General features: G+C 41.2%; 1 protein-coding gene, 1 long non-coding RNA gene and 1 pseudogene across 2 annotated transcripts; all 3 read left to right on the plus strand.

Annotated features, from left to right (window-relative positions):
- The first annotated feature begins 689 nt into the window (after nt 1-689).
- On the plus strand, nt 690-1,927 carry LOC124105249 (lysine-specific demethylase 4D-like; annotated as a pseudogene).
- Nucleotides 1,928-30,350: 28,423 nt separating this feature from the next.
- Endod1 (endonuclease domain containing 1) lies at nt 30,351-57,807 on the plus strand. The gene is made up of 2 exons (XM_046462374.2): nt 30,351-30,744; nt 56,570-57,807. The coding sequence occupies exons 1-2, from the start codon at nt 30,445-30,447 to the stop codon at nt 57,770-57,772; spliced, it is 1,503 nt and encodes a 500-aa protein (XP_046318330.1). The 5' UTR covers nt 30,351-30,444; the 3' UTR covers nt 57,773-57,807.
- On the plus strand, nt 30,756-34,415 carry LOC124105231 (uncharacterized). The gene is made up of 2 exons (XR_006855670.2): nt 30,756-31,248; nt 34,134-34,415. It is a non-coding gene; the product is annotated as an uncharacterized LOC124105231 (long non-coding RNA).
- Nucleotides 57,808-72,089: the final 14,282 nt, after the last annotated feature.

Consider the following 72,089-nt stretch of genomic DNA (forward strand, 5'->3'; position numbering starts at 1 on the left):
TCCAAGAAGCAGTCCCCGCGGGCTCAGTTCCGGGAGCCGGAATTCGGCTTCTTAGTGCTTGGTGTTTGCTCTGATAGTAGCAGGGTCCAAGAAGCAGCCTCCGCAGGCTCCGCAGCCCTGAGCCAGGGCGGTTCCGGGACGGTTCCGGGAGCCGGAACTTGGCCGCCCCGCGCTCGGTGTTCACTCCAATAAGATCAGATTTTAAGAAGCACCCAGGTGCTGAACCCTAGCAATCTGTCTGCAAGCCGCAGGCGAATTGCAGCCTGAAATTACCTGTTCTATGGTTGAATGAGCTGCGGTCAGTCAAAAACAGGTATGGTGACGTCAGTTTACCAACATGGTGGCTCTATTGTTCACTTTAAATTTTACTTTATTGTGGTCAAGATTATGTCCAATATATTAATTCTGTGGAATTTAATTAATATTTATTTTGTAGTTTGGGTAAGTTTTTGTAAATGGTTTCTATGCATTGAAAAGCATTTTCCATTCGCTTTGTGGTTGTTGCAGTTTAGATGATCAAAGTTAAGTCTGTTGCTCAAACTTTTATAGCATTGTTAATGTTCTTCTATGTTATATTGGTCTTTTAAAAAAGCCCTTTGCATGATGTGTTGGTTTTACCTTATAATGCTCAGTCTTGGGTTTCTGTATCTCAGCTCTGGGTGGTTAGGAGCTTGAAGTTATTTGCTGCAATGTGTTCCTAGTGAGGTTTTTTTTTTTTTTTTTTCCCCAATAGCAATAACATGTCTCTCTTTGATCTTATAAATCTATTTTGTATTGATATTTTTATCCCAACTGTTTTTTTTTTTTTTTTTGGTAATCTTTGTTTGCCTTTTCTGATCCTTGATTTTCAACCTCTTGATTTGATTAGACTGGATTAAAAAGGGGGAGAGTGGATGGGTATGGATTAAATGAGATGTCAAATTAGGAACCTAGCTCTGTGATTACATTAAGTGGGTGCTGATTATATTAGAGCAGAATTCAGGTGTATAGCCAGGGTGCTCCTAACCTGGGCTTTCTGTGGATGGCAGCTGCCAACAGGAAACTTTCTCTGTGTGCTGGAATATACCCACCTGGGTCCAGGTGGTCTGTGGGAAGGCAGGTATGTTCACTCAATACCACACACACACACAAATAAGCCATGATGGTGGGAGAGTATCACCTCCTGGCAGACAGTGAAAAGTATAGAACTCCCCCACACCTGAATTTTGAAGATCTGGAGAGAAACTACAGGAATAGCCGCCTCTATGACTCACCAATTTATGGTGCTGACATCAGTGGCTCCTAATTTGATGAGAACACTAAAGAGTGGAACCTGGGGCACTTGGGAACCATTCAGGACCTGTTGGAACAGGAATGTGGAGTTGTCATTGAAGGTGTCAACACGCCCTACCTGTACTTTGGCATGTGGAAGACCACTTTTGCATGGCACACGGAGGACATGGAGCTTTACAGCATCAACTACTTGCACTTTGGGGAGCCCAAAATGTGGTATGTGGTGCCCCCTGAACACGGGCAGCGCCTGGAGCGCCTGGCCAGGGACCTTTTCCCGGGCAGTTCCCAGGGCTGTGAGGCCTTCCTGAGGCACAAGGTGGCCCTCATCTCGCCCACAGTCCTCCATGAGAATGGCATTTCCTTCAACCGCGTGACTCAAGAGGCTGGTGAGTTCATGGTGACATTTCCCTATGGCTACCATGCTGGCTTCAACCCTGGCTTCAACTGTGCAGAGGCCATCAATTTCGCCACTCTGTGGTGGATTGATTATGGCAAAGTGGTGTCTCAGTGCAGCTGTGGGGAGGCCAGGGTCAGCTTCTCCATGGACCCCTTTGTGAGCATCCTACAACCTGAGTGCTATGAGCTGTGGAAATGTGGACAAGACAGGGCTGTAGTGGACAACATGGAACTCATTTTGTGGGTCAAAGAGAACTGATCACCTGGGTTCATCAGAGACTTGATCCACTTGACCCTCTCCTGGGTCTGTATGGAGACGGAGTGGGGGGATGGCTGTGGCCTAGCTTGGGACTTGTCCTTGCCCCCACTCCCTCCTCTGCCCATGTGTCCAGAAGTACCAGGTACAGAAGCCTGTCTTTGTGGCCTACAGAAGTGCTTGCTGCCCAGCCCAGAGATGCTGCTCCCAGAGTTCCCAAGAACCCCCCATCTCTGTCCCCCATGGTCATTCTTGAGTCTGTGTGGCCCAGTCCTTCTCCCATTACCTGGCAATGTGTGAGTGGTGGATGACTTTGGGAAACTTTAAACTAAGAAACTGACTCCAGACTTCACCCAAGAGGTTCCTATTGGTGGGCAAAAAGAGCATAGTTCTGGGCTCCTCAGCTCAACCCCTATCTGAGGAGGGTGGTTTGGTGCACATGCTTGCACTTCTGAGCCCTGATGGCAGCATCATAGAAGGGCTTCTGGCTGCTCCTGTGCCTCCATTTTAAAATCTTGGGGACTTCTGGATGCTTATAATCTGATGTACCCTTGCAAGTACTTGCTGTCCCTGGACAACAGCATGGGAAATCTCCCTGGCAGTGTTTGACTAACTGTTCCCAATATTCTGACCTTAGAGATTTTTCAAGGAGTGCTTATGGGAACCACACCCCAACTCTGAACCTAATTAAGGTTGTAGCAATTGATCATTTATGCCTATAGAATACTGTCCCCAAATGAGGTTTCCAGTGTCTGTGGCACCCCTTTCTGATATACTGGGGTTAAAGCTAGATGGACTTAAATCTATGAATTCTGAATTATTTGCCATCAGTCAATGGCCTGAAACTTCTGACTGTGGCTATTGGATATGCTGCCAAATGTGGCTGTGCCTCTTCCCTCAATCCTCAGAACCATAGAACTTCCCAATCAAGTGACAATTTTGGCCTAGGCCTGTCCCTAATAATAGTGACATAACAAAGTGAGGTGCACTAGCAATGAGAAAATAACAATTTGGAGCCATGAATAATCTGGCAACATTGGAATTGTATCGAGGCTGATTGAATAAAATTGTTCTTTCATTCATATCTCTCTCCACTATTATTTCTTGACTGAATTATCAATAAAGAAATATTTCATTTCCTTGGTGCAGAAACACCTGAATCCAGTATTTAGTTCTTGAATGATATTTTATAATCTTACTGGAATATCTCAAGTTAGAATTGGTGGTGGTGCATGACTGTTGTTACTGTAATTAATGTTTTTTAGGATAGTGTTTTCATATATGTATCTCCCAACTTTATCTATATCCAGAGCAGACCCTGGGACTTAGGCGTTTTGTGCTTATCAACAGTACCACATCATCTGTGGAAAGGGGTGTTCAGAATCTAAGTTTTACAATAATGGCATTTTTTTCTAGTCATGAAAAAACTTAAAAATATTTTTACAAAAAATAAATCTTCATCAAATCTAAAGGCTCACACATGGTAGGCCTAAGAAAGGGAAAATCAGTTATGGCCATGACATTGTGGTAGCTTTTCCTGTGCAGCAGGTGAGAAAGGAAGGGGCAGTTCATTTCTAGATAACTGGGTGGAGAAATGCTGGAGGTGGGGCCAATTTGAGGGGGGAGATCAGATACAGTCATAGCTAAAGTTTGATGTGGAAGGAAAATGTTAGGCAAACTTCTTGCACATATGACAAAAATATAGCATGAAAATCAGTAGCTCCTTATATAATAGAAACTTTGAAATCTGGGAACAATTTTGGACCTGTTGGAGCAGGAATATCTCTGATAGTGCACAGTACCTAGTCAAGAACTTCCAATGGAGAGTTGTCATTTGCTAAAATGGAGAATTATTATTTGCTGAATACAGCATAGATTTACCTCAGATCCCCAGACCAGTGGTTCTCAAACTTAAATGTGCATTTCAATCACATGGGGATGTATCACACTGCAGATTTCAATTATGAAATTTGAGCTGGGATCTAGGTTCTATGTGTTCAAAAAACCCACAGGTATTATCAATACTGCTGATCATAGATCATTATTTGAGTAGCAAATAATATAGAAGACTCCAGTGCAGTGGTGCATGCCTATAATGCCAGAGGCGCTGGAGGATCATGAGTTCAAATCCAACCTCAGCAAAAGCAAGGCACTAAGCAACTCAGTGAGAACCTGTCTCTAAATGAAATACAAAATAGGGCTGGGGATGTGGCTTAGTGGTCAAGTGCCCGCGAGTTCAATTCCTGGTACCCCCAACACACACCCAATAAAAAGAATGTAAAAGATTTCATTGTGATTCTCCTATGGAAATTTGACAGCCTTCATCAGTAATTCTTGAAGTGTGTTTCCCTTTCCCAGAGTCTCAGTATCATCTGGAACTTGTTAGAAAAGCCAGGCTGGGGTCGCACCTTCCAGACCTACTGAATGAGGAGCTAGGGTAGGACTCAGCACCCCAATTTAACTAGTTCTCTGGATGGTTTTGTTCTCACACGAATTTGGCAACCACTGGAATCCATAAGTTGATGGTTCTAAACCAAGTAATATAATCTCTAGAAAGGGAACCTAGGCATCAACAATGTATATATTTTAAGTTCCAATGCAAGAGAGAGAGGGAAGATGGCAGCGAATGGAGTGCATCACCCCCGTGTACCGCGTCACTGCGCGGGTGAATGACAAGTTAGAATGGCCAAAAGCTATCTTGTTAGGAACTTCCAGCAAAATTGGGGTGCACCAAAACCTAGAAGAAGGATTTCCATCGCCCGAGGATCGGTTACTGGGGCTCAACCGCGAGCGATCTGTCCGCCTGGAGATATAAACTGTTTATTCAGTGGCCCGCCCCACTGCTAGAGAATGCGGCGCGCTGGGAAAAGGCGTCCCTAGAAATAGTGAGCTAGCAACGCAGAGAAACGGTGCTGCAGATTCTGTGGGCTCCTGCCGGCTGTGCCCTCACTCTGCTCCGGGCTGAGTTCTGGGTTTGACACGGGGGAAGGAAGCGGTCCAGTTCTGTCTTCCACACCGGTCAGCCCACCAAGGAAGCCAGTGGCCACCATCTTGGAGAGCTGACATCACCATCACCAGTTTTCGACAGATCGCAGCTCATTCAGCGATAGAACAGGTCTGTGAAATTTAGACCATCTCCCATACAGCGGGGAAATCACATAAAATCTCTCCCCGGCTTTCCGGGGGCGTGATTAACAGAGTGAGCGTGAATAGAATCGTGGGGGAAAGGTAAAGGCACCTGACCCCCAACTCTTCCCTCCCACCAGCGGCGAAAACGAAACCTGTCTCGCCAGCTCTCGGAGGAGGGGCTAGTGGAGGGAATCAAAACAATAAGGTGCCAGTTCCCAAAAGCCACGCTCCACGTCCAGGAAACTTCAGGCCCAGAGTGTAGCTTGAACTGCTGAGAGGTATCACACTGGGAAAGGCCTGGCTGACAGGAGAAGCCAGGGGACTAGAAACCAGGAATAAACCTAAGCCAACAGGTTTTGAGAGACAACAGGGGGGGGGGAGGAGGGAGTGGCCTCACACGGATTGTTTCCTACAGCCAGAAGGCAAAATCTTGGCCCGGAAGGCACAGCACCACCTACTGGAAGCAAATAAAATAGAAGCCTAACAGTGTCCTTTTTTTCTTTTAATTTTTTAAAATTTTTTAATTTTAATTTTTTTTCTTTTCTATAATTATACTATAATTTTTTTAATTGTAATTTTTATTTTACTGCATTTTATTATTATTTTTTTATTATCATTTCCTTTTCTTTTCTATTCTTTTCTCTTTCTTTCCTCTCTCCCTCTCTCTTTCTTGGTTTGCTTCCTTACCTTTCCCCCATCTTTCCTCTTAAGCATGACCACCCAGATTACGTACAACTTACTAAATGTAAATAGATGAATACTATGAATTGGTCCATAGTCCGCCTAAGCCCTTAACTACCCCCAAATACTCCTGTCTATTCTTTTGTTAATATCCGCCTGCATTTGAGCAACCCCCCAAAGAAGATAACATATACTAACCTCTATATCATCAAAGTGCCCGACCTCAACATAAAATCCTAAATTCAAACTTCAATTCTATACATGCCATCAAATTCTGTAGGCCTTTAATGAAACTAATGAATTTACCTTAAATCACAATTAAATCCAACATCTCTAAACATTGTCTCCCAACACAAAGGAGAGATATTGGAACTATAAAAACCAAAACAAATTTAAAGAAGAAAACAGAAACACAGCAGATAAACAGAGTTGGAAAGTAACGTGAGCACCATGAAAAAACAAGGGAAAAAAGGATTACAAACAATGCAGGACAACTTAAATTCACAGGAGAACCTAGAGGCATCAGAAAAATTGACAGAGAAAGAACTCAAGGCATACCTAACTCAGATGGAACGGAATCTTAGAGAAGACATTAGACAGCAAGTCCAAACAATGAAAGTATACTTTGAAAACGAATTAAATAGGCAAATTCAAATGGCAAAGAATAAGCTCTACCAGGAGATAGAGATTTAAAAAAAAAAAATCAAACAGTAATCCTAGAAATGCAGGAAACCATAAACCAAATTAAAAACTCAAACGAGAATATTACAAATAGACTAGATCAAATAGAAGTCAGAACATCAGATAATGAAGACAAAGTGTATCAACTTGAAAAGAATATAGTCAACACAGAAAGGATGCTAAGAAATCACCAGCAATCTATCCAAGAGATATGGTATGTCATAAAAAAACCAAACTTGAGAGTCATCGGGTTAGAAGAAGGTATAGAGGTTCAAACCAAAGGAATGAATAATCTATTGAATGAAATAATCCTAGAAAACTTCCCAGATATGAAAGATGGAATGGATTGCCAAATCCTGGAAGCCTACAGGACCCCAAACATACAAAACCGTAATAGACAAACTCCAAGACACATAGTTATGAAGATATCCAACATACAGAACAAGGAGAGAATATTAAAAGCTACGAGAAAAAGAAGGCAGATTACATTCAGGGGTAAACCAATTAGGTTAACAGCTGATTTTTCATCACAGACGTTGAAAGCAAGAAGATCCTGGAACAACGTATTTCAAATGCTGAAAAATAATGGATTCCAACCAAGAATACTGTATCCAGCAAAATTAAGCTTCAGATTTGACAATGAAATTAAAATATTTCATGATAAACAAAAGTTAAAAGAATTCGCAGCCAGAAAACCAGCACTGCAAGGCATTTTGAGCAAAACACTACAAGAAGAGGAATTGAAAAACAGCACCCAAAACTAACATTGGGAGGTAACTCAGTAAAGGGAAGGAAAAAAAATAACCAAAAAGGAAAAACGAGCCATATTAAAATAAATAAATAAATAAGCATGACTGGAAGTACAAACAATATATCAATAGTAACTTTAAACGTTAATGGCTTAAATTCACCAATCAAGAGACAAAGGCTAGTAACCTGGATTAAAAAAAAACAAATCCAACAATACGCTGCCTTCAGGAGACCTATATGATACGAAAAGACATACACGGGTTGAAAGTGAAAGGTTGGGAAAATCATACCACTCACATGGTCCTCGGAAGCAAGCAGGAGTGGCCATACTCATATTGAATAAAATCAACTTCAAACCTAAGTTAATCAAAAGGGATAAAGAAGGACACTATATACTGTTAAAAGGAACCATTCACCAACAAGACATAACAATTATCAATATGTATGCACCAAATAACGGTGCTGAAACGTTCATAAAACAAACTCTCCTCAAGTTCAAGAGTCAAATAGACCACAACACAATAATTATCAGTGACTTCAACACACCGCTCTCTCCATTGGACAGATCCACCAGACAAAAGCTGAATAAAGAAACTATAGAACTCAATAACACAATCAATAACCTAGACTTAACCGACATATATAGAATATATCAACCATCATCAAGTGGATACATGTTCTTCTCAGCAGCACATGCATCCTTCTCAAAGATAGACCATATATTATGCCATAGGGCAACTCCTAGTAAATATAAAGGTGTGGAGATAATACCATGCATCTTATCTGATCATAATGGAATGAAACTGGAAATCAATGATAAAAGAAGGAAGGAAAAATCCTGCATTACCTGGAAAATGAACAATATGTTACTGAATGATCAATGGGTTACAGAAGACATAAAGGAGGAAATCAAAAAATTCTTAGAGATAAATGAAAATACAGACACAACATATCAGAATCTATGGGAAACAAAGAAAGCAGTTTTAAGAGGGAAATTCAGTTCCTGGAGTTCATTCCTCAATAAAGGAAAAAACCAACAAATAAATGAACTCACACTTCATCTCAAAACCCTAGAAAAGGAAGAGCAAAACAACAGCAAATGTAGTAGAAGGCAAGAAATAATTAAAATCAGAGCAGAAATCAACAAAATTGAAACAAAAAAAAAACATTGAAAAAATTGATAAAACTAAAAGTTGGTTCTTTGAAAAAATAAATAAGATCGAGAGACCCTTAGCCATGCTAACGAAGAGAAGAAGAGAGAGAACTCAAATTACCAACATACGGGATGAAAAAGGCAATATCACAATGGACACTACAGAAATACAGAAGATAATTAGAAATTATTTTGAAACCCTATATTCCAATAAAATAGAAGATAATGAAGATATCGATAAATTTGTTAAGTCATATGATTTGCCCAGATTGAGTCAGGAAGATACACACAATTTAAACAGGCCAATAACAAAGGAAGAAATAGAAGAAGCCAGAAAAAGACTACCAACCAAGAAAAGCCGTGGACCGAATGGATATACAGCAGAGTTTTACAAAACCTTCAAAGAAGAATTAATACCAATACTTTTCAAGTTATTTCAAGAAATAGAAAAAGAAGGAGATCTTCCAAATTTATTCTATGAGGCCAACATCACCCTGATCCCGAAACCAGACAAAGACACTTCAAAGAAAGAAAACTACAGACCAATATCTCTAATGAACATAGATGCAAAAATCCTCAATAAAATCCTGGCGAATCGAATACAAAAGCATATAAAAAAAATTGTGCACCATGATCAAGTAGGATTCATCCCTGGGATGCAAGGCTGGTTCAATATACGGAAATCAATAAACGTTATTCACCACATCAATAGACTTAATGATAAGAACCACATGATCATCTCGATAGATGCGGAAAAAGCATTTGACAAAGTACAACATCCCTTTATGTTCAAAACACTAGAAAAATTAGGGATAACAGGAACTTACCTCAACATCGTAAAAGCTATATATGCTAAGCCTCAGGCTAGCATTATTCTGAATGGAGAAAAACTGAAGGCATTCTCTCTAAAATCTGGAACAAGACAGGGATGCCCTCTCTCACCACTTCTATTCAATTTAGTTCTTGAAATACTAGCCATAGCAATTAGACAGACAAAAGAAATTAAAGGCATAAAAATAGGAAAAGAAGAACTTAAATTATCATTATTTGCGGATGATATGATACTATATCTAACAGACCCAAAAGAGTCTACAAAGAAACTACTAGAGTTAATAAATGAATTCAGCAAAGTGGCAGGATATAAAATCAACACGCATAAATCAAAGGCATTCCTGTATATCAGCGACAAATCTTCTGAAATGGAAATGAGGACAACCACCCCATTCACAATATCCTCAAAAAAAATAAAATAAAATACTTGGGAATCAACCTAACAAAAGAGGTGAAAGATTTATACAATGAAAACTACAGAACCCTAAAGAGAGAAATAGAAGAAGATCTTAGAAGATGGAAAAATATACCCTGTTCATGGATAGGCAGAACTAACATCATCAAAATGGCGATATTACCAAAAGTTCTCTATAGGTTTAATGCAATGCCAATCAAAATCCCAAAGGCATTTCTTGTAGAAATAGATAAAGCAATCATGAAATTCATCTGGAAAAATAAAAGACCCAGAATAGCAAAAGCAATTCTAAGCAGGAAGAGTGAAACAGGCAGTATAGCAATACCAGACTTCAAACTATACTACAGAGCAATAGTAACAAAAACAGCATGGTACTGGTACCAAAACAGGCGAGTGGACCAATGGTACAGAATAGAGGACACAGAGACCAATCCACAAAATTACAACTTTCTTATATTTGATAAAGGGGCTAAAAGCATGCAATGGAGGAAGGATACTATCTTCAACAAATGGTGCTGGGAAAACTGGAAATCCATATGCAACAAAATGAAACTGAATCCCTTTCTCTCACCATGCAGAAAAGTTAACTCAAAATGGATCAAAGAGCTTGATATCAAATCAGAGACTCTGCTCCTGATAGAAGAAAAAGTTGGCTCCAATCTACATGTTGTTGGGTCGGGCTCCAAATTCCTTAATAGGACTCCCATAGCACAAGAGTTAATAACTAGAATCAACAAATGGGACTTACTCAAACTAAAAAGTTTTTTCTCAGCAAGAGAAACAATAAGAGAGGTAAATAGGGAGCCTACACCCTGGGAACAAATCTTTACTCCTCACACTTCAGATAGAGCCCTAATATCCAGAGTATACAAAGAACTCAAAAAATTAAACAATAAGATAACAAATAACCCAATCAACAAATGGGCCAAGGACCTGAACAGACACTTCTCAGAGGAGGACATACAATCAATCAACAAGTACATGAAAAAATGCTCACCATCTTTAGCAGTCAGAGAAATGCAAATCAAAACCACCCTAAGATACCATCTCACTCCAGTAAGATTGGCAGCCATTATGAAGTCAAACAGCAATAAGTGCTGGCGAGGATGTGGGGAAAAGGGTACACTTGTACATTGCTGGTGGGACTGCAAATTGGTGCGGCCAATTTGGAAAGCAGTATGGAGATTCCTGGGAAAGCTGGGAATGGAACCACCATTTGACCCAGCTATTGCCCTTCTCGGACTATTCCCTGAAGACCTTAAAAGAGCGTACTACAGGGATACTGCCACATCGATGTTCATAGCAGCACAATTCACAATAGCTAGACTGTGGAACCAACCCAGATGCCCTTCAATAGATGAATGGATAAAAAAATGTGGCATTTATACACCATGGAGTATTACACAGCACTAAAAAATGACAAAATCATGGAATTTGCAGGGAAATGGATGGAATTAGAGCAGATTATGCTAAGTGAAGCTAGCCAATCCCTAAAAAACAAATGCCAAATGTCTTCTTTGATATAATGAAAGCAACTAAGAACAGAGCAGGGAGGAAGAGCAGGAAGAAAAGATTAACATTAAACAGAGACATGAGGTGGGAGGGAAAGGGAGATAAAGGGGAAATTGCATGGAAATGGAAGTAGACCCTCATTGTTATACAAAATTACATATAAGAGGTTGCAAGGGGAATGGAAAAAAAACAAGGAGAGAAATGAATTACAGTAGATGGGGTAGAGAGAGAAGATGGGAGGGGAGGGGAGGGGGGATAATAGTGGATAGGAAAGGTAGCAGAATACAACAGTCACTAATATGGCATCATGTTAAAATGTGGATGTGTAACCGATGTGATTCTGCAATCTGTATTTGGGGTAAAAATGGGAGTTCATAACCCACTTGAATCTAATGTATGAAATATGATATGTCAAGAGCTTTATAATGTTTTGACCAACCAATAAAAAAAAAGTTCCAATGCACAAGGGACTCAGATGATTCCAGTGTTCAGTAAAGGATCATTGCCACAGAGCACCCACAAGTGCTGTGAATACAACTGAATCAGCAGAATTTTAAAGGACATGTGGCAAAGCTGCTTTTGCTACAATCCTGATCTGGTGGGAAGTTTTTATTGTTCTGGGCCCAATGTGAAACAGCCTTTTGTTCACCAGGTATATTGTATATGTTGCCTCCAAATTTCTAAAAGACACCTAAAGTTCTGTATCTCTTTCTTAGTATTTTGAAGTCTCAGGGCTCATCCATACATCCTTCACTTTGAAGGAGACACCCAAATGCAGGCCATTCCACTAGATTTAAAAGAACTCCACTGAGTTACACATGTGTACTATCAAATCACCAAGAATATTTACTACGTTGTTTTTCCTGGTCCTATGAGAAGGATGTAACCAATAAAATAAATCAGTGTCCTGTGTTTTGGTCAGTTGGTGAAGATTCCATGTGACTAGGTAGTAGCTCAAATCCATAAAGAATAACACTGATGTTAGATAAGTAATGTGTTTTATCATCTTTCTAGATTAGTGTTCCTTGTGTATTAGAATAAAGAAAAATATTATGCAGATTCATGTGTAGATTGTGCAGTGATCTCTAAGAATTGGGCATTTTGGGTCTGAAAGGAGACCCATCAGACCAAGTTAAAAATCCTAGCTTTATCAACGCTTATATGGTTATTGGAAATTGAGCAAATCAATTCAATATCTCTGAGTCTCAGTGTTCTTATCTCTAAAATAGGAATAATACACTCACATCAGGGGTTACATAAGGACAATATTAGCTAATCCATGTAAATCATTTTTAACAGTGCCTACCACATACTAACGGCTCAATTATCACTTTATCTTAATTGTCATTTTAGAGACCACCAGGGAATATGGGTTTTGCATGGCCTTTGGAAAAGTCTGGGTCAGAATAAGGAAGAGTTTAGGTAAGTACCCTAAACTTACCTAAGGAGAATAAAAATAGAAGAGCAGGTCCAAAGAGAATTTGTCATTCCCCCTAAGGAGGGAGTCAGAAGTTAGGTCAAGGAGAATAAGGGTTTTATAAAGTGTGTGTGTGTGTGTGTGTGTGTGTGTGAGAGAGAGAGAGAGAGAGAGAGAGAGAGAATTGGCTATGGCTTCTCTTGCAACAATGAGGAATTAAAATTGTTCTGTTTGAATTGACAACAAAGTTGGGGGTGGGGGTTATGTCCTTCTCCAACCAGGATGAAGATAGCAGAATGGGATGAGTGCAGGTACCGAGAGGAAAAACATTGACTGAGTTCCTTGGGTAGACTACAGAGAAGAAATGAGGAGAGTTGGGGAAACCTGCCTGGGTCTGAGGGGCCTGGTAACTCAGCTATAACAAAGCCCCTGTGCTGTTCCTCACTGAGTGCTGGAGAGTATGTTCAGAGAGTGCCACCTTTGCTTTACAGAGAGCCAGAGTGGTGAGGTGAGGCTTTAGATGTCTGCAGAGGTGCCCATCGTAGGGGTTGCATGGAGGAAGCTCTGCCTGCCTCCTGCTCGGCTTCTGCTGTAAGATGGACTTCAGGACAACTGATAGACACCGTTTGGGGACCTGAGACTTGCTGTTGATCCAGGAGGACAATTAGTTCTGTCAGTGGTAATCAAGGAGTGGAGAAAACTCTGTGGTAACCAGAGTTACATGAACCTTTTATAGCATTTGAGATTAACACGTTAAAAAGATTTAAATAACCATAGTGAAGGGCACTCTGAAAAGATTTTGTATACTGCTGCCATAAATGGAAGCATGATTAAGCCCTAGTCCTGAAAGCGTGTAGCTTTCTACCCTGCGTTCTCCGCTGCTTTGTCTCTGTCACTCTGTATTTTGGCATATTCTCACCACCGCAACCTCCCATCAGTAAATGGTGTTGAGAGGCCTGCCCTGGATAGACGTGGTGGCTGTGATGTACAGAGCCAGATTCCCTAGGGCCTCTGCCACTCCCTGCATTGTCACCTGGCTGTCAGGCAACCTTCCCTGGCATGGCTTCAGAGCTGCAGAGGGTTTCATTCCTCCTCGTCAAAGAGACGGTGACTCCCAGGAAAGTCTGACTGCTTGTCCATTACCAGTGACCTTGTATCCTTGGTATGAGAAATTCCAGGAGGGCAATATCTCCGTGTAGCAATAATAGTTCTCAGTCCATTCCTTCCCCACCACCTTGTCTCCACAGCCTCTTATTTTTCTTTGAATGGTGAAGTAAATAAATGATGAACCGTTGATGTGGTGTGATACCTTCCTTTCCACAAATAGCCCATTCTCAGGTCAGGTATGAATCATGAGCGCACAGTTGAGCCTGCAGCGTGATGTGTTTAGTGGAGCAGAACTTTCCCTCAGTCACTGTTGTCACCTTTCCAGCAGTTAGAGAGGAAAGGTGGGTGGCATCAGCTTGAATGTGAGCTGTGCCACTTTCTAGTAATGTGACTTTCACAAAAAATCATTGATTTCCTGGGATCCCAAATTATAATGTAAATTTTATGTGTGTGAAAAGATGCAGTGTGGTGTAAATGTGACAGGCGTGTAACAGGCACTCAATGAATTTGAAAAAAACAAAATGGCTTCTGTGTTCCTATACAGGAGGCCAATGGCAAACTTTCAAATGTTTTCATTCTGGGACTTGGTTCTACTATTGCCCTCTTCCCCTCCCACACAGGCTTACTCATGAATTTTTTTGACAGATTATGTTTTGGAAAGTAGAGTTATCACATACCCCATCCCCCAACACGTGCACAGAATCTCCAATTATCAACAGCCCCACCACCGTGGCATGTTTGTCACACCCAATGACTCTACATTTACACGTAGTTATTGCTGCAAGGCCATGGTTTATTTTAGGAATCAATTGTGGTGTATATTTTATGGGTTTATAAAACTGTATATTGATATATATACCTGCTCTTATTATATTAGAAAAAATAGCTCTACTGCCTAAATATCCTCTGTGTTCCACCTATTCATCCCTCCTTAGCCTCTGGCAATCCTGGATCTTTATGACAACTTTTTCTTTTTCCAGGATATCATATAGTTGGAATCCCACAGTATGTATGTAGCCTTCTCAGATCAGCTGCTTCTACTTGTTCTTGTTGTTGTTCTTTTTCTTCCTTGTCCTCCTCCTTCTCCTTCTTTTTTTTTTTTTTTTTTTTTCTGGGGACTGAACCCAGGGGCCCTTTATTACTGAGCTACATCCCCAGCCCTTTTTATTTGAGACAGGGTCTTGCCAAGTTGTTTAGAGCCTTGCTAAGTTCCTGAGGCTGGCTTTGAACTTACAATCCTGCCTCAGTCTCCCAAGCATATGCCACCACACCTGGCTTCAGATTGGCTTCTTTCACTTAATAATATGCAAAGAAGTCTCCTCCATGTCTTGTGGCTTGATAGCTTATTTCTTTTTATTACTGAATAATATTCCATTGTATGGACATACCACAGATTAAACATTCACATATTGAAGGATGTTTTTATTATTTTCAAGTTTGGGCAATTATGAATACAAATGCTATAGACATCTATATGCAGATTTTTGGGTGGATAAATGGTTTCAATTTATTTGGTTAAATACCAAGAAACTGAATTGCTGGATTATATGGTAAGAGTATGTTTAGTTTTGTAGGAAAGAGCCAAATTATTTTCCATTCATCACTTAATATTCTTTTTTCTCATGATCCACCACATATTTGTACAAAAGGTCACACATGCTTATTTGTAAATTCCAATCCTTGTCATGTTTGGCCTTGTTGCAGTGCTACCAGGGCAAGGTCAGGATTTCATAAATAGTCAGGAGCCCAGAGACTCAACCTTTCTTCAGAACTCCTATACTGGCTTTTTGAGTAATCTTTCAAAAAAAAAAAAAAAAAATCAGCTCTGTCCTCTGGGTCTCCATTTCCTTATTTAGGCAAAAGAAGCTCTTTGCCACATGACACCTGTGCTGGAGTTGGCACACAGGTTCATACAAGTGTGAGTAGTATTTGTGCTAAATAATCATTGGCTATTAACAGTGTTACTTATAAGCTCAAATTTATAAGAGGTACATTAGAACTGTACTTGAATGCATACTTGTAGAGGTTGGTGTTTAGGTCTTTAAGAGTTTTCTGATATTTCTTAAAATTTTTCAGTTATAGATTTTGTGTGACTACCTGGCCACATTGAATTTTTCATAAAAATTAGCCTATGCTAAGTTATTTTTTAAATATTTAAACAGTCATTTCCAGATGTTTAGAAACAACTTCACCATGATATTTATTTTATTGGGTCGTAGCCATGTATTTAAAGATTTTTTTTCTTTCAATGTTTGTGTTACCTATCATTGCTTTAAATAGAAACACACAAAGAGTGGCTAGGAATTGACTACAGAGAGAAGCAGGAAGGAAACAGATCTGAGTTGAACAGAACCCCGGTGAGGAAAAACCCCTCACTCTGGTGGCCTTGGGGTCCTCACTCTGCTCACTGGCTTCTCAGAATGAAATACCCAATGCTGTCTTATCTCTTCATTGCCACAGAGACCTGTTTCGGTGGCCTACAGTGACCAACAAGATGATACCTTGAGAATGTTTTCACCAATCCTCAGTGTTGTGGTTTAAATGTGAAATGTACCCCAAAAGCTCATGTGTGAGAAAGTGCAAGAAAGTTTTAGAGGTGAAATGATTGGGCTGTGAGTGCTTTTAACCTAATCAGTGCATTAATCCCCTCATGGGGATTAACTTGGTGGTAACTTCAGGCAGGTAGGATATGGCTAGAGGAGGTAGATCCATGTTGGGGTTTATAGTTTGTCCTTGTTGAGCAGATCTCTCTCTCTCTCTCTCTCTCTCTCTCTCTCTCTCTCTCTCTCTCTCTCTCTCTCCTTCCTGGTGCCATGTTCCCAGCTGCTTCCCTCTGCCATCCTCTTCTGCCATGATGTTCTGCCTCGCCTCAAGCTCTGAGGAATGGAGCCACTGTCTATGGACTGAGACCTCTGAAACTACAAGACCTAAAATAAACTTCTGCTTCTCTAATTGTTTTCAGTTCTTTTGGTCACAGCAACAAAAAGGCTGACTAAAACACTCAGCAAGGGTTGGATATTATAGAGATAAGCCATTTCTGGCAGGACAAAGGACAGGCATGTAGGGGAAGAGGGCCATTACCAAAGGTACCATCCTCCCAAAAGATTTGTGTGCTGGGTTTCTCCATTTCCTTACCTCATCTCTAGTACCCTGGCATCCAGTATCCCAATATCCTAAATACTTAGTATCTTCCACCTCAAAAAGACCTGTGGATCTCAGAGTGTCTTTTCCTGCACTCATAAATGTTTTTTTCTCCTGTCCCACTCCTCACAGCCTGTTCTTAAAATACTCACATTGTGTCTAAGTACTTTAGATTCATTCATTCATTCATTCATTCACTCAATGAATGTTTACTGAGAACCTGTTGTATACCAAGCACTGTTCTTGGAATCGAGGACAACAGTTTAAACTCTCTTGAGCCTACATTCTCATCATGAAGATTGACATAAAATAATATTCCATGTAATCAAAAAGGTCAGGAGAAAAAAATAAAGCACAGTAAAGGGTTAGAGAGTTACAGGGGCTGCCATATTTGGTTGGGTGGTCAGGGATGACATCTTTGGGATGTGGTCTTCAAGTGAACCATGTGGATGTGGAAGTGGAGCATCTTTATGAGCAGAAGGACAGGTACAAATGCCTTGAAGTAGGAACAATGTGTGAGGGATTGGAAGTCAAGGCAGAGGTCTGGATAGGGCCAGACAGGAAGAAACATCTTGCTCAGGGCAAACTTCTCCAGAACACCACTGAGTGGTTGGAGTAGTTGGTGTTTTAGGTAAGCTGGGATGGAAGACCTTGGGGGCCACAGAGTCTTTGAAAGTACATGTAATATACAAGTAACCCTGGAAATGGCTGTCTTTCCTGCCAGTTATAAATCCTACTATAGCAGGACTGTTTGGAGGGGAGATTACTAAGGATTGACCCAGAGATTATCTACTACTAAGCTATACTCCTAGCCCTTTTTATTTTATTTTTTAATTTTGAGAGTCTTGCTAAGTTGCTGAAGCTCACCTCAGAATTGCGATCTTCCTACCTCAACCTCCTGAGTTGCTGGGATTACAGGCCTGTGCCATTGTCTCTGGCTAAGAACTGTTTTGTTTTGTTTTGTGTTTTTCTGCTCTATCAGGATTCACAGTAGGTAGTTCATACTGGCATTGCATTAGACTGCACTCTGCTAGACACAGAGGATTTCACTATGTTTGCAGTCACATAGGCTGCCTATGAGCAACCCAAAATCAAGGACATGTAGTTGACATGTCAAAAATTCACTGAGTTTCATATCTGAAGATCATAGACGGCTATGAAGCTAGTGTGAAGGAAGGAAGGAGACACTTATCCCCCAGGGAGCCGGTGGCAAGAATTGCCTGGAAAAAGGGCCTTGGTCATGCTGAACAAGGGATCTACCACTGAACTACATCCCTAGCCGCAGGGGTTTACTTTTAGAATGATAAAAATGTTCTAAAATTATATCATATACTTTGTGAACATATTAAAATAATTGAATTCTATACTTTAAAACAGTAACATTTATGTATATGAAGTATATCTCAATAAAGCTGATTCATTATGTAAAAAGTGGATCACAGAGTAAATGTAAAAGCTAAATCATAAAACATAAAAGGGAATGTTAAAAAAAATAATTGCCTGGAAAAACAGCTACAGAGAGTTCAGGTGCGAAAGTAGAACTGGCTATGGATTTGGAGGGTAAAACTATACACAGGGAAACCGAGGCTCCAGATAAGGATAAAATTTGGGAAAGTATTAGAATCAGGAATTGGCAATCATCTCAGTGAGCATTCTTGGTGATTGTCAAGGATCAGCTGAGTAAGTTTCCCATCTGAAACTTACTCCTTAGGAACAAAGCAACCTTATCTTGCTTCTCTTGGGAGGACAGCATCTTGACTGGACTTGCATATGGCCCTCTGGCATCATAGTAATTTATTTTATTTACAGTTGATCTCATTTATTAAATCTAATTAATACAACTGGTTATTGGTTTTCTTACTTTTTTCTGTACAGTGAGGGCTTAATGAGTATTATTGATTGAAATGACTTGAAATCATCAACACAAAGGAAAGAAGGGCTAGCTTTGTAAGAAACACTTATGACAAATAAATATTGCTTTCACATTAACTATCTTTTGAAATAAGATATACAGTTCTAAGCAAGAGGTTAAAATAAATTGAAGAGCCAGAGAATAAACCACATTTCTCACATTGCAACACCAGCCTTTCATTCATTCACCCAACAGTTACTGTTAAGCCAGGCAGTACCCTAGACCTAAGTATGGAGCTCAGAGTTTCCTTGGATGGAGTCACAGACAAGCAATTAGGCAGTTTCACCAGAAATGTGTCTTCTGTCAGGAGCAGTCAGCCTCAACCTAAGGCCAAAGACACACAGGCCCTTGGAACTTTGTCAGTCTGTTTCTGAGCTCTTGGTAGCCCTCTCAGTCCCCCTTTTTTCCCAATTGTGACTGAAAATAGACCCACTTTTCTTAGGAGCAATTTCAGGCATAGGATAAGCCTCCAGGGACCTGGGGGCTGGCCTTGATTGTACACATTGACTGATTTACTCTAGGAAATGGATAGGGTACTACTTACTCTCAAATCTTCCATCTGTGCTATAGACATTCCTGGGCTCCTTTTAGTGAGTGGCATCATTTAAATTCCATTTCCTGTGTTCCATTCTCTCTTGTCTCTACTCATTTCTCTTCCATGGACTGAACCTGTCCTACCAAAATTCTTGTGTTGAAGCCCTCCTCCCCAGTGTCATGACATTTGCAGGTGGGGCTTTTGGGAGGTCATGAAGGCATTAATGCCCTTAAAAGAAGAGACAGGAGAGTAATTTCTCTCTCTCTGCTATCTGAGGCCACAGGAAGAGAATGACTTGTCTGTAAGCTACCTTTATTAAGACCTTGACCATGATGGCACCTTGATCCCAACTTTCCAGCTTCCAGAACTGTGGAAAATGAATGCTGTTTAAGCTATTCAGTGTATGGTAAGTTGTTATTGAGGCCTGAGCTGTACAAGACATTCTCCAAACTATTTGTCCAAAGTTCATACTGGATACCTTTGGAGACAGGTAAAAACAAGGAGGGTAAAGGGATCAAGAAACACAGTCACTACATTGTGAGTGTCCACAATGGGCCTGGCTAACACTTTCTGTACCTCACTCATTTTCTCTCCCAAGAGCTCCATCGATATAGTAAGGCCAGTGGAGATTCTGAACCCCAGGTCTACCACTTATTAGGCAACTGACTCACAACTCTGAGGCTCCAGCTTCCTGGAGAGACTGTAGCAGAGTGGTTACTAGCACATATTCTCTATTTAAACCCCAGTTCTGTGCTTATAAATGTGTGGTCTTGGCAAGCTGCTTCATCTCTGTGTGTTTCAGCTTCCTTTTTCCAAAAGTGGAAATGAACTAAAATAGCAGTGCCCACAACAAGGGTGGTTATGAAGACTAAATAAGCTAATATAAGTAAAGCACTTTGAGCAATAACCAGCTCAAGGTAAGAATGTTACCAAAGATTCTCAATACTCTGAACATGAGTTTAGAAGTTCATCCCATGGAAAAACCAATGTGCAAGATACAAGAGTTGGGGAGAAAGGAAGGTTTTATTTACGACCAAAGAATGCAGAAGTGGGAAGAGGTGTTCACATTTCAGCTTTTCAATTCCAGAAGGTTGACAGATTATATAGATCTAGGAAAGGAATAGATTATAGATGTAAGAGAGGTTAGTCAGTTTCCATCATTTTGGCTAAATACCTGAGAAAACCAACTCGACTGATTTTGCCCCATTGTCCCAGATGTAAAACACCTATAAAAATTTAAGTATATTATATAATTGTATAATATAATTATATAATAACAATATAATTAAAATAATATTAATATTTTAATCATTAATGTAATACTAATGCAATAATATAAGCTTTAGATCATGATTTCCAATTTTAGATTCCAGCTGTAAAGTATGATTTTAATGCACCTGTATCAATTTCATAGAATTAAAAATTGGAACTTGATTGGAAAGAGGAGATTTATCTTGGATCATGGTGGCAGTCCATGGCCCCACCACTATGGGGGGGAGGGTGCCATGGACTGCCACCGTGATCCAAGATCTTCATGACAGGGAGGTGTGGTGAAGCAGAGATGGTCACCTCATGGCAGCTGGGAAGCAAACAAAGAGGCAGCTGGGTACAAGTGGTACCCTTCCATGGAACACCCCCAGTGACATACTTTTTCCAACTAGGCCTTACCTCCTACAGTTCCCATCATCTCCCAATAATCAATCATTTACAAACCCACCAATGGGTTAATCCACTGATGAGGTCAGAGCCCTCCTGATGCAATCACTTCCCAAAAGCCCCACTTCTGAACACAGCAGCATTGGGGAATAAGCCTTCAACACATGAGGTTTTGAGGGTCATTCCAGAGTCACACTAAAACAAATAATGAGGAATAGAGACAGGCTAATAAAGATAAGAAATATTTATGTCTATTTTGGGATAGACAGAGATGCTATAGTTTTGGACACAACATTTCTCAAATGATCAACATCTCTACATACAGAGCCGAGTGGCATCTGACCCAAAGGTTAAGGCAACAAAGTGGACAGGCACAAAATGAAAACAGAGATGACAAGTGTTTTCATCCCATTCTAGTCATCCATCAGACATCTGTAGGTCTAAATGAAGAGTCAGTTTTTTCAATAAAAGTGGCCTTCAGGTCCCTGAAGAGTAACCTAGGCAACCACTATCATCATAACCCATATGGCAGAGGTGTTATCTATAGCAAAGCTAGTGGGAGACTAGTAATGTATGATCTCCATAATTAGTGATTTTTAAGTCAACAAAGAGCAAGTGAAACTACAGGGTTTATTTTTTTTTCCTCAGTAACAAGGACAAACTCTTATTTTGCATCTTCTTGTTGAACATTTTTTTTTAAAAAGTGTTCTTTAATACAGTGTGGGGCAGGAAAGAAACAACAAAGTCTAGCTATTATTGATGGTTTATTATTATTATTAGTTTTTATTTTTATTGTTTGAGTATTAATGTTATTATTACTATTATTCTTACTTTCAGACTTGTTGGTAACAGACCTACCTTCTTCCCTACTGGAGAATTTGAAAAACATTGACAAAGCAGAGGGCTCTGGCTCCTTTTCACTCAAATCATGGGCTGGAATCCCTCTGTCTGGCATCAACTTCAAAAACTTGTTGGAATGAAAAAGCTCAGAATCTGCCTTTTAGACTAGATCCCCAGGTGAGTCATGAGTAAGTTTAAATTTGAGAAGCACTTCTAACATTGGTTCTCAGCCTTGGCTTGGAGACAATGCCTGGGCTCCTCAATCTTGCCCTGCCCCAGAAATTCCATTTTAATTGGCTGGAGCACAAAAGCTTAAAAGGTCCCTGGGTGACACTAATGTGCAGTCAAGGCTGAGAGCCACCCATAGAGCATTTGGCTGGGAGGAGTTAGGCTGCAGGGGTGCATGGGAGTTTATTTATTTCAGCAACTGCCAGTGAGAGTTCTGGTTTGTTTTGCTTCTTTTAAGGCCCAAAGAAAGTAGAAATATGAAGGAACACAAGGAGGACACATTCTTCCCGACCCACCCCCAACATTCCCCAGTCTTCTTTCCAGCCAACAGGATGCATGACAAGGCTTTTTGTCCAGCATTTCTGCTTCTCTTTGTTGCAGTTCTCAGCATCCAGGCTGTGTTGGTTGGCTTTGTGTCTCTCACTCAATTTACTGTGCTGAAGGGACTTGTCTTTTCTGTGAAGGAAATTTGTGTTTCCCTGGAAATGATGTCCTTCTCCTTGCTTCTTCCTCTCCTACCCATGGTTCATGGTTCATGGTACCCAGAAGCTGTTGGAGAAAACCTGATGGGAGATCTCTCCCTAACCTCTTATGTCAAGCCCTTGACCCCTGGTAGAAAATTCATGTTCCCAGTAGGCTCAGGGAAGTTATCTGAGTGAATGCTGCTGTCTAGACGATCGTTCATGCCAGATCATAAAGCTAAGGACTCTTGGGGGCATGGGTGGGAGGCAGGGTCATTCTACATTTTAAAGAGAAGCTGGAAATCTGGAATTTTATGAAGACCCTTCATGTTTTTCAATGTTGGCAGTTAATTAAAAAACATAACAGCTTTGCTGGCCAAATAAAACATTTCCTGAGGTCAGAGCAGACTATGGACCTCTGAGGCATGCCTGGTATTCCAAACTGCCCATTTGGGTTGGAAAAGTTCCTTGAGTTATGGCAACTAAGCTTAGTGATCTTGCTTTACCTTTGGTATTGGTAGAAAAGGTAAGATACCTGAGTATCATGTCTTCTGAGTCATGTAACCAAAGGTTTTTAATTCCAGTGACTTTCTCTGGATTTGTTATTTTGGTATACTCTTGGCCAAAGGCAAATCTTCCACATACACAGGCCCAAATATGGCTGTTTCCTCTATACCATCTAAGTCCTCTGTGTGCCCTAGGGTCACAGTGGACTTCTCTGTCTCACCTGATGCCAGACATTATAGGAGTTAGGCAGATATGTTACAATTTCCTGGGATAGCAAAATAGAAGGAAAGAAAGGAAGGTTTATATTATTCAATCTTCTCCCTCTCCTATAGCTTCCCCGCCCCTGCATAACAGCCCCAGCATTTGACAGAGCTCCTTGTTTAATGCTGCCATGACTCTGCAAGTGACTAAATGTTTCTCCTTCAATATTCTCTTTATACAAGATGACGTGACTTGTGTTTGTTGCTAATATTAGATTTGGAACAGATGCCCTCATTGTTGGGTCCAGGGTACATGCAGAGCAGAGTAATAATCCAAAGACAAAGGCCTCAAATGCCCAGTGACTTACTTTTTTTTTTTTTTTTGTGGTGCTAGGGATTGAACCCAGGGCCTAATGCATGCAAAGCAAGCACTGTACCTCGAGGCTACATCCTCAGTTCCAGTGATTTTAATAGCAGAAATTGAGAACTCGCTGCAAGGGACTCTGTCTGGTTCATGCTACATGTTTGGGTCGTGAGACCCAAGAATTAAATACATAGTATAGCTCTCATGGAAATGTAGGCAGAGCTCTTGTAGGGAGGGATGAGGGGTACACAGAACCAAGTGATGACATCTTCATGTAGACATAAGCAACAGTACCCAGGCCATCTAGTCACCACTGGTTGCCAAAGTTAGGACCAGGGAAACCACATAGCAAGCCTAGGGGATCAGTGGATACTTCAGCAGACAAGGCCAATGTCAGGGTTCTTTCTGTTCTTTTCCATTTTTCTCACTGTAGCCTTCTTGGAAAAATCAGAGGAGGGCACTTACAAACTATGAACCTTCCGGGTCTATTATCAACACCTGGGACTTTCTTTCCTCTTCCCTCATTCTAGAATGCTCTCATGTTTGTGAGGTAATTTGTTTCTTAAGTTCTGCCAATGTGTTTTATTTCTCCTCAAATTTTAGTTGCTTGAACCCTTGTAGAAGTTAAGGTTGCTTGCCTTAGTAGAGAATGTCTGTCTCTGATGCTTCCTGCTCATAGCCACATGCTGCAGATATGGTTCTTAATGAGTACCTTCTGCCCATGGCAATCCTAGCACTAGCACATTGGAAAACTGCCTGAAACTTGGCTAAAGTCAATGGATCAAAAATCTTTTGGTCTCAAGGGGTTGTATTAGAAAGATCCTATGCCATAAAAATTCTCTCTTGATTTGCAATTGAATCACCAGATTAAATCCCTCAGCCAGCCATTTTGCAAACTGAGTGTAACCTTTATGGAAATAAAAACCAGAGCCCTAAAATACTTAGCTTATAAAGTTCCAGTTTTTCATTGTTGCCTCCCCCCCAACCTTAAATAAAAGTCTAGTGATCTACTTATAGAGGGGAAGAAAGAACTAGCATTTATTGAGTTTTGCTGTAAGTCAGGTGCTTCACACTGGTTATCTCTCTGGAGAGCTTAAAAAGCTTGTAAGTGGCCGAGGTCATACTTAAACCAATACCTTCTAATACCCAGAAATATGCTTTTTTTCCCATTTGTCTATGCTTTTACAGTTCTCTGCTCATAGCCACATGCTGCAGATATGGTTCTTAATGAATACCTTCTGCCCTTGTTATCATGTGCAGAATAAGATAGACACATACAGATTTAGAGATAGGACTGAATGTTTTCCTTTTTATTTTAGAGATAAAAATAAAACAGCAATTGTTTTAAACTCATAATTAGAACAAAACAGATACTTAGGCTTATAGGTTTCTGAAATAAATGTTTATAGTTCTGTGTTGAAAATAGAAATGACCTGGTAGAAAGCTTATCTTGTGGATTCCAAGGGGCCTAAAACCATGTTTTATTCACTCTGAATCCATAATAATTAGCACCAAGCCTGGTCCAAAAGAGTTCACTCAATATTTGTTGAATGAACAGTTTTCTCCTCTATCCCCATCAGCACTGAGAGGGGAAATCTTCTGCTTTAAAGATGGGGCAGAGGCTGGGCCTCTTTCACCTACTGAGCAGACTGCTTTCTTCAAAAATACTGCATAATATTAACAGGTATTAGGCAGGACAGTACAGCCAGGCAGTTCAGCCACATCTGGAGAAGGTGGCAATTTGGGTCATCTTTCTGCATCAGAACCTCCACCTCATTTTATACTTTGGGGGAAAATGAACAAGCACATTGGTGATGCCAGTGAAAGGAAGTCCTCCTGAGAGTTTCTCTTAGCAAATTTATAGCCGTTTCCAAACTGCAACAAATTTAATATTATTTACCTTTTAAAATGTTAATTGTACATCAGAGATGGGCTCAGTTGTCTGTAGGCCAGTCTTTCACTGAAGGCTTATGGGGTGGGGGTTGATGTGTGTGTATGTGTACATGTGTGCATCTTCCATGAGATCTGAAATTGTCTAATATTTTTCTTTTTTTTTCATCCATTCTAAGTGTGGTAAAAAGTATTTAACATAAATTCACCATCTTTATTATTTTTAAGTGTTAAATACATTTACATTATTGTGAAACATATCTCAAGAACTTTTTCATCTTACAAATCTGAATCTCTGTACTCATAAAACAACAACTAGTATATTACTTTTAAACATCATCTAAGGTCCAATTTTGCTAGAATGAAGACAGCTCTGCTGTCAATTTCAGGAAAGCATGATTCAACCTCCTGTTGCTCATACATTGAGAACCTTCTTGGCTTAGTAAACCACATTCTGCCTTTCACCTGTGGGGTGAACCACAGAGGGTCTTAGATTTGGTCATTATTAGGAAAATATATCAGGAATTTTAATCCAAATAAGCACTACTACTCAGCTTCCTCACCTCTCCTCCTCAGCCAAATTGGGCTAACTTCCTCATTGTTTGTGAATTCCTTATGAATGCCAGAGTCTCCACTGAGAGAAGAGTCAAAGACATGGCCCCAGGGGCCTAAGAAATTATTATTCTAGTTTACAAGCTATGTTCCAACATGTCTCACAATTATCATTTCCCACGATTCCCATTGTCTTTCCTGATCTGATCCTCCCCAGATTAGCCTAGGGTGATCCTTCTCTGCAGCATAACAGGATCACTTTATTTCCTGGTGTTCCCTTATCAAAGCATTTCTCACACTGTATTGCAATTGCTTGTCTATCTTTTCTGCCACACCTCGAGTTCTGTGAGACCAAGATGTGTATCAATCTTGCTGTGGAATGGAGCTAAATACATTATTAAGTCAATGTTATATAATCTTTGCCAGCTGTGAGAAGGTCCCCCTGCATTGCTATTGCACTTCTCTGGTCCAAGGCAGAGCAGCTTGCAGAGGATCATGGAACTTCTGTGAACTGAGATGTGCTGGCATGAGTGCCATGAGAACAGGAGCCAGGTTAAGCTTTGCTGCCCTTGAAGACCCAACATTGAGCACAGTTGCTGGCTCTTAGTAGACATTTAAAAAACATTTTGAAAATGAATGAATCAACTAGAGCAATGAAGAAATGAATTTTCACAGAGGAAGGATTCTTTTCTCTCTTTCTCTACTGCAGCATGCCTTGATAGAGGCATAGTATTTACGCCAAAGGAGAAGATAATCATTATGATACAGGGAAAATACTGGGCTAGATAGGTACAATTAGAAGGGGCTCTTAACGGAACATAGGGCAGGAGGGGTGTGATGTGAGGGTATGCTTGTCAGGAAAGGCCAAGGGGAGTAGTTTATGATGCAAAAGCTCAAAGGCAAGAGAGTACTGCATGTTTGTGGAACTGCAGGAAGTTGAATGCTGCTTAGGGTTTGGGACAAGGTGGGAAGAGATGAGGCCCAACAGAAGGAGGGGCATATCTCAGTGGTCTTGAGGTCAGCCAGAGAGGACTAGCCTCATCCCAAGTCAAAGGAGAGTGACTGCAGGTGTAAGCATAATATGGCAGATTTATGTTAGAAAGTCATCCCAGCTGGAGAGTGGAGCAGAAGGCATCATGGGATAAAACCCAGGCAGGAGAGATGAGGATGGCTTCATCTATGTGGTGTCATGTTGGGGCAGGAGGGAAGAAGTGTTTAGAACCAACCAAACCACAGAAGTGCACACCCAACTCATTTTATTACACATAAGCCATGACTTTTCCTCTTTAGGCCTTTGTTGAAGGCTATTAACAAAGGATTGATTGGGTGTGAGTGTAGAGACCTAAGAGGATCTGTTTGAAACCTCCTCCCTTGTGGGAAGAATCATTGGAAAAGAAAAGGGACTCTAGGTGACCAAACAGAGAGACAGCAGTGACTTTATGATGGTCATTATGTGTATCACACATGAAGATGCTGCTAAGGACAAGGTCCCCTGGAATGAGCAGCCAGGAGATATTTTAATTAGATCAAGGTGTCCACCTGCATAGTTTGTTCCAGATATTGGGGGTTAGGATATTTGTAATTTGCAAAAGTAAGTTAAAAATTGTAATATAATTTTATCCTTGGGAGGCAAGTGCACAAAAAGAATCTCTTTGTCTTGTACTATAAGCTAGAAGATAAACTAGGCAAACTCATTAGTGGGATGGGCACATGTTCTGTGTATATGTGTTCAGCCACTGATGGGGACTGGAGAAACTCAAATCTGCCATAGAAAGTGGCAGGAAGGGACAGAGACTCTTATGCTTATCATAAGGAGGCAGGAATCAAGAAATTTTTGAGAAATAGTGAATTAAAGTCCCACAGATACTTCAGTCATATGGGCCAAAATTATAGTGTTATAATGTATCTGTTAGTTAAAGTACAATATAATCATGTATTTGACCTCTATTATTTGGGACTTTGTGGCAGCTTCTGTGATCCAGAGATTAAGGGACACTGCCTTGCCCTTATGAGTATACATCTAGTGGAAAAGACAGACATCGGAATCATTATTGTCTTAACATGATAAGTACCACAATAGACTCACAGTCAAAGAGCATAGAGAAGAGAGCTATTAACTCCTAGTTGTTGAATTGTTTTATACAGTTCTGTAGGATTGATACTGTAAAACCTATAAGCCTTCAAGCATTGCAGGAGAGGCATCACTTCCATGAGAGGAATCTGACTGAGGCCTATAAGGATGAGATGACTCCACCGAGATACTACTACCAGATACCCAGGGTCATCACTCCAAATCAAAGGGGCGCTAACTTTAGCCTTTTCTGTGACAACACAGTAAATGTGTCTTTTTTCTTAAACTAATATACAAATTTAGGTTTCATTTCAGGGACTAAGTCTAGTCAACATTTCCAGGCCCTGGAATTTGTAACAAATTTGTTAAATTTCAAAGAATGTTCTCAACCTCCAGATTAGACTTAAAGGAAAGGCCATACTTGGGAATCAGAGACCTACTGTAAATTTATTCAGGACTCAACATTTATCTCATCAGGCAAGCGTCAACACACTCTGGTCCTCAGCTTCCCAAGCAGTAAGATTAAATAATAAGATGTCAGTAGAGGAAGCTGGCACTATCTCTGGCTCTATCTTTATCATCAGCACCCTAGTGCAAGTTACCATCTCTCATCTGGATTATTGTAATTGTTTTTTCATTCATTCTGGATCACTCTAATCTACTAGTCTCTGCTAAGAAAGCAAATGTGATTGTATAACCATCATTGAAAAGATCAAAATCCTCCACATGATTTATAATATTCTTTCCAAACTGCACATCATGAACCATGAATGGGTCATAGAAATAATTTCATGAGTCATCACCAGCACTTTAAAAAAAAAAGCATAATATAGTAGAAGAGAGATATAAGAATGCAGTGGCAATGATAAGTGTTTTACTCAGCTTTTCCCCACAGTGACCAAAGTACCTGAGAAGAACAATTCAGAGGAGAAAAAGATTATTTTGGTTCATGGTTTCAAAGGTTCAGTCCATGGTCCTTCAACTCCATGGCTCTGGGCCTGAGTGAGGCAGAACATTTTGGTGGAAGGGCATAGCAGAAGAGAGCTGCTCTGCTCAGGCAGGGGGAAAGGGAGGGGGGAAAGGGGGAGGGGTGAGGGAGAAGGGGAGGGAGAGAGATAAAGAGAGAGAAAGGGTCCAGGACAGATATGGCCATGTCCCATTTGTCTAGAATTACTACCCAGTAGACCATTCAGCTATCAATCAATCGATTAATCTAGCAAATGTATTAATCTGCTGATGAAGTCAGAGCCCTAATCATTGCCTAAAAGCCCCACTTCTGAAACGGTGTTGGAGACCCTGCTTCCAACACCTTCCCCAAGCTTTTCAGGGAGCGTTTCAGATCCAAACCATAACAATAAGCATAAGAACTATTTAATAAAACGTGAAGGCCCAAGCCTACTGAGTGATATGATCTCTGTCTCCTAGCTCCATTTCCTCTAATCTCTGCCCAGTTCTTTGCTCTATCCACAACAATCTTCCTTAAATTCCTCCAACAAATCATGCTTCCTTCTTCAGGAAGACCCCTTATGTGCTGTTTTCCTCTTCTCTAGAACATATCAACCTTCAGGTCCCAACTCAGGTGACATTTTTTCAGGCAAACTTTCCCAGACTATATCTTGAACCCTTATAAGGGTCAGATTCCCACAGTTCCTGTTCGTTTTCAAATTATTATTATTTTTTTAATAGCACGCTTCTTTGGTTAGCGACAATCTTTTCCATTAGGCTGGGGTCTACACGGCTGCAGGGACCCTGCTCTTGTTTAGCATTGTAGTAACCCAGTGCCTAACTCCCCAGGGCACCTAGGTATTCAGAGGAGTAAAAAGACTAACCTGTCAGCCAACGATGCTGGCTGCTCTTTCTTAGCGTCGGTTTGGTTTCTCGCGCTTGCACTAAGTAAACCACTGCTGGGCTGTACTGTCAGCCTAGGTTAGCAACTTCCTTTAACAGGATTCCTTAACTTGGGTGTTAGTGAGGAAGGGGAGACTGATCTTCCTCTGGTTTCAGGAGGAGTCTGCTCACCCGATCCAGAGAGCCAGAGCTCCAAGAGCATCTCACGCCGCCCTTCTGCATCCCTGGGGCCCCGTGGGTCGCGTTTGATCAGAAGGCTTCTAAGCATCACGCCTAGGCGACCAGCCCGTTCCAGCCCCTCGGACTAGGCCAGCCCGTTCAGACCTTCCACTCTTCGCCGTGCGCATTCCCCTGGTATGCTAGACCCAGGCAGTGGCGGCAGGTGACCAGCCTCTGTAGGTTGGGGTGCTTCCACTGAGCCTCTGCAGCCATCTTCTCGGACGCAAAGGAGGAGGCAGAAAGGGGGCGGGGCCTTTGTACGGCCCGCCCCCACCGCTGGAGCCGCCCTTCTTGTCTCTGCTGTGCGCGGCGCCCGGGTTTGGACTTCCCCTCCCAGCTCTGCTCGGCGGTGTCGCGCGCTCCCAGCCCAGCCCGCAGAGCCCGCTTCGCGGCCGCCCCGCCGCGCTCTCAGAGGCCGCCATGGGCACCGCGCGCTGGTTCGCGCTGGGCAGCCTCCTGGCCCTGGCGGGGCTGCTGGAAGGCCGGCTTGTGGGCGAGGAAGAAGCTGGTTTTGGCGAATGCGACAAATTTTTCTATGCCGAGACCCCTCCTGCGGGGCTGGCTGCCGATTCCCACGTGAAGATCTGTCAGCGCTTCCAGGGCTCCGAGCGTTTTGCCACCCTATACAACACCCGCGATCGCATCCCAGTGTTCTCAGCATTCCGTTCCGCGCGTCCCGCGCCTGGCAGCGCGGAGCAGCGCTGGCTGGTGGAGCCGCAGGTAAGCGAGGTGGTTCCCGGGCCGGGCGGGGCGCCTGGGCCAGCCTCCAAGGGGGGGGGGCTTTGTCATACCGCCAGGGGCAGTGCCAGGAAAGGCAGTCCTTCACGCCTTTGATATCTTGGACCCGGGTTTCGGATCCACCCCATTGCGCCCGCGTAGTTACAACTAGCCTCACCCATGACGAAGCTACAATAAAAGCTTGACGATCTTCGAGCCTTCATTAGAGCCGCAGGGGAGGGAGGTGCCCTGGGGAGGTGGTTCTCCTTACATTTAGGCGCAGACCTCTGCAGTGTCTCCTTCGTTTCCTGAGTAGCGTGGAGTGTGAGACCAAAACCTAGGAGACCGTGCAGATCCGCGGGAAGCTTAGGAGGGCCACTCACAGGCCTGGGTTCATGTCATTGCTTCAGAATTCATTTGGGGTTGGGTGAGCATTTTCATACCCATTTTACAGAAGAGAAGATAGATGCTCAGGCCGGTGAAGAGTTTCTGATAACCTACCAGCTGGTAAGATCTGGCAGGTCTTGTGGTTAGACTGTCACTACCTTTTCTTCTAAGGAAAGCTTCTTCAAAGCCCATCCTAGTGTAGAAATGCTTCCCTCTACACGCAACAGTGAGTACATTAGATCTGAAGTTGTATTGAATTAGAACAATAAAATAAAGGCATGAGTTTTTAGAAATGCCATGGAATAGTTACAAATGGTAGGGAAACATTGATTATCTCCAACTGCTGGGAAGGAGAAACCAGTTTTTCCTGACTCTTTACATCTATATTATCAGACCACTTGGGAATCATGTAACCTTTCATGTGGTTCTGTCTGGTGATAGTGATCAAACATGCCAAGAGGCCCTCAGTACCTGCTGGCCTGTGCCTAACACATCCTGGTTCACCTCTGTCCGTTGGCTTCCTCTCCAGAACATTCAGTCCTGTTGGGCTTTGACCTCTCACCCCATCAGAGCTGCCAGGGGGAGAGTTGTCACATAGCCCTCAGTTCCTGATGGCCATAGCTGCCTAGTACCAGGTGAACAGCCAACTGGCTTTCAGATTCCTCATTCAGAGCCTTCGGGTTGAAATCTCATTCAGATGTTTCTAGCACTGAGATATTGGCCAGGTCTCAAGCAATCTGCAATCTGGTTTCCTTACCTTCTCCATGTCCTTTCACCAATTTTATCTGAGGACCTATGAAATCAGGTATGTGAAAAAGACTGTGTACATTCTTAAGACATTTTAGTTTAAAATTAGTGTCCCCCACGTATGCACTTAGAGCTCGAATACTATGTGACCTCCAGCTCCTTATTATGTACTGTGATTGTGGGCCTAGAAAGAAAATAGATGGCCTGATCCTTTCTTCTTGAGGATCTCTTGCAGATGCAGTGTACACAGTACGAAGTCATGGGAATGCATGCTGAACAAATATCAGTTAAATTCAAAATCATTTAGTAGGCACTTGCTGTATGCCAGACATTTAGTATACCAGAGAAACTCTAGATATATTCAATGTATGACTCCAGAACTCAAGGGCTTCCTAGTTTGTAGGTGGGTTTTTCTGCACGGAGAGGTGATGTAGCATCTGATTAGACACACAGTGTGGGATCAAATCCTATTTCCTCCCTTGAGTGGCTATAAACTGGGGCAAGTTAACTTGGAGATAATAACACTAGTTATTAGCAGTAGTTATGAGGATTAAATGATAAAGTTCTCAGGGAGGTGTCTAATTAGATGTTACTGTGACATAAGCAAAAAGCCATAATTTAATAAAGGTAAACAAAGTCCTACTAGATTTAATCTGTCTTTTAAGTGATAGGGGGCAAAGCCTTGGAGTCAGGATGACATTTGTGCTATTCCTGGAAGGATAAGGTAAAGTTCAGAAGGGAGATGAGGAGGAACACATTTTAAAACTGAGGAAACATGAGCAACATAGGCAGATTCAGGGCTTATTGGGAGTGGTTGGAACAGGTAAACCAGTAGAAGTGAGCACCTGTACTCAGGTGCTCAGAATACAGGGAAATCATGGAAGGGAGGGGCCAGGTAGGAAGGAGTCATCAAGGAAGGCTTAGGGAGGCAGAGCAGTTTATAAAGTATTTGAAGGAGTCATAAGGGACATGATATGGCAGAGAGGAAGTGGAGAGGACTGTCACAGAGGTAGTAGAGACCTTGGGCGTGGTAATGAGGGTTGGGATTGGAAAGATAAAAGAGGATGCTGAGGGAGGAGAAATTGTTCCAGATGGCAGTTGAGAGATGAGATGTACAGTGGTTCTGAAAAGTATTGGAGGCCAGAGTACCCACCTTGCTGGGGAGATCAGAATGGCCTGGGAGCTGAGAACTGCAGGATGCTTTTTCCTGCAAGATAAATAGGCTCCCTGTGCCATCCTCCACCCTGAGGTCATTCGGGCAGAGAGGGAGGAAAGAAGAGAGGGAGGGATGGCGATAAGGAGGTTCAGGAGGACTACAGAGCGCATTGCAGCAAACCTGAGACCTGCCTGTCAGCCAAGGTCCCCACTGCAGAGAGCAGCTCAGGGCTCAGTATGAACTTCTAGCTGCTTCCAAGCAATTTATAGTGCCAAGTTGCCTTGTTCCCAAATCATCTTCTTCTGAGGTCAGCATTACGAAGAGGCCCAGCAGACAGGGGAGGAAGAGGCAGGTGAGCAAAGGAGCCCAGTGCTGATGAGCCAGGCAGGGCTGCACAAACACTGGGATCCTCAGCAGCTTTCAAGGCTGGCCCGCAGTTCCCCTTTGAAAAAAGCTTCTAAATCAAAGATCACAGAAAATTATTACTCGTGCTCAAAACCTTTAAGGTATTGGCTGCCTGACATCATCAGGACAAAGTTCAAACTGCAGAATGCCTTTACAAGGCCCTGCATGGCCTGGCTTCTGACTCTGGCTCCAGCCCTGTTTCTTACCACACCTCACCTTCACATTTATGCCCAAGATGCCTGGAGCTCTTCTCCTAAGCCATGCTGTTGCCAGTCTGTTTCTTTGCTACTGCTGATTCCCTTTGCCCTCAATGCTCTTTGTATACTTCCTCCATCCTGCCTTTACTTCCTCTCCCTGCTCCAATCTTTATGACTCTGCTATTGGGTCTCCTCATCCAGAAAGATTTCCTCACCTGTTGTGGATCCATCTCCTGAGTCAGGCCCAACTCTTCACTTCTCTTATAATTTCTCCAATTTTGAACTTACAGCATTTTATAATTAATTACCTGCTTATCTATCTGTCCTGGCAGCCAGAGCCCCGAAGGCTAAGAACTGCATTTTATTGCTTATTGTATTCCTAGTGCCTAGCACATAGAAAGCACTTAATAAGTGTTAAATAAAAGAATTTGTTTAGAATAAAGTAGTTAGGATAATCTATCAGGCGGCAGTGGTAAGATGTTCTGCTTGTCTTTTCTCAGCAAGGAGCTTCCTGTTTCAGAAGCTTGTCCCTGTGACTGGCCAGCGGCCCCTGTTACATACATGTTCCATATGCAGAGCTGGAACAATCCTCAAAGGCCACCCCATCAGTCCTTGCTCTGACCTTTGGAGTTATCCCAAATGATTTGGATCTCTTCTCTGCATACCAGTCCTTTGGCATTGGATACAGGATCCCATGTCTGCTCACGCTGTAGGAGTTTAAAAAGAGACCTGAGGAACAGAAATTTAAAGAGAAACCAAAATAAATAAATAAATAAAAACCACAGGCGCCTGTTGTGGTTTTATGTGGAATTTCACCTTTAATTTGAAAATATAGATAAGATGTGAAAGAGATAGGAGATGTATTCCCATCTGGCATGATGGAGATGGGCTGAAAGGTTTTCATTCTGGTCTCCAGGAACCTGAGACTTGGGATCTGATTAATGCATGGGACTTTAAACCATTCAGCTCAGCTCCTTTCCGTGATGCCTTTCTTAAGTACATTCATGCCAGAAAACAAAATATAAGGCCTTATCATTTTCTAAATATGAATGCTAGAAGGAATTGGCCTTATATTCAGTAATAACAGTGTGCATTTATTCAGTCTTACCAAAATACTGCAAGGTAGATGTGTGAGGTAGACAGGAAATTGGTGCAGAAAGCTAGTTGTGGTATCTAAGGTCATGCGGCTTGGATTTGAATGCATGGCTAATTGCTCTTAGGCCTCTGCTCTTTTTATACATCATGGGTATTCTCCGATTTCACAATGGATCCACTACATTGGTGGTGTTAGGACTTTAATTTTCATCTTTTAAATGAGAATCCTAATCTCAAATCCATTTCTGTTTCTCAGAAATCAAAGGACAAATGGGAGCACATATTTGAAAGCATAAACATTGTTCAAGTTGCAGTGTTTCTAGAGTGAAGAGGATATTTTGATCAACTGAAAAAGCATTTTCCTAGAGAGCATAATAAGGTCATATTTCAAGTCTCAGTAAATGCATATAAAGTTTTCACAAGTTAGAATCTTGATTAAGTCCCTGATCTCTAATTTCCATCAATGGCTTCTTGCTTACACACCCTGAAACACTTAGAAACACTTTTTAATGGATTCTAAACCTCAGATCTCTTCATCACATCAGAGGACAGATACATAGAAGACATCACAACTTAAATTTCTGTGTAAGGAAGCAGTGAACAAGACAATACTGATTCTTACTTCCTATTTAGACACTTGATTCAGACTGCTGCTGTGCCATTACAGGCTATATGTGACTTTAAATTCTTCCATACCTGTTTTTCTAGTTGGTTTATTAAAGATAATAACAATGTTTACCTTATAGAGTGGTTGTGACAACTCAACAAGAATAACATGTAAGCATAGTAGTTGGAATATAGTGAGGTCTTGATAAATATTAATCTGAATACTTTTCAAAGATCTTACTCTGACAGATGGTAGACATATACAGACAGATAAATAGACACGCACACAGAATGTTGGAGTAGATAGGTGACTGCTGCAATTCTACAAAATGCTCCTAAAATGCAAAACATTTATCTGTGTATCATCTCAGATGCTTGACCTATGTCCCTCATTCCTGTAAGTGCTCAGAAAATGCATGGTGAGAGATATTATTAAGCAAAAGGTTGAATGAACAGATAGGTAGACAGAATTAGGTGATTAAAAAACAAACAGGGCTGTGGTAGTGACTCAGTGATAGTGCACTTGCCTGGCATGTGTGAGGCACTGGGTTCGATTCTCAGCACCACACATAGTTGTCTATCAACAACTAAAAAATAAATAAATAAATATATAAAACAAAAAGAAAAGAAAAGAAAAGAAAAAACAGCAACAACCAGTTACCAGAGATATCTTTGCCCCCTTTGTCTCAAGCAATGAAGAGCGTGTTGTCATGAATCAGTGAGCAGTGGCATTCTGGTCTATTATGCTGAGTCTGGGTAAGACTGGGAAGCACCTGGCTCTAGAGGATGGTTCAAGGTCACTCACTCACCCCTTCTTCTGTGGTGCAGAGAACAGTCCCTCCTGCTGCCTTTCGTTGCTTTTTTCTCTTTTCTTGGCTTTGTCTTTTTTTTTTTTTTTTTTTTTGTCCTTTGTTGTCTTTGAATTTGGCGTTCCCTCACAGATCATGCTCAGGAGCAAGTTAAGGTTTTTGCCTCCTATTGGCAGAATGTTTTAGGGACATTTTGTTTGGAAAAAGATCAGTGTTGATAATTCCCTATTCTTTGGGTTCAAACAAATTTTGACAATCCAGGAAAGGAAATATCATTTATTGATCCTTTACTATATGTGAACGTCTTCACAACCTGACTTATCTACATAATGACTTTAGGTATCATGATCCATGCTCTATAGTTTAGGAATCTGAAGTTCTTGGAGGTTCAGTCGAGTATCCAAGGTCACCCAGCTGTTGGATGGCAGAATCCAGACTGGAGCTTTGACCCATTGCAAAGGTTTTAGCTCTTTCTTCTTTATCATGCTTCTTTGCAGTTAAAATGCCTGAATCCAAACTGACGAACTGGATTTGTTCTTTTATTTTTATTTTCCTGAATTAATCCAGTTCTTGGGATGATTTATGACTTCACCCCTATATACCATTCTGAAAATCCCAGCTTCAGATTGCTGTTAGCTTAGTTGCCTGTAGATTTTATTCTTTGGGTTTCTAATTTCTCTCTTGCTCTCTTGTGCTCTCTCGCTCTCTCTCTCTCTCTCTCTCTCTCTCTCTCTCTCTCTCTCTCTCAACTTTAAAACTATGAAAAAAAAAATTTTTTCCACTTGCCAGTAGCTCTTATTTCTGGTAGTCTGGTCTTGTTCCTAGAATTTTTGTCCAAGAATACTGGTTTTTTAATTTTCCTTCTCCACCATGCATTTCATATCCTTTGAATGGTTACTTACCTTTATATTCCACAAAACTTTACATCTATCATAGCAATATTGCACTGCCTGCTGGTATATCTCTGTGGCTATAGAAAGGAAGGAGAAATAAAAGAAACTGATTCATAGGCTGAACCAAGAACAGAAGTACTGTTTAGTATTCCAGTCATGGTTTTGTTGACCCAATGCTTGAAAGAAGTGTGGCTCAATCAAAAGAAGTCAAGTCAAGCTGAGAGCATTTTATATTTTTAATCAAAACTGAAAACGTGAGTACCTTTCATTTTGCAGAACAAACAGAAGACTGCATGCAGGTCCTTGTCTTGAGGTTTGATTGACCTTCAGTTAGCAGGGACAGTCAGCAGCTTTAACAAAGCCCTGGGTTCTCTGTTGTTTATCTCATTTAGACAGCAGATATTTATTGAGCCTCTGCTGTGTGTCAGGCACTATACTTAGCAATGGGAATAGATCAGTGAAGCAGACAAAAAAATTACCTATTATCATGGGGTTTAGTAACTCATAGAGGATTCAGATGACAAATAAACAAGTAAAAAACATACCTAGCATGTTAAATAGTTTTAAATGATAAACAGAAAAATAAAGCAAGGAAAGAGGATACAAGCTATCAGGGCAAAGGTGAAGTTTAAAAATGTTTCCTGGGAAGATATCTTTGAGGAGGCAACTTTTGGGTACGGATCTGAAAGAAGTGACAAAGCCAATCATGCAGATATCTGGGGTAAGAACATTCAGGTAGAAGGAAGACTAAGTAAGGGCAAAGGCCCTGAGGTCTGTGTGATCCTTGTGTTTGAGGAAGAACTAAGAGGTCAGTGTGGCTAGAGAAGGATAAAAGAGAAGAGTGGCAGGAAATGAGGTCAGAAAGGTGGGAAGAGGGATGGCAGATCATTCAGGTACTCGTAGGACAATTTGTAAGAAATTTGTTTGCTCCTCTGTGAAACAGGAAGCCATTGTGCAAGGTTCTGAGCATAGGCTTTTGACCTGATCTAACTTAGATTGTAATAGAATCATTTTGGCTGTGGTATTAAGAACAGACTTATGGGATTGAGGACAGAAGTGGAGAGACCAGTTAGGGGTTTTAGTAATCTGGCAAGAGACAATGGTGGCTTGACCAAGGTGTAGTAATCTGTTTGGCAGGATGGTGACTCTGTAGTTCTGGATGTCTTTTGAAAGAACCAAGAATCTTTGTGGGGAGATAAAGGGAGGTGTCACAGATGACTCAAGGGGTTGGGCTCACATAGCCAAAAGAATGGAATTTCTGTGAATAAGATGAGGCTTTATAAAGGAGGATCATAAAACTCCTTTGATCATAGAAGTAAGAACAAAATAGTGGTTACCAGAGGCTGGAGGGTGAGGAAATGGGGAACTATCATTCACTGTGACAATGGACAAATAAGTTCTAGGGATCTGTAGTACAGCATGTGCCTCTGGTGTATAATTGTGCTTGTGTTATACACTTCAGAATTTGTCAAGAGGGTAGATCTCATGTTAAATGTACCAAATGCACACAAAAGAGGAAATGGAGAATAGACACAAGGAAACCTTGGGAGGTGTCTGTCACTTTGATGGTGATGATGACATCAGGGTGTTTGCATATGTCCAAAAAGCATCAAATTGTACAGATTAAATATGTACAGTTTTTATATATCAGTCATTCCTCAATAAAGCTCCAAGTGGAAGGAGAGTATGGTTTCAGATAGGCTAAATGTGAGACACCCTCAGGTATTAACTGGGGTTTCAGGTAAGAGACTTAAGCTCACTGTGTAGCAGAAATTTTTTTTAGGATTTTTTTTCCCATGTGTAATTTCACATCAACCATAGGAAATACAGGGTATGGCTATCCTCCCTAGACAGAGGAGATAAGTGAGGCATAGAGAGGTAGAGAGGTTAAGTTATTATTCCATGTTCATACAGCTAAGAAGGGGTTGGGGTTTGAACAGGAGCTGTCTGATAACAGCATACCCTGAGTTGCCTCTGTTACCAAACCTGTTAATGCATTGGGTGAATTCCTATTTAACTTGTTTTTTTTTTATAAAGAGAGAGAGAGGAGAGAGAGAGAGAGAGAGAGAGAGAGAGAGAGAGAGAGAGAGAGAGAGAGAGAGAGAATTTTAATATTTATTTTTTAGTATTTGGCGGACACAACATCTTTGTTTGTATGTGGTGCTGAGGATCGAACCTGGGCCGCACGCATGCCAGGTGAGCACACTACCACATCCCCAGCCCCCTATTTAACTCTTAAATGAAACTTTCAAAGTTTTTTTTGAAAGTTCACCTTTTTATTTACTGCCAGGGCATGTTCCCAGTGCCTCAGCCACATGCCACAGAACGTCAGTGGCTCACAGACTCCATCCTTTGTGCCTGAAAGGGTTGCAGATTCAATAAATATTGCATTGGACTAAAGGGCCTGCTGCCTGCTTGTGCAGTCTTGTTCTCTTCTATCCACCTTGAGCACTTCCTATGATCTGTCCTATACAGACATTTCCCTTAAGGCATAAGGCACCAGATTCAGAAAGGGGGAATAGATCATTTAAAAACTATGTTAGCTATGCTCTGTGAGCAACAAGTATTGTTCTCTAGTCTCAGTGAGAATGACAGAGATGAGAGGGTGGGGATGCGGTCTTGTATCCAGAAGGGTGTAGAGAGGCGATTAGGTTGGCCATAGGGTACAGGACTGAGGAGAGCCCAGCTCCTGACTGAATGCCCACTGACATGGGAGGTGGGTGCAGACCAACCATACCCTCCCGAGCTGTACCTCTTCAGCAGAGGCACAGGACTCATCCACCCTTCAGCCTCAGTCTGTTCAGGAGCCCTTTGATGCCACCAGATAGGCTCCTCAGGGAAGTAAAACCACTGTGAAACTTTATGACCCAGTGATGCAGTGAGTTCTACTTTGGGACAACGGTAGAGGGACTTTGCTCCAACTCAGAAATCCTCCCACCCCCTGCCCCCGAGAAAGTGCCCCCCGTGAAAGTGCCCCCCGTGAAAGTGCCAACATTCTTTCTTCTTTTATGACTGCAGTAACCTAAGTCCTCCACCTTTGTAAGTTCTTACCTTTGTCCTTAATCCTGACTTCAGCGCAGCTTGTCAAATAGGCCTTCCCCGTGTTTGTGAAATGACAGTCTGGTTTTTGGAAATCTGCTTGCCATTATCTTAATGTTAATAACAAGAAAAGGAATTGATCCAAATCAAATTTGTTGATTGAATGGACCAGGATGCATGATTAAAGGGACCACATAGGGAAACGGCCACAGTTTTGGAATGCAAAAAGCATAGAAAAAGAACAACAGAGTTCATGAAACAAAACAAATTTTCTCATTCTTGGATGTTTCTATTTTATATGGCACCAGGGTACCCACTATAACAGTGAACTCCTTTGAACATGTGGACTCTTTTGGATAGTTAATGACCTTACTTTCTGCACCTAAGTTGGTCCAAATTCACTTCTGTAATCTTTGTTCTCTCTACTCTCAAATCCAAGCTCCTCTCATCTCTTATCAAGTCTGTGCAAAGCCTCCTGCTGATGTAGCCTGTCGCTCCTGGTTGTCCTCTGGCTGTTCTCCACTCTGAAGCTAGAGAAATCCTAACATCCATCTCCTTGCATCTCCCGTGCCTCTGTGGAAACCCTTTAGAATGCCCTGTTTCTCTCCAGATAAAAAGACACATCTCCTTATCATGGCCTCCAGAGTCTGCCCCCAGAATGATCCACCATTCCCTCTCCAGCTTTTTCTGGAGAAAACGCTTGTCAGGCCTTTCCCTCTGGCCACTGTGGCTTCTCTCTCTCTCTCTCTCTCTCTCTCTCTCTCTCTCTCTCTCTCTCTCTCTTTGTTTTTCTTTTTTAAATGTCCATGTTCCCTCCCATCACAGGGCCTTTGTACCTGCTGGGTTTTGTTTGTTTGTAGTTTTTCATGGTATTCCCACCTAGGTCAACTGCCCCTATTACTCTGCAGTAGCACCTAACACTTTGCCTGTATGCTGCAATTACGTATCTATTTCTGTAACTAATTGTGCCAATTGAATAGACTCATAACTTCCATCAAGGTAGGGCCGGGACTCTCATTGCTCATCATTGAATCCTCCTTATCTAATAGGGCATGGCAAACTTTTTCTGTAAATGCCAAATAGCAAACATTTTAGGCTTTGCAGGCTATGTAATCTTCTGCAACTATTCAGCTATGCTGTTTTAGCACAAAAACAGCCACAGTCAACATAAGAAAACTTTACTTATGAAAAAGAGGTGGTAGGTTGGATTTGGCTCATGAGCTTTCATTTGCCAACTAGCTACATAATAGTGCTTAGAATGTAAATAACAGTCAACAAGTATTGAATGTTGGACACTTGGCAAATGTGCACTTAATAGTAGAAGTGACATTTGAAAGCTAAACAGTAATCCTGTTTCTATTATAATCTTAGATGTTGAACTGTGGACAATTTTCAACTAAACTTTTTATTATAGTGGTGGTGGTTGTTATTTATGATATTTATATTTTTATGATTATGAAAGTAACATTCTCATGGTAAAAATATTTTTGAACATTTTAGAGTATATAAAAGATCCCACTTCTCACAGATAGCCAGTCTTCAGTGTGTGTATATATATATAAAACATTCCAGAAATTTTCATCCCACCTACCTAAAGACACATGTACTATTTCATACTCTTTATTCTAGTTATCAAAGTCTGTAAGACCACAATAAGCAAACTCCTTAAACAATTGTCAACTCATGGACTTGGAGAGGGTGGGGACCCTATTAATGGATGGGTTTGCACATAAATAATTTATTTCATTAAGCATTTTAATTTAGAAATAGAAGACCTGGGGACTTCAAATGAAAAGTCTTCTTCATCACATTTTTCTTCCAAGAATATGTCATATATAACTTACAGTTGGCTCAAAACGATGCAGCCCTCTTTCTCCTTCCTGTGTTCTTGCAGAGAGAGGCATTATCCTTTTCCTCGTATAAAGAGAACTCAGATACCCAGGGAATCACTGGTCTGTCCAAAGTCACAAGGCCAGTAAGTGGTAGAGTTGACAGATCTCTACATCTCTAAACTGGTGTTCTGTACTAAATCAGATTGCTAGGGAGCCCAATTCACTATCTGTGGCATGGGGCTAGTAAATTGTCCCTATCCTAGAGAGACTCGAGGAAGATTCAGTGAGGCAGTGTGTGCAGAGGTCACTCTACACTGTGTGAAGCACTCAATTGTAACGTTAACTTTAATGAACAAAAAAGTAACCTTCTCTTCCCACACCACGTGTGCCTTAGACACAACCAGGATGCGTGTGCCAAACTCCCAGGGCTGACCCATAGACATTGCTGAAGTGCCCTTAGTTTTACATACTCCTGCTCACCTTAACAATGGCTGGTTTAAGCCTTTTCTGTGGAATCAGCTGCTCTGCATGATCCTGTTATTGTTATCCATTGAACTCTTCTCTTTTGGAAATTTTGGTAGAAATTCCTTCTCTGTTCCCTGGGATGTCTTGCTGATCTGCTTCCAGACTTCTGGCACCAAGACAACTTGTCTCTTCATTTATTCCCCAGTTTGAATCCTATTATCTAGAAGGTTCCATTGCCTCGTAGTCCCTTGTCCCAGTTCTCTCAGGGGCTTACTGGGTTCTGATAAGAATAGGGCTCCCATATTTCAGGCTTCTTGATACATGAATCATGCATGTACCCAAGCCAATCAGGTGAAGGGCAGGGCTGTTTTAAGATAGCCCTGTAAAATATACAGGCACTGGAAAAGAGATGGTTCTCAAAGGAAGCAGAGCCGGAAAACTTCTAGAAAAAAAAATGGTCACAGAGTGTTCCGGGTCCTGTGCCCACTCTCCTTCTGTCTCTTTTCTTTTAAACAGCTCTGCTTTCCCACATGTCAGCCTTGCTGCCAACTCTGAGCTGTCTCTGGAGTCTGTGCACCCTTCACTGACTGTTGTTCATCTCTGAGTTTCTTAGAGAAAAGCCAGGCTGATGGTAGCTGACCAATTGAGTGGCCATTGCTTGTGACTGGCATGGAGGTGGGTAGGAGGGGTCATGTGTCTTCAGAGATCATGTCAGAAAAACTCCACTGCCGATGTGATTTCTCAGGACTGGGAGAGTTGGGACCATGGAAAAGATTTCACTGAGCTTATATCAGCCAGGATCCTGGCTAGAGAAGCAGATGGAACTCAAATAGTTTAAAAAATGGAATTTAATGAAGAAACTATTTAGAGAGAACTGAAAGAGCCAGCAAGATATGGTCAATTGCCTAGGGACTAGCACTGGCGGGAAGCTGTGAGGGGTGGAGTTTGGTGAGAACTGTGGCAGCAGAGAAACCACACAGCCAGGCAGGAAGGGGATGAGCAAGACTCTCTCTCTTTTCCTACCTTTAAGAGAATTCAGATGATACAGTCCTGGAAGTCAGCCTCCGAGTACTCAGAGCAAGGCTGAGGAGTCTGGATCTTGAAAGCAAAAGAGACAGTGCAGTGGAACCGAGAGCCTGGAGCTCAATCTGAACACCCAGGGGAGGATTTAGGTAGCAGAGAAGAAATGTGGAAGGCACCCCTAGTCAGTGGTGGCAGAACCACTGCACAGAGGGAACCAGGAGTGTTGGCATTCCATCCACAGAAGTGGCATGACAGGGAGCTGGGAATGACCTGTTTAGATTGAATATAAAAGAAGGTTTGAGAGATGAGGTTGAAGGAATTTGGGGGAAGGGTCATGAATGTACCAGTTTATCATTAACTGGGACTATTACTGTAGGATACTGTTAAAGATGTTAAAGTTCAAAAGAGTATAAATAGCACAGATGGACTTTTCAGTCCATATATGAATAAGGCAGGAAATCCATATTTATACTTTTTTTTTTTGGTACTGGGAATTGAACTGAACTCGGAGCACTCAACCACTGAGCCATATCCCCATCCCTATTTTGTGTTTTATTTAGCGACAGGGTCTCACTGAGTTGCTTTAGCTCCTCGATGTTGCTGAGGCTGGCTTTGAACTCGTGAGCCTCCTGCCTCAGCCTCCGGAGTGACTGGGATTACGGGAGTGTGCCGCTTTGCGCAGCTTATACAAGTTATATGATCAAATTATTAGTTAATCTAATAGGTGGATGATCCATATGGCCTACAGTATTTTTCTCCTTACTGTGGCATTATTGTCACAGCCCTTGCAATCTGTGGATACTGCTCAGCCAGGGCACTCCCCAGGATGATTACAACTTTTGTTTTTCATTGTGGGGCTCATGGATCCCCAACCCCTCATCAGTGCCACCTCGGGTAGAGGTTAGAATGCATATTAGATTAAACCCCCAGGTCTGCTGCACATAACTCTGTTGTGACGTACAAGAATCTGCATGTTTAACAAGGGCCAGCATTCTTCTGATACAAATTGAATTTTGATTATCATTGATTTAAGGAGACATTGCTAATTATCTGTAGTGGCTGTCAAGGAGTGACTTATCCCATCAAAGAGCAATAAATGGGAATCTGACAAAGGCCTAGCCCAGTGGCTTCTAATTTGGAATCATATCAGAATCACCTGGGTAACTTTAAAACCATCCTGGTGGGGCTCTTTTTATTATTTATTACTCTGATTTAAGAGGCTTGGGTGAGGCTGACGGTATTTTTAAAGCTTCCAGGTAGTTTTAATGTGCAGCCAGGCATAAGAACCTTTGGTCTTGTCTGAACTCAGAAGGTGGAAAAAATTAGAAATGGAGACTTCTCAATTTAACTGACTTTTCTGAATTCTATTCCACCTAGTAAATACTAAGAATAATTGCTCTGGAAAAGAAAGTGGAATCCAAAGTGGAAAACAGACTTCTTGTGAGTAATGAGGAAGGAAACCCAAGAGGACCAGGATGATGTAACCTGAGAAGGTTCTGCCCTCTGGAAAGGTCTTAAAGGAGTAAGGCCTTTTCCTAGGCTGCATTGGAAACTCACTGTGAAAGGAGCAGCCAGAGGAGTCCCCCTGGAGGGGAGTCTCTTTATCCTGGTGGCCCCCCTTGGCCTACCCTCAGGGATTTCTTGGTGGATTTTATTGCCAAATTAGAGTTGGTGCATTAAAAAAAAAAAAAAAAAAAGAGGATTCTTTTTAATGTTTCAAATTTTCAAGAAAAAGAAAAGTCTCAGATGGAAGTGGATACCCTTCCTCTGTCTACATCCGCATAGTTCACCCCCTGGGTTCCCCTGGATGTGCACCCCTCAGGCCAGCACTGGAAAGGCCTCATTCTTCCCAAAGCAGGAAGGTGTGTGTGGCCTGGGAGCCCAGAGGAAGGTGATTCACTGGGAGGAAGGTGGAGACACCAGCCAGCAGTCCATAGTGCCAATCCTTAGAGCCAGAGGGCCAATCAGGAAATGAAAAGCTCTGCATTTCTATGTCCTAAAAAAAGAAAAAAGAAAAAAAAAAAAGGTGGTGGGGGGGATCAGTATCCTTCTAATTTGTCTATAATTTGTCTAAAGCTGTTCCCAAGAGGATAAAGAATATTTTAGATGCCAAGAAGATGACTTTTTTTTTTCTTAAATGGGTGGGTTGGGATACGCTTTCCTGAGAGCTGAAAGGCCTCCTGGTTTATTCCTCCTCCAGTGTCTTAATCAGCTGTGCTGATTTTTTGTGGTTTTTTTTTTTTTTTTTTTTTTTTTAAACAGCTCTTTCCCTAGCTGGGTTGAGTATTTTCCATGGTAAGGAGGTTCTCCTTGGACTTCCCCAGATCTCAGGCCTAGTTTATTATACCATGTGACCTTAGAGGATCTTTATGCCCCCATCCATCTCTGATAAGATTATCTGATGTTCTGATCATCCACTTTACTTAGGGTTCCTTGGAAGGAGGGGCTCTCAGGTCTATCCAATGATGCAGAGGTGATAGTATCTCTTATATCTCTGTGCATCCACACACACCATAATTCACACAGAAACAAAATTGGAACATCCATTGTTCAGTTCATCCTATTATTTATCTTGTTGAAAAATAAAATAACCCCCAAAGGAAACAGGCTCTTTGTCCCCCACAGAGTTCGTTAGATAGGGGCTCACTTGGTCTTCTCCTGACCACAGGATCTTGTCTGACTCATCCCCTGCATGTGCTTATCTAGTCTCAGCTTAAAATTCTCCAGGGGAAGGAAACTCCACCCTCTCCATGGTGACTCATTGCCAAATTTAATAACTGCTTTGATGATCCTTCATCAAGACCACCTTTTCCATGTGGTAGATCATGGGGCAGAAGTAGAGTCTTGTCTGCAAATTGGAGGAAATCCTGTGTGCATCAGAAGATTGTTGTGGAAATCCAGTGAGATCATCTTTTAACAAATGCCAGTTACTTCCTAATGTGCTGGGCCATCTTGCCAGGTGTGGGAGCAGAACAAACCGACACTAGTCCTGACCCTTGAATTCAGTGGGACAGACAGATGGATACACATATGCAGTGACAGACCACCATGGCCTTTGTCTTCGGTAGTCATCCTTCTGACATTGCCCACTCACTTGCATCCTGTGCTCCTGGGCTCTGTCTGCACTCATGCCAGCTGCCTACCACCCACAGGGTCATGCCTGGCCCCTCCTCCTGCTGATGCACTTCTTCTTCTTCCCAACCTTCTCCCCTTCCTTTTCCTCTGAACCTGTCTTGCTCTTCAGCTGCACCTGCTCAGTCCCTTCACGTCAGTAGTGCCATTAGTTATTACCTGAAACTCTTGGCCCCTGTCCACCTGGGTCTGGAGCCTCAATCTGTTTGCATTGACAAAGTTCCCATATTGCATACCCACCACAGCACCTAGACCAGTTCTTCCTCTGCCACTATCTCGGAGCTACAAATCATTTCAGGGGCACAAAAAGTACAAAAGCTGAAGCCCTGGCCTGGGCAGAGCTGGCCCTGCCCCACCAATCTCTGCTGACTTCCCCAGAGCCTCTTTTCTTCTCAGCAGCCCTTCTTTCCTCTTTTGCAAATTTCCTGGCACAGTGATCTCAGGAGGATCAAAATCTTCCCTAATCTCCCTGTGCTCAGGCCCCCTGGCTGCCATGGCAGATGCTGACCACCACATCCTGAGGAATTTGCCAATACCAGCCCCTCATTTACCCTTTACTCCTTCCATGATCTCAGAAGAGAGTCCCCTCAGCCTACACTGGCCCCTTTCAATGTGTTCCCCATATACTTGTCCTTATTCTCCGCTCCTCTTATTCCATTATTGCCTTTATGATCATCATCTTCCAAGAACCTACCTCATGCAGACCTTTGTTAGGCAGACAGAAAAATACAAGAGATGATCCCAACCCTTGAGGAGGCTTCAGTATGTAAAAATACAAGGAGCAAACCCACGGGAGCTCACTCTAGCACACTCATTTCCCCACTCTCTGATAGCTCTTTTCTCTTGACTGTCAAGCCCCCTATTGTACGTGTGTGTGTGTGTTCTTTAAAGCTGACCTTAGTAGCACATTGAGAGTTTCTCTCCCCTCTCTTCCCCCAAGTCGTCCTAGCCCTCTGTAGAACTTTCTTGTGTTTGGGACATTCTGTCATCCTCTGCCTATTCCCAGGGCTGCACTTATTTTGTTTCCCCATGGCACAGTCACCTGACTGATCTTGGAGATCTTGGCTGGGACTCCTAACTCCTCAGAGAAGCTCCCTTTTATCTGCCATGTCTCTGAAGTATGTCAAAGAATATGCTTCTGAAGGTGGTGTGATTCTAGCCTTAGAGGAGCTAGAAAGAGTGGGCGGATGGAAGAGAGGAGTGGAGCAGGCTGGTGAGCTGCGTTGGTGCTGACAAGCCCCAAATCTCCATCTTTGTGCTTCTGAGGATCATTATCAAAAAGTAACTCCTTTCCCTCCTCAGAGACAAACTTCCCATGGCAAATCTACACTGTGTGACTCTGGCTCATGAGGTTTGTATGGATTTTGTATGGATTTTGCAGCCCAGCAATCTTTGGGGACAACACTCTACTTCATGCTCCCTGCTCCTCCAGTTCATTGCCCTCTAATTGTTCTAGAGCCTCAAGAATCAGCTTTAAGATGCTCCTTTGTGCACAGAGTCAAGTAACCTCAATCTCCCAATGGCCCTTTCATTTGTCCCTGCAAAACCTTGTCTCTCAAGCCAAGTTTCTGTTGATCTCCTGCTCTTATCCAAGACTTCCCAAACAAGAGGTCCACTCTGTAGCCTCCTTTTGCCAAAATCCACTCACTTCTACCTGCTGAGCCCTGCCACTACTGATCCCTAGTCATCCGAGTCGTGGCCTTTATTTCCATCCTTCTGATTCCCCACTGTGGGAGGTGGCACACAGTGTTGATCAGGCTCTGGTCAAAGTGTTCTCCTGTCTTTACTTCTGACATGACACCAGGTTACTATCCTCACAGCTCCATCCTGCCTCCTCTTGTCTTCTCTTGGTGGCCACATGTGGTTCTCAGTTTACTCCTTGGCTGATGCTGCTACAGGCATACAGTTAGAAGCTTTGGAATCAGACAAGCGAGGCTTGAGTCTTGGCTTTTCCATGTACTTTTTGGATGACTTCATTGCTGCCCCTTATCTGAGTTTCTTTTTTCCCATGTGTGAAATGCACATGGTCATAATGTCTACCTTCTGGGTTATGTGAAGAGTAAATGGGATGCAACAATATTTTCTGAATTTTTGTCCAGTTGTTTCTAATTAAACCTTGCACTTTTCCTACTGTGAATCCTATTTTCTCAGGCTGCTTGTTCCTGCCTCTAAGCCTTTGTGTAGAAATCTTACTAAACTGTTACTGACCTTTTGATTTCAGTAGATCTATCAAAGTCTAGCACATCCTCCAAGTCTTCCTTCAGGTTTTTTTTTCTTCCCAAGAAGTCTTCTCATAATATAATCATTATGTTCTTCCTTCCACTGAAATTATATTCTTTTTTCCCCTATCATTTATTTAGTGTTGGATATAACCTTTATTATGCTGTTGTTTTTCTCTTGAATTTCTAGTTAACTTTGTATCTGTATCTTCTTTCCATAAATAAATGTGACACTCTTTGATATAAAGATGTATTTGTAGGAATATAAAACATTAGCTATTGGGTATACTTTTTTTAATTAATTTTTTTATTTATATATGACAGCAGAATGCATTACAATTCTTATTACACATATAGAGCACAGTTTTTCATATCTCTGGTTGTATACAAAGTATATTCACACCAATTTGTGTCTTCATACATGTACTTTGGATAATAATGTCCATCACATTCCACCACCATTTCTAACTTCATGCCCCCTCTCTTCCCCTCCCATTCTTCTCCCCTATCTAGAGTTCCTCTATTCCTCCCATGCTCCTTCTCCCTAGTTCACACTCTGATCCCACCACATACTAACTGTGTGACCTTGGGCAAGTTATTTAATCTTGATGACCCTTAGTTTCCTCACCTATCAAAAGGCGATACTAATAACACATAGTTGTTATGTTTAGATGTTGTTATGTTATGTTTAGATGAGGGAATGAGTTAGCTCAGTCACTTACTAATTCAATACATGTAAAGCTCTTAGCATAGTATTTGGCAGATAGAAGTCATTAATGTTGGCTTTTATTATCATTACCAATTCCAATGCTTCTTTCTATAGTGCTAGGCACATATAATATAGGCTTAATAAATATTGACGACTATTTCCCCTCCAGTATTCCTTTTCAAATTTCTATCCCATTTGTTAAATATTACATTTATATTATCCCCCAAATTGAATGTCTCCCTTCATTTAATTCTGAAACAAAAAAGAAACCCCATGGGTTTAAATAGTTTTTACTATTTGGTATAAGAAAACAGACTAGCTTGTTTACAGAAGCAATGTTTTTCTTGGTACTAAATTTGAAAAGGAATTTATTATAAGATTATTTATGGAGCATGAGGCTGGTGGAATGGGGACAGCTCATTCTTCTAAAACCTACTTAACATGTTGAGATTAGAAAAAAAAATTTCCATTAAATACAGCAACTCTATCAAATTACATCAGCAGCCCAGAGGGACTGGGTCACCAGGAGGTGGATCAGACAGAGAGAGCTTTGTATGTTCCCCTACCTCCAGAGGTTCCATTGGGAAGCCAAAGAGTTAAGATTGCAAAAGGACAGGTATAATCCAAAAATTGTAATCTGAAATTACTTCTTACATCATAGGTCTATTTTTATCTTTATGGAGCAGAGTTGTCAGTAATTTACTGTAATTGCAATAACCAGATCATTAAACTATGACTGTAGAAAGCATAGAAAAAAAATACATCTGTCCTTTCAGTGACAGTAGCAAAGAATATACTTGACTGTTTTTGTCAAGTACTATTCCCATTAAAAATCAAGTCTCCATACCTTAGGGAGGTATTTTAGTCACAAGCACACACAGGCATCCCTCAGAAAACAAGAGCTTATCAACATGTGCTCGGTTGCTTTGTAGAAGGTAGTGAGCATATTAATGATGGGGAGCTGGCTTACTAATTTTATTTAGATTTTCTTTCACATGATTCTTTAACAAAGGTATTATCATGGTAAGACAGAATGGAAACTTAAGCAGTTGAAGAGCTGACAAGCTGTAGTTTTGCGTGCTGAAACACAGCAGCTCTCCTTACTGACATTTAACCATAGAGGCTAGCAGCTGCTAACAGGTAACTATAACAGATAACTGAAGTGGCAGAAGCAGGAAACAATGTAGCAGGGACAGAACACCTTGAGGCTTACTGCAGTAAAAGTCTCTAAGCTGTATGAGGTAAGAGACCCTAGGTTTGTTGACAAGCATATGCCCATGTAACAAATGTAGAGTGCACCTCTAATAGAATTGCACCAACTCCTTTGCCTTGATGTACCCAAAACTTGCTTACTTATAAAAGTAAAAGCCTTGCTGTGCTCGGGACTCAGAATTTGGGAATTATTCCTCTGGGCCATGGTGCCATTAATATTGTTGCTTCCAGATCTTGGTGCCCCAACCCTTATTTCCTGCTACATTAGAATATCAGTCATCTTGGAATCAGAAGAAAGTTTTGTCATATGTTAAAACACTGGATGTCAACCAGAGGGCAGTTTAGCTTTAACAGGCATTTCTCTCAATGGAGATTAGTTAGTAGGGTATTTAAAGTTCCTGGGATTTAATATCATTTTATAAGTGATGTGGAAAAGTGGCTTCATAATATAGTGTCCAATTTTGGTGGATGATTCCATGTTACAAAATATAAAATCAATGGAGATAAATTCCAAGAAAATAGAAATGCATCATGAACAGATGAAAGAGTTATAAGTAGTAGATAATGCAGAAGAGTTAGCAGGAAAACAGAATCAAATTGTTTATAGATTGGCCATTGTGGCTTAGGGCAGGTCTGGGAGTCCCTGTATCCTACCCTTGGTGAAGGACTTCAGCCTATAACATTCTTGGCACCATCAGTAAAGGTGCCGAGAAGTGCTGCTCTGCTTATTCTAAACACTTATCTTGAGGTAGTCTACAAACAGAAAAAAGAGAGAGATTTAAGCAAAGTAGATAAATTTTGGGATAATAAATCTACAGTGAATTTAAAGGCATACTTTAGGAGACACTTAAGTCTGGGACAATGGTTAAGACATCTGGCCTAACAAATGTGGAATTCTTTTTCTCCCACTGAAAACACACAGAAATGCTGGATAAAATATATTATTTAAAAAAATTAAATTCCTACTTAAGCAATTCCTTCTTGATGACATAAATATAAGAAATATATAGGCAAAGTTATGTGTGGGAAAACACAAAGACATTAGGAACTAGGTCTCTGATATGCCTGGGGACAGAAGTCAAAGCCACATACCATGTGCATGACATGGAACTGGAGTTGAGCTCACGGGTGGAGCTGGGAGCTGGGAAGGTGCTGCAGCACTGGTGAACCAGGCAGGAAAACTCGACTCGCAGGTTGTTATAGAAAGCAGCTACCTACACCATGTCATGAGTGTACACATGGCACCCTCCAAACCTAAGCCTAAAGCCAGCACCTTCCCTTTGTGTGGGTTCAGATTTGCACTGCCTTCTCCATGTGGAAACCCTGAATTGGGAAGATAACTCAAGAGTCAACTGCAATAAGTAATCTTATTGTCCCACCCACCCACCACCAACAGAACACCCTGGGCTTCTTGTGAAGTCAAGCCCAGCAACAAAAACTGCAGAGCACTTGTAAATACCCACCACCTTGAAATCAGACAATTGGTTAGAAGCGACAAAATAAACTGAAAAAACAAATAAAATAGAAAATATTGTAAGGGACTTTAAAATAATTGTGTCTAAACTAATGAAATGTTAAAAAGAATTAGAGAGAAATAATTTGAAATAGAAATTCTAGACAAGAAAAATGTCATTGAAATGGGAAAAAATCTACATAAACAGGTCAAAAAGACTAAACATAGGGAGGAGGATATAGCTCATTGGCTTGCCTTGCATACACAAGGCCCTGGGTTCAATCCCTAACATCACACACAAAAAAAAGACTAGGCATAGCTAAAGAGAGCCAGTGAATTGGAAGTCATATCTGAGGAACTCACCTAGAATGCATTATAGAGAGATAATGAGATTAAAATGGGAAAAAGAGGATATGACACAGAAAGGATAGAGAGGCTTTGATGTATATCTAAGAAGGTTCTCCAAAGAGAGAATAGAAGGCTTATGGAAGATCAGCATATCTTCTTATAAAACATTAATATAATTTTTGTCAGAGATATAATACTGGATTAGATAAACCTTGGGAAATTTCCCTAGTTTTTAGTTTGTGTTTAGTTTTGTAGTGAAATACACATTAATTTGCCCCCTTCAGTGTGTTGCACTAGGACCATGAGCAGACAAGCCAAGTCTACAGTGCTGATACCACCAGGGTTCCCAGTGGAGGAGCAGCCTTATGCAGACCACCAAAGTTCTTTCTCCAACACCCAACACAGGGCTGATGGACAGAGGTGGGCATTGGACTCAAGGACAGCCTGTTTGTCATGGCCTGGTATGAAAAGAAGAGCTGAGGAAATCAGACTCTGTCTTTTTAGCATTTAAGTAGGAAATTAAGTAACAGAAGAGGCTAAAATGGAAGGTTAATGATATGTCAAATGGCTAGAGAGTGCACAGTGGTCCCTGTGCAAGCTCAGATTATGAAGGAACAGCGATCAAGTGTAAGAAGCAGCCCTGGAGAAGAAAAGAGCTGTGCAGGAAGAAATAGGGGGCAAATCCAGGTGGGAGGGAAAGAGGACGGCTGACAGGTCAAGTGTGACTGTCTCTCAAAGGCAGGCAGTAGTGTCTAATTAGTCTCAAGCATACACCTTCTGCCCAAATTCTCTTGCACTGCCTGGAATCCATTTCTATTTCCAGCAGTAGAGGTACACCACAATTCCTGGGTCTTTGTGGACCCTGTTATTTAAACTTTTCTTGGGTTTCTGTGCCTTTTATCCTTCTAATGAACCCATCATTATAGGGAGAAACTATAATGAGTCTTTGTTCCTTGAAAATAGAAGGTCTTAAGGAACACCAACCAGAGTCCGTTAAGCTATACAATTTACCTAGGTCACCTTGGTTACATAGAGTCCCTTTCCTGTTTAATTCACCCTGTGGAGTGGGAGTGGAGGAGATTGTGATGGGACTGATTTTCTGATTTTTCCTCAGAAGGTCTACTGTGCCCAGAGGCTTGCTCTTCTGTGTTACCTTTGCTGGTGTGAAGAAGGAAAGGGCAACTGTCAAGGGAGGTGCTAACAGGAACAGTGCCTACTTCTAGAGAGAAGATGGAATTGCAGACAGTGTGGTCATTTTCCCCTACTTTCTGATAGAGGAAACTGTAGAGCTATGTCCATGAAGATGATGGGAAATGGTATGGCTTAGTGACACATGCTTAAGGCAAGACCCCAGTTCAAATCCTAATCCTGCTGATCATTATTGGATGACTAAAAAGTTACTTAATTTTTCTGTGTCTTAGTTTCACCATCTGAAAAGTAAGTTCAAAACGCCTTCTGTATATTGTATTAAAAATATTTAAGGTATAATTCAAAGAATATTAGTCTCCAACACCTCCCACATTAGTATGTAGGTAGACTATCCAGGCATTCTGTCTCTATTTTTGACATGATATTGTTGTTAAATCTAGGGTTTGTAACAATATAGTGATCATGGATATGGGGTTCTGAAAAAGTCAGAGGGAAGGGGAAGGAAGATGTGCTTTCTACCTCCAACATGTCTAGTACATATAGTTTCATTAGTTATTCATAGGAAGGGCTGCTCAGAGGAGCACACAGGGCCCAGTGTGGAATTGGGCCCTGACCTTCCCAGGTACCTCGGCAAGAGTCTTAACCTGATTGCTAGGTGCATGACTGCAGAAGAAATCTGTAGCCCCATGAACCCAAGTGAACTGAGAGAATGTAGAAGTACCCAACTCAGCCTCCTCTGACTGTAGCAACCCAGAGATCATGTTCTGCAGTTTGGGAGTCAACCCAGTATCCTGGTTTCTGCCTAAGAACAGGATACTACATGCCTGCCTGCCTTCCTCCCTCGCCCCCCCCATTTTTCTTCCCTTTTCTATTTTTCCCCTTTCTCCTCTTGCCTCCCTCACTTTGCTTCTTTCCCTTTCCTCATCCAAGAATCCCTGTCTTTGCTCTGGTCCCAGGGCCAACTATTCTTGTGGGCACCATTTCACCAGTGGGTGGCCCTTGTGATGAAGGCACTTTGGCAATGCTGCCTCTGCTCTGTCACAGGGCTCCAATTCAGAAACCATCTCCAGAGTTCCCCTAGAACAGCTGAAGACATTACACCAGGTTAAATATAGTCAGAATGCCCTAGTAACCATCTTATACCCAAGGCCCCATGGATCTTAACTCTGCCATATCTTGATCTCATGATTTAGGAATGAAGTGAATATTTCCTTGGGGTATATCTTTCAGCTGGACAGAGATAGGAGATTTGCAAAATGAATGAGTTTCTTATCTCTGTCTTACTGGGGAGGTGGTGGGAGTGGAGAGCGTCTAGGATCATTGCTCCATCTAAGACTGGGGGAAGAGTGGAGTGAGTGAGTAGCTCAACCTGTGGGTTACTCCATTAGGCTTCAGCAGATATTCCTGTTTCAAGACAAATCACTCATCCATTGCCCTCCCTACCCCTACATGAGCATGTATGAGAGGGAGGGCCTGCACCTGCCACTGCAGAGATGGAAAAATGTGGGGTTGTGCTGTGCCCAGATGGGAGGTACAACACAATTCCTGTGGCTTTGATTACACTGGGGGGTTGTATGATGGATTTAGCGAGTGACACCAGTACTAGGGAGTCAATTCCCTAGGAACCTGTGCATTAAATTATTTTAATTAGTTTAATTGTTTGTTGATTTCCTTTTAAAATTACATATATTATAAATAATTTATGGTTTGATGTAGGTAGGGGAAGTACAGAGAGGGAAACAAGAACATCAAGAGGAAACAAAAAAAAAAAAAAAACATCATTTGCATCCCCAAGAAGCAAACAACCACTGTTGGCTTCTTGTATCTGCTTCCAAAGATTATTGTTGCATATTTTTGGCTTTTTTTAAAAAAATTATGATCATTGAATTTTATATTTTTCATTTTGCTTTCAACATCATAGCATATAGTTTCCTACCACTGTAAACTTACCATAATTATAAATGCATTTTAATGGATTTGAGATATTTGTTTGATGAATATAACATTATTTATTTAACTTGTCTTGTTTTTGCAAATGTGGATTTGTTCTCTCACCTGCTATTATAAATACTGCAATGATGAGCATCTCAGGGCCTGAACATGAATAAGAATAGGCCTTTAGCTGGATACTGTGTGTGTCAGGCCTTGAGCTGGATTCTATGGAGACTGTACAGGGCCCCTGATGTCAAGTAATTTACAGTCTAATTTGGGAAATAAAAATATAGTCCTTGGTTAATCCTGATCTCAAACAGCAGTTAGTCTAATTTGAATTTGAGCTTTGTCTGATATCTGATAATTGACAACAAATTATGTTTTCCTCCCATTTGGTTTAAATGGTCTGATTACAGCAGTGGTTTGATACATCCTAAAATTGTAAGTATTTGTGAGGAACCTGTGCATTAAATTGCAGGCAGCATTGACATAATTCTTGAGTGCATTTCTGATTTTTATGGGCCTTTTGAGATCTATTATCTTCTTTTTTTTGTTTTTAAAATTACTTTGAATCTCATGGGGAAATATTCCAAAAAGAACTATGAAATTCCTAAAAGTTGAGGAGATTCAAAAAGAATGCCATGGGCTGGCTTGTAACATAGTGGTAGAGCATGTGCTAATGTGTATAAGACTCTGGGTTCATTCCTAGGGGGGAAAAAAAAAGATGCCACAGCTTTGTGTGTTTATGTGTGTGAGTGAGGGCATGGAGCTGCAGATCAGGGATGGGGAGACATACAAGGAGTAAAATAGAAAACAACCTTTTTGAAGGATGCTTTCAAATTCCAGGATTGTGAAATACTAGAATGCAATGTATGTATATCTGAGCACCAAGTCTTTCCAAACTCAGCTTTAGAAATGTTAGAGTAATAGGGACTTCCCCAGAGTCTTAGTGGAATGATCCAACTGTGTACCCTCTGCTCTGGATGGGGATGCATCTCAGCATCTGTTTTCTTCTTGCAGATCGATGACCCCCACAGCAGCCTTGAGGAGGTGATGAATGAGGCCGAGGCCATCACCTCTGTGAACAATCTGGGAAGCAAGCAAGCCTTGAATACAGATTACCTTGATTCTGTTTATCAAAGAGGACAGCTGTACCCCTTCACCCTCAGCAGTGATCTCCAGATGGCCACATTCACTCTCACAAATTCAGTTCCCATGACCCAGTCCTTCCAAGAACGATGGTACATGAATCTCAACAGCCTGGTGGACCAGGCCTTAATCCCGCACTGTGGCAACGGGGAAGACCTGTATATCATTACAGGTGCAGTGCCCTCAGGCAGCAAAGTTAAAGACAAAGTGACTATCCCTGAGTTTGTCTGGCTGGCAGCCTGTTGTGCTGCCCCTGGAGGCGGCTGGGCCATGGGCTTTGTCAAGCATACCGGGGACAGTGACATCATCGAAGATGTGATGGTGAAAGACCTCGAGAAACTGCTTCCATTTAACCCTCAGCTTTTCCAGAACAACTGTGGTGGGACTGAGCAAGACACAGAGAAAATGAAAAAGATCCTCGAAATGGTTAATCAAGTCCAGGATGAGGAGCGAATGGTGCAATCTCAAGAAAGCTCTAGTCCCCTCCCCAGCACCAAGAGCAAGAGGTCTGCCCTGTTGCCTCCAGAGACACCTGAGGGAAGTAGTAGCTTTTTGGGAAAACTCATAGGTTTCATTGCTACCCCATTCATCATGTTTTTCCAATTAATTTATTATCTTGTGGTGGAAATCCTGAAGAACACTGTCTATTTCCTGTGGTATGTTACCAAGCAGGTGGTTGATGGCATAGAAAGTTGCCTTTACAGCCTGGGCTCGGCTATCATCTCATACTTCTTGGCTATTGGAGAAGAGTTGGTGAGCATACCCTGGAAGGTGCTCAAGGTCCTGGTCAAGGTCATAAGAGCCATTCTTCGGATCCTTTGTTGTCTGCTGAAGACCGTTTGCCGTGTTCTGAGTATCCCTCTCCGAGTCCTTATGGATATAGCCACTTTCCCTGTGTACACTGTGGGTGCACTTCCAGTCGTGTGCAAGGATATTGCCATGGGAATTGGTGGTACTATTGCTCTGCTGTTTGAGACTGCATTTGGCACTATGGGTGGCCTATTTCAGGTTGTTTTTAGTGTTTTCAAGCGGATTGGCTACAAGGTTACTTTTGACAATTCTGGGGAGTTATAGAATTCAAAAAATAAATAGTATCTAGTCAGAGTGAATTTGATCTTTTTTTTAATAGAGAAAGCTGGAATATTTTGTTTTTACAATGGGTTTCTATCACTGTTAATTGTCATTATATTTTGGCTCTTGATGAGGGTGTTCACCTATTTTTGCAAAGAAATATGATGCAATTTAGATGACCCAAGAGAAATGCTCAGGGTGGGGTTAGGTATGGGAATCTGCAGTGTATCTCTAGAGATATGTGAAACTTCCAAGCCATTAATAACTTCAGTGATTCACTAATACAGAGTAAAACACCTGAAACATTCTGATGTGCATTTGTGATAAGTAAAAATTACAGGGAATAGAAGCATTAGGATAACTTTTAACCAAAAGCTTTCTGAGAAAAGGAAAAAGAAACCTTGTTCTTCTCATTACGCTTTGAGATTTAAGGCAGAACCGATCTAAATATCCTCAGCCAATTTCTGAGCCTTTGCTTGTCCTTCTCCCCAACTCAGCTGACCTTGGGAAAGTGCAGAGGATGCTTTTCCACTGAAATAGCTCCTTTAGAGATATAAAACCTGTGATGTCTCTTAGCTTTCCATGGTTCTCAAGAACCTTTAGAGTTTTATTTTCTTCCAAAGTTGAAGATTGCATTTTTATTTTAGATAACGATAAGCATTTTATGCCAATTGTTGCATAACAAATTTTGGATGCAGCCTTGAATGGAGTAAATACAGCCCCTCAGGTGTAAAAAAGGGAACACAAGGGTAACAGCCGTGCTCTTAAGTGGATGCTGCAGAACCATGGATATCCTCAGCCAAGCTTGGATTAACTTGATGTATATTAAATCGCTAGCTGACAAGACTGAGCTCAAAGGTCTACATGTTAAATAATATGAAAATTTATACTCTGCAACATACTACATCTTTTTAATGTATCAAGTAAGTACCCAATTCAGAAAAACTGTTTGACTTCTCTCCTTAAATAATTGTTATGGTATATCCATATTGAAATACAAAAATAAAAGAATATTCTGGCCATCCTGGGGAAAATTTTATGTATATAAATACTTAAGAATCTTTATCTCTTAGGAAATTATGTTTTTTTAAAGAGAGAGAGAGAAAAGAGAGAGAGAAAATTTTTTAATATTTATTTTTCAGTTTTCGGTGGACACGTCTTTATTTTATTTTTATGTGGTGCTGAGTATGGAACCCAGCACTCTGCACATGCCAGGCGAGCATGTTACTGCTTGAGCCACATCCCCAGCCCCAGGAAATTATTTTTATAGTGTGTTTGAGGCTAGAAATGCAGGTGAAATTTGAAAGCCATTCCCATTTTTTGATCAAGCACTTTTCATTTTAAGTCTTGCACTAAATGGTAACAGAATCAGATTTTGCTTTGCCTTCCACAGCTAGTATAGTCATCTGGATTTTTCTGAGTGTTCTAAACAGTTTCTGTGACTAGGAAAGGGTCACGGTGGTGAAATACTGAACTTGGTATAGCCCATGAATCATCAGAAAGTTAGATGCAAAAGTTAGGAGTCTAGAAAGGGTGTAGCAAGAGGTACACTTTGTAGAAAAAGAGTTGAGTTGCACCCAGAGTGAAGCAGGGGCCAGCAGGCTGCCAAGCTGATCAATTTTTGATGCAGGGTTAGGAGGGTGAGCACAAGAGTGGTACATGTTAGGGACAGATGACATTTGATTTATCCAAGAGTCCAAAGCAGTATTTGCCTACACTTTTCTATGGGTAAAGAGGAGGGTTAAGATTTGCGTTAGTACATCAGGTCAAGAATCCTGCTGGATGAAAGAAAGGGAATCTTAGAAGTGACCAGAGAGACAGAACTCATGAAGAGCTTGAGGCACAGGGAGGCAACAGGCTTGTCCTCAGTTTTATGACTAGCTGAGAGCAAAGCAGGAGCCAGGGTTGCCCCATTACACCTAGGATGGCAGATATGGAAAAGTGTACTGTCACTCAACTATCTCCTCAAACCATAAGCAGGATTTTCTCATCCACCAGGCTCTAGGCCCTGAATTTAGCATGTGCAATGCTTTCAGATGCTCAATAAATGAAATGAAATAAATGAAAATGATTGTCATCTATATGGGACATCGTGCATACTGCATTTCATGTAACCTGTTTTCCCTTATAGTACATATTTGCATACCGGAAGGTCCAAATTTGGAAACTAAGAAGAATCTATGGCAGTTTGAGTCACTTAGCATCTCGCAAAGAATAGGACATCCAAACCGCTTCTTGAGAACCATTTGGAAATATCTTCTTTTTTTCCACAGTCATTTCTTTATTGTCTATTTATTTAGACTTTCATGACATTTTTTGAGACCTTAGAAGGAATAATGAAAAAATATTCATGAGGTTAGGTGGCTGAGGCCCTTTACTCTGGACCAATAGTGTTAACTGTACCTCTAGTTCACTGGAACTGGTTGTGTTGGTCTTGAAGCTCCACCAGGTACTAGACTGCTGGCTTGTTCCTAACTTTGGGAACTCTGAGGTAGGAGTTTGGGTTACTGAACCTCTGGCTTGAAGATTCTGCTGTGGCTCTGTTCTGTTCTTAGGCCCTCGGGGAAGTCCACCACTCTTACTCATTTATGGAGCCTGATTTTTTTTTTTTTTTTTTGGTCTATGGATCAGTCATGCCTTTGGACTCCTCTTTTCCATTGTGCCTTTTGAATGTTGGCTTCTCACTCAGCATCAGTACTTTCAGCAAATTGTAGATTAGGGAGTTGGGAGAAGGAGTGAAAGTGAAGCCTTCTTCATTCTTCAATCATTCATTTATGTAGCAAACATGTATTTAGTTATCAAGACTGTAGAGATTCATAATGCATGGATTACATCATTAAGGAGTTCAAATATGGTGGAAGAATGCATGCTACAAACCATATTTGTGAAACATCTTGGTAAGTGCTACATTAAAGCTACTAGCAGCATGCCCCCTAGAGCACAGGAGGAAAAACTATAAAACCATGAAAATTAAGGAGAACTTTTCAGAGAGTATGATAGAAGTAACCTGACATTTTCAAGCTGTGTACAATGCTGTACATCTTTCAGATGCTCAATAAAGTAACTATTGGTAATTCATTAGCAGTTCTGAAAGAAGAGAATCTAAATGGTTGAAATGAGGTTTGGGGATTATCTACTGATTTTCAAATATTTTTGATCCATATTAACTCAAGCAATTCCTAGTCACATCTAGCTTTGTTCATTTTTTAAAAATATTGAGTCATACATGAGAAATAGAAGTTTTAATCAGTGAAACAGGGCTTAGAGCTACTTTTCAATGTTTTTGGTGTCTTTCACAAATAAAGACCAAAGGCTTATTGCTTCATTGAGTCTGAATCACATAGAAGAGTATAGAAACACTCTAATTTATTGTATTTCCATTAAAAATCTCCCACAGTGTGAGAAATTGCAAGCAGTCTCTGAAGGGAGGGCTGGTCGTCTTTGTGGATTTTAGTGGGGTGCCCCCTCTGGGTGGAGATGGCAGTAATTCTTGGCTGCCTTTCAGGTAGGTGTGTGTGAGCCATGTGGTGTTCAGCATTCTGCCTAAGTTCACCACCTAAGTGTGTTTTTCCCAACAGCACACTGTAAGCAATAGCATGACCTGCTTGCCCTTCATAAGTGAGTTCTCAGGCTTCTCATTGGCTCTTTCTATAGGTATTTTCCTCAGATCATTGTTTGATCTCTAACAATTTACACTCTAAACCAATTTTTAAGCTTCAATTTCAACAAAGAAAGCACTCATGCCCACTTGTCATTGATTCTTGGCTTGTCAAGTGGGAGTACATAGTGAGCTGTTCTTAGGACGTGAACTTCCCAGAAGGTCACTCCTGGAGGCCAGTATTGCCTAATGGTTAAGAGCCCAAGTCCCAGAGTCAAAACTACATAGGCTAGAATCCTAGCTTCCCAACTTAATAACTGCAGTCTTAGGATAGTTACTTACCTTGGCTTCTTTACCTATAAAATGGGACTAACTATGAATAATGTATCAGGAGGGTTGTTGTGAACATTAGAAGAGTTAATGAATAGAAAGTTTTCATTACTCTACCTGGTCCATGGAATCGATCAGCACATGGCAATTGTTATAGTCTAGCTGTTGTTGGCAGTAACATCCACATAGCTCAGGTGAAATTGGTTGGAAGTTGCCATAAAGGCCAGGGTTTTCTAGATCAAAGCTGGAAGGGACAGGGTCAAAGTACAGTCTGGGAGTCAAGGTCATGGATGAAAATGAAGGAAGCCAGGGCCTCATCAGAGTGTGAGTGACTTGGAGGATCAGGTGAGTGTTGGACCCTGGAGTCTGGGAAGAAGAGTGTCAGAACACAGGAGTGTAACATGGTTCTAGCACTGCAGAGTAGAAGACATTTTCCCTTCAGGCCCCTGCCGCACTGAGTCCACACTTTTCTAAGTTCGGGCTTCCTCAGAACCCTATTACTTACAAGGGAGTGAACTATACAGACAGCATATATATATTTTAGCTGCTAAAAAGGATGGTAGCTCTCATCGTAAATAGTCATTATTTTTCAGTCTCTTTGAGTTAAGGCATTATGATTTATATCCCCAAAGATTAATTGATCCTGAAAAATTGATAACAGAGAATTTCTGGACCCCCATATTGGGACCCCTAGACCTATACTTGCATGATCACCTGCTTTCCCCACACCAATATGCACTCACCAGGTACGTCTCCAAAAGGCCCTTCCTCTTCCTCAGTGTTGCGTCTTTCCACACGCAGTGTCTACATCCACAGCACGTGCTAACAACATGTTGGAACATTGGAGGCCTGGGTTTGATACAAAACTACATGGGATCTCTGCAAATTTCATAATAACATGTCATTTTTAATGAGAAATTATTTTGTTTGATAAAGAAGAACCATGCATTGGGGTTTCTAAGCCTTGACCTTTCAAGACTAGTCTTGCCTATTTTATCTTGATATAGTTACTACTCCCTAAAAAGATCATTTGATCATTTTTTCAATCCTGAGCCCCTTTCCTTAGGGAAAGCTGCTCAGGCAGCCCCATCCATGAATGGTCTTACCTCATGAGCACCTTAAACCCTCAGAAAGCTCTGGACAAGGGTAAAAAATTATAAGAGTAATAAGACTTTATCTATGCAACCACCTAAAGTTAAACTTACATGGTTTTAAAGGTATAGGAAAATGCATGTCATGTTTAGTGAGAGGGCTTATGAGAATTAATACAATAATTTGATGGGGGTTGAGAAGATGCCTGATGTCATGAATCAGCTCTCATTAGTTCTTATGTGTCTGTGAGCCCTTCCTAAATACAAACATATTTTGGACATTCCTTGCTCATTTACAAAAGTATATTGACTTCCTTTTCATCTGAAGATGGCAGTCTCATCCACATAGAGTTTGCAAAAGTACTTTTACCTACAGGGTTTCATCTGATTTTTCCAACATTGTATAGAATGCAGTATTGGCTAATGCACTTATATCCGTTCAGACTTTGACAGTAGGAGTCTAGAATTTGATTCTCTTTTGTGTAGGAAAAGGGCACACTTGCTAAGATAGACCAAGGTGCAATAAAAAAATTGATTTCTAAAAAAAGTTTATGAATGCAAAGAGAAGTTCTGCCTAGTCCTCTGTTGATCAATATCACTTCCAATTTGGAACATTACTATTTAGACCATCCTGTAAATCAGGAGAGGCCATTCCCCTAAGAAAACCTTCCAGAATTTCTGGTATCTTTGGTAGGACAAAAAGGAGCTCAAAATCAAATTTGACATGTGTTCTGTACTAAGATGCTTGTATAAAGAGCTATGGTATAGAGTTGGGGGTTTTCTTTTGTCTGCCTGTCTGTTTGTTCTTGAGCCCATATTTTGTATTCTGCAGTTTTAGTTCACTTAAGACACCTTTGGGAATCTCTAAACCTTTGCAACGTTTCTATAAACTTATCTATAAAATAGGGCTAATAAAAATATCAACCTCATAGGGTTTTATAAAGATCAAATAATGTGCATTAAAACATGATAAAATATCACATAAATGTAAAGGTTCAATATTCTAGGAGACTCCAGGGTTTGTCCTATTTATTTAAAATTTGATGCAAAATTCATTTTTTAAAAGGTGGTCAGATACCAGTGAAACATATTTGTCCCAAAACCATAAAATGGCTTAGCCAAACATTGGATTTAACAATAAATGTTGAACATTAATGCCTTGGGAAGGCTCTAACTTAAGGTCCTGAGAATTCTGCCTCTTATCTATCCTTAAGTCTTCCTTTCTTAAAACTCAAAAAATTTCCCTCTGTGGTAAACTACTCCACACACTTCTTGCCCATTTGCTGCTCTGCATGAGTCACCCAAGTCCCTTTCATTTAATTGAAATGAAAGACACCATATGAGTCATATAATAATAAGAGCTGCACAAGAAACAAGTGCCAGAGAATGCAAAGTCACAGGTGACTTTCAGAACTGGCAGAAGCCACCAGACTTCCTAGCAACCCATAAACTGCAGGCCAGCGCAGGCCTGCCCCTGAGAACACCATACAGTAACTCCTGGGAGTATGTTCTGAAGGTTGTAGCAAGTGTGTGTTTCCCTGAGATAGTTGCTGATTAGGCCTATTCAGGCATATCCTGTTCACTGCATCCAGAAATAAAATTACAGAAAAGTATAAGTCCCCAAAGTGAGTAATTAACAGACTGGTGGAAAGGGGAGGGTTCTGTTGGGAAACAGGATACCTGATTTTGCTTTCTGTGAATGACTGCACCTTTTCCAGGGAACACTATTGGTATATTTACAAAACAAGAAGAGAGGATCAAGCAAGATCATCTCTAGGGCCTTGGAAAATTGTAGATAAAGAATTTTTCAATAAACATTTTCATATCACTGGGCCACAGAGATTCTGATTGAGCTTTATCCACTTATCTCCTATCTGAGGCTTACCAAAAGTCAGAGAAATCCCCTGGGACATTATTGGGAAAGACAATGACAGATTAGTTTTGGAAATATCATCACCATCATCATCATTATTATTATTATGGGTATTTCTTCTCTCCTGACTTACAGAATTAATTAGCAGGGTAATGTGAGCATTTAACCTGAGGGTATTTCAGAAATTCTGGTAATACTCCTTACTCCCCAATAACTCCCCCAGCAGCCTGCAGTGTTGCCAGAAATCTCACCACTTGGCACTCTTCCAGGAGGCTATGAAAACAAATAGAATGAGGAGAGTTAATATATTGTGTCAATACTAGCCACTTAGAGTAAATGATTTATTATGAAATCCTTCCCACTCGCTGGGAACAACTCCTACACACAAGCAATTGCTCTGAGAGGTAAGAGGTGTGGTGGGAACACTGCACTGAGAGACAGGAGGTGCCTCTCTTAGATCAGCATCCCATGATTGTACATGGAATCTTCCTTACTAAGGCAAGCCTTTTATTAGGAGGGCTGGGAACCAAGTGTGAGGCCTTCTAATATCTTAGAAATAAGGCCACCAAATTGCCCTCTAAATGTCAAATATAAGATCATCCTCTAATGGACACACCTGAAAGAAACAGCAAGGCCGGAGTCACAGACAGTAGTGCGCTGGTAAATATTGAACAACCAGCTTTCTGAGAGATGGGAAAAGCCTCAATTTGTAATATTTGCCAATTTCTGTTGTGTAAATGCTCCCACCATGGCTGATTTCAAGCTCCCAGTGTGGAATCACTGAAAGCAGAATTGGGATGATCTGTGAGCAATCTGGGTTCCTGAGCTGGTGGGAATTCCTGGGAACTGGCTTCCCCAACCATGACTTCATAATCCAATTGAGTATATCTAGATATAGATATATCGAAAATTTCCATTAGAAAGGAGTTGAAAAGCTAAAGTATAGCAAAGGAAGGAAAATCACTGAGAACCTTGCCACACCAATGAGAAATAATATTCAGAAGTGGGGTCTTTGGGGCAATTTGTTTTGAATATTTTCAAACCTGAAGGCTTCATCAGCTCTCCTATAAAAGGAATGCATCAATTTATTTTGGCTCAATGACATTAAATCACTATTTATCTAACACTTCTTTTAAAATCTATTCCAACCAATCATTTAACCATGACCTGGCTTTCTCTGTTGATTTGCTCCTATGGAGAGAGTACATTAAACACACAGATTTTAAACCTCCTTGACAATGCTTTATTACAGCAAAATTGAACAAAGTAGATTTTTACTGTGTTTCAACTTCCCACAGAGTGTAAGAACGTAATGTACTTAAGATGCTAATGAGAATGTTCCTGTCTGTATATCAGTTATAATTTCCAATTTAAATTAATATCACTATAGCATTGCCTTCCATCTCTCATGAGTTTAGTCTGAATTTGTTTCTCAGAGCAGTCTCATTTCTTTGATAGTTTATTAGAGTCCACATTTGAACTTTTGAATCTAGAAAATATTATGTCATGGTGTCCAAATCAATAGAGAATTCTGTACACCCTTGGCTAACTTTCTCTTTCTCCATCTATCTTTCTCTACTGCCACATTTCTATCTCCCAAATCAGAACTTCTTCCTGGGAATCAGATATCATGAAAACTCTGCTGCCATTATATTTCAAGGTAATAGAATGCATTAATCAAGATTCTTTTGGATGCATGCAATAGAAATCCATCTCCCTCTAATCTAATTCGACATTTACTGGATCATTTAACAAATGCTTGGAAAGGCCCTGTTGGTATCAGGGACTCAAATGATCACAGAACCCTCTCCCCAACCCTGACACTGGGTCAGGGTTGGGGAGAGGGTTCTGTGATCGTGCGGCCCGGGTTCGATCCTCAGCACCACATACAAACAAAGATGTTGTGTACAAACAAAGATGTTGTGTCAGCTGAAAAACTAAAAAAATAAATATTAAAATTCTCTCTCTCTCTCTCTCTCTCTCTCTCTCTCTCTCTCTCCTCTCTCTCTCTCTTTAAACCATACTCTCCTTCCACTCAAAGCTTTATTTAATGCACTGGAGCTGAGTGGGCAGGGTGAGCACTCTGCAGTTTGTCATAGTCACCATCATGTCTCTGTTATTCCTCTGACCTGACCCACTTTGCTTATTTAATTTATTCCTATGGCTATTTGGATTTGCTGATTCCCAACATGATCTCATTCTTTCACATGTGTCACTAATTGTCCCACTTTACATTTTAAACAAAGACTCAGAGATTCAACTGACCATCTTAGGTTGACATCCCAGGTGACACTCGGAAGCCAGATCTTAGAGACTGAGGCTGTTGTGTTCCACTGCACAAGGCTGTGCAGATTGTGCGCAGGTTTCATGCTGTCTTCTGTGTGAACAGAGCCCTCCAGGGTTGTCTGATCAGCACTGTACCTGGAATCCCTGAGGCAATTTTCCCTTGCATTTCACTGTAGTTATAATACGGTCACAAATTTGGTTGAAATAATGCAATTCCTTCAAAATTTACTGTAGAAAAATGCTCGTGATTAAATGAAGCAATGAATGATCAAGTTGGAAAAATACCTCAGTTATTATATCAGTAAATCCTACCATAGAGCTAGATATTTCCCCTGACTTATGGACAAGATACACTTAAATCTGCTATGAATAACTCACTCTCTAATGGCCACAATTATTGTAGTGGTAATTTCATTGTCTTGAAATTGCCCTTGTTCCACAAGTAATCCTAATCTCTCAGTTTCCATGATTAAAATGAGAGTTTTTGTCTTCAGCTTTTCTGTTAAGACAGTGATATTTAATCCTGGCTACATATTAGAATCACCAGGGAGATTTATTTTTAAATTGCTGTTTAGGCTTTATCTCCAGCTTTTTGAATAGAAACTTTTCCAAAGAAGATATACACATAGCAAAACAAACAAACAAACACACCTGGAAAGATGACCAGTATCATTAGTCATTAGGAAATTACAAATTCAAGTCACTATGAAATATAGTATTCTCTCATACACCTAAGAGTGGCAAGGATCTGGATCTCTCATTTACTGTTGGTGAAAATGTAAAATGTCACAACCCTTTGAAAAACTGGCACTCTACTTTTAGGTTTTTACTCCAAAGAAAAGAAAGCATGTATCCATACAAACACTTGCATATTTAGAGCAGCTTTGTTTATGATATCCCCCAAATAGAAATAACTCAAATGTCCAGCAACAGGAGACAAACTATGGTGCATCCACACAATGGAATACTATTTAGCAATAAAAAGGAATTGACACATACAACCACACAGGTAAATCTTAAAGCAATTATGCCGTATTAAAGAAGTTAGACAAGGGGCTGGGGATGTGGCTCAAGCGGTAGCACACTCGCCTGGCATGTGTGGGATGCTGGGTTCGATCCTCAGCACCACATAAAAATAAAATAAAGATGTTGTGTCCACCGAAAACTAAAAAATAAATATTAAAAAAATTCTCTCTCTCTCTTTAAAAAAAAGAAGTTAGACAAAAGAAAAACATACTTAAATTCTAGAAAATGTAAATTAATTTATAGTTCAGAAATCAGATCAATGTTTGCCTGGTGGTAGGGATGGAGGATGTAGAAAAGGATTAAAAAGGGCAGAAGGAAACTTTTAGGACTGTATTCTATATGTTCATTATCTTTTTTTGAAAAAATAACCTATTGAAAAAAAAAGTGAAACTATTTCTGAGAAAATTTTAAAAAATTTAAATCTTATTCAGTATCTTCATTATAGTTATAAAGTAGGATGTATACTTTTGTTATCATTCATCAAATTGATTGTGAAATATGTGGAGTTTGATGCATACAGGTGTACCTCAACACATATATAAAGAAATACTGATGCCAGGATCTCTCAGCCCCAAAGATTCTGATTTAATTAGTCTGGATTGGGCCCTAGAATCAGTGTGTATATGTTAAAACATCACATATTATTTTGTTGGACAGACTGAGTTCTATAATTTTTAGATAGTTACAGTTGCCCTGGGCTGGGTGGTTTGGGAAAGCCTTCCTACTTCGTGGATTAGAGCAGAAAGGAATGGCTCCACAACAGCTTGTCTTTATGAAAAAGTGTGTAAAATGTTCAAATCCATCACTCTCATGTCCAGTGGCTAGGTCTGGCTGCCTGAAATCTGGGGCTACTTTTTGGCCTTTCATAAAACAGAAGCAACCTCCACCCTTGATACCTATTCATCTACTCCCGAAGGCCTGACGCTTTCTTAAGACTTCACTGTCATTTCAAAACTGCCTTTTATGCATGTTGATGATATTTATCTAAAGACATTAGTTGAAGGGCTCGAATATGTAGAAACAGTGTGACTTAATCCATTCAAACGATGTCAGTACAACATTGGTCATGATGAGAAGCTGACATCAGATGATCGGGTTTCATAGCTAAGACAGCACACTATTCATCCATAATCCTTAAAGTTAGAGGAGAAATACTCCCAGGCCCAATTCTTCCTATGATGCCAGCAAAACCTGACCAATGTCACTGACCTTGGACCATGGCAGTCAGGAACTCCAATTGGAGGCTGCTCCTTTTTGCCAAAACTCTTTCTACTCAGCCCAGGGACATAAAAGATTCTGTTCCAAGTTTCACCCTGCCTCTTACTACTTTGAAAAAGTCAACCTCTCTTTGCTTTCATTTCCTAGCTATAAAATTGAGATACCAAGATTATCTCTACTTACTGCAGCAAGGTTATTATGAGGATCAAATTAAAAAATGGATGTGATTATAATTTATAAATAGAAAGGCATTATTATTTACCTATATTATGCCAATGTTTAGTAGAAAGGAAATGGAAAGGCATAGGCTAGGTTGGTAGGAAACTGGATGAGCCTCATGGGTCTGCAGGGGCCTAAGGAGTCCCTTCATTGCACAGTCTCTAGAAAACTGGACTTGCTGGGGTAATAACAATCAGAATGATAATAATAACAACAACAATGGCTACAATGTATTAAGCACTTATGTTCTAGATATTGTACTGAAGTGAACATCTATTTTACTGAGTTTACAAAGTAAGGCATTGAGGCATCCCCTGGCATGAAACACCCCTTGTTGCAGACAGGTGTTCAACTCCCGGCTTCTCTGAGTATTCCAGTCCCCAATTGAGTTGTTCAATCTCAGAAGACTGTGAAGAGTTGTTTCCAGGAAAGTAAAGATTGAATAATGCTCATCACAAGTACTGTGCAGATCCTGAAAATACTGCATCTGGATGCCCTCTGAGAGACGATTTGCCCAGGTAGCCTCAGGGGGTTTTATAGCCTTAGCAGTTTGACAGAAAAACAGTCTGGGAAAACTGTACAGTTTCTTGTTGAGACTGTTCCCAGTAGAAATCTAATTTTCCTGTGAGAAGGACCAGAACTTTGGCTCAGGTGGCAGCCTGAACTGCTTCCTGAAGCTCCTCTTGCTCACTTCAGCCTTGAGGCAGTTCAACCAACTGCCCAGAACCTGTCAGCTGAGCATACCCATATGTTGTTCTGCAGAGAGAAAATTGAGTTGGATGAGGCAGCCGTCCTTGAGGAACCTGTGATCAGGTCCCTCTGGTGAGTCAGTTTGTTTATTGTCCCTGCCTTTTAGCTTGCTTACTCTCACATTCCCAGAACAATGCAACCCCAGAGAATTATGCATTTATGACTAGTTAGTTCATTATGTGGTGAGAAGTGAGAGGATATATGAAAAGTGCTTAGTTCATGACTGGATACATAAAAGTGCTTCCTAAATAGCTGATGTCATGCCAGCAGTTATTGGTGACCATCACCCTCCTTCCTGATTCCACTGGCAGACTGTCCATGCAGGATGTGAAGTCCAGCTGCAGATCTCTGACACTCTCATGAATGCTCATGTCCCATAGCCCTTGGAGAAGAGTTGTACACTGCTCCAGCTCCAAGCTGTTGGGTTGGACAAAGAAGACAAGGAAGGTGATCTGATCACCAACACACATTTCTTTCTAGTGCATTTACAAAAGGATTGAATCTCAGAATTACTCATGCTGAGAAATTAGATATTGTAGGTATTGTCTCTAAATGATAATATTATGCAAGGACATGGCATTATTATTTTCACAAGGCAAAGGGAAAACAGTTTTCCATGTTAGCTCAGGTTGAGTCTTGTGAAAAGAGCACAGAAGTGATCAACTGTTAAATAATGAGAAATATGTCCATCTGCACTGAGGGAGACAGCCTTTGCATACAATGAAAACATAATTGATTAATGAAATGAAACTCAGGATATATCTGGATTTTTCTAATTACTAAAAAAAAGCAGACCTTATACCTGGAATCTCTTTTATCCCTGACTTTCATCAGACAAATACCCTCTATCTCGAACCAGTAGCATAATCAATCACTTGGACAATGTCCAAATACCTAGGGTTAGCTGGATGTAGGCAAATACTGTGAACATGGCTAAACTTAATTCCACTAATTAAATGGCTTGAATAAAATTATAGAGATCTCCTAAGGGCCTAAGTAAATGATTTCCCAAAGCTGTGAGGTTCTGAGTGGACCTGCTGCTCTGACCTCAAAGCTTTGACCTGGGACCTGAGAAGCTGAATGGAACTTTTGATGTGGTTTCTCCTCCCTGCCCATTAAAGCACAGAAGCCTGACATGCTGCTGTTCTGATGGCTACTCTGCTGCCCTCATCAATGTTGCATCTGAAGTATCGCTTGTCATGAGTGCTAATGAGTACTTTGGTTCCAGTAACACATATCCCTAAAAGCAGCAGAAGCTCAGCATGGGATGAAGGTTGTGGACCACCATGTGAGCTGATGTTGGTGTGAACTGCCTCAACCACTAAGCTGGCAAAGGAGAAAGCAGAAGATGATGGGGATTTGCCTGTGGGTTATAAAATGGGTGGGACACAGATGGACTCCTTTCAGATCAAGGCCAATAGAAGAAAGAATGGAAGGCTGTCCTTCCACAGGCATTCTCACCAGGACTCTGTGGATCCCTCTTTCTCTAGGAAGGCTGTCATGGTTTCCCAGGAGTGCTCAGCCAAACACCTCAGAGCCATCTTCTTGCGAAAGGTGGATCATGATCCTCTAGACACATGTTAATCCCAACGGGCTCCTGACTCTTTAGAAGCAGTGCAAAGTATGGGAGTACATCAACTCTTTATAGATGCACCTCTCCCTCAGAAAGCTGATCATGGCTTCCCAGGTCCACTGGACCTTCACCAACTCTCTAGACACATCTTGAACCAGAAGGACTCCTTAGACACCTCCTTGTGACCCAGGAGAACCCGTCATGATTGCTCAGTTTAGCTTCCAACATCTATCACTTTTCTAGTGAGATACTAGAAAGAGCCTCCAGCAATTCTTTAAAGCAATGGAAGAGTGCCCAATGCTCCCATCAGTCACTCCCGAAGGAAAGCAAAGATAATTTGGACTGTCTTTGCCATG

Source organism: Marmota monax, unplaced genomic scaffold (genome assembly GCF_021218885.2).
Source record: "Marmota monax isolate L192 unplaced genomic scaffold, Marmota_monax_Labrador192_F-V1.1 WCK01_AAM20220418_F8-fsc00104, whole genome shotgun sequence".
Lineage (NCBI taxonomy): Eukaryota > Metazoa > Chordata > Mammalia > Rodentia > Sciuridae > Marmota > Marmota monax.

Excerpts from the sequence above, each read along its gene's own strand:
- Endod1 (XM_046462374.2), top strand. The coding sequence starts at position 30,445 with ATGGGCACCGCGCGCTGGTTCGCGCTGGGCAGCCTCCTGGCCCTGGCG. Across the intron at positions 30,745-56,569 it reads GCTGGCTGGTGGAGCCGCAG|ATCGATGACCCCCACAGCAG; the intron begins GTAAGCGAGGTG and ends TTCTTCTTGCAG.